Raw genomic sequence first — 66,207 nt, forward strand, 5'->3', positions numbered from 1 at the left:
AAAGTCAATGATAAATACATAGTGCCTCTTGGCTATTTGCAACAAGGCGAACTAGCTACTTTTAATGAAAAGGTTTCCAAAAAGCCTCATTCCAAACAAAGGGCGTGGCCTTGCGGTAAAGAACGCCCCGCTGTTATTTACATTCAAGAAAAGACCTAGGCCAAAAAGAAGTGAGGGACAGCCTCGCTGTGGCTGCAGAAAGAGCCAGGCTTAAAAGATCTGAGGGTTCTGCTTCTTCCCTTTCCCCTCAGAACTTAAAAAAGATGCCCGTTAGCGACGGGATTCCGGGTGAGGCCAAGCCTGCAGAATACTTGATCAGCTTGAACATGGAGCTTCCTGCTGGCCTCAACGCGGCCCACGGAACAGTTCTGCAAACACCTGGTATTGAAATGCTGTTGTGTGGACAATCCGCCATCTCGTGGTCAGAGAGAGAATTGCAAAAACAGCTTTCCGGGTCATTTGCCAAAACTGGCCTTCAGACCTAAGTTATTGACGCCAATAGTTCTTAGGCTTACACTAGAACGTCCCAGCGAGCTTGTAAATGTCTGATGGGAAGGCTACACCCGCATACCGACTACGTCGGAATTCCTAGGAACCCAATGGGTCATGACTGTGAGCTGTGATCATTGCAACCAAAGCAGCTGATTAAAACAAAGAAAACTTCCGGGCTGTATCTCATGTTTCTGGGAAATACTGAGTGTGCAGATTTCTTCCACCTCCTCCCCACCCCCTCTCTTTTTCAGACAAAATCTGGTGCATCCCAGGCTGGCCTTGAATTTCTGGTCCTCTTGCCTCCAACCACGCTCATTGCTAGGATTGTAGGTATGCACCACTCTGTATGGTTTTGATTTCCTTCCTTCCTTCCTTCCTTCCTTCCTTCCTTCCTTCCTTCCTTCCTTCCTTCCTTCCTTCCTTCCTTCCTTCCTTCCTTCCTTCCTTCCTTCCTTCTTTTCTCTTTATTCTATTTTTTAAAATGGGATCAATATGCAAAAAACCAGATAGACTGCAAGCAAAAACTTGGAGTTTGACAGCTCGGTGTTAGATGTGTGCTTTACCTGCCACAGGGACCTTTTGGTGGCTCACTGGATCATGGATCATCATGAAGGTTCCATGAGGATCCCTGTATGTTATGGTTTGAATGTGCAATGTGGACCCCTGCCCCACCCCCTGACCTGTGCGTTTGAACACGCAATTCTCAGATGGTGGCACAGTTTGGTGAGGCTGTGGAACTTTTGCAGCCAGAGACCTAGTTGGCATAGGACCTCATGCCATATGGGCAGAGCTACATATGGAGGTGTAGCACACTTGACCTGCAGGGGTCTAAGGAAGCTATACTGTAGGTTTCCACCACCCCAGCCTGGTGTCCTGAACTGATGGATAGCTGCTTGATAGACTGTACCCCTTAAAGTGTGAGTCCAAGTACATCTCCCCTTCCTTCAGTTTCTCTAGCCAGGTGTTCTAACACAACGAGAAAGCTAACCACACATGGCAAATCACGTAGACCTGACGCAATTGTACAATAAATTCTATTTAGGTGAATTTTATTAGGAGTCTATAACATTACTTTTAACTTGCTTTTTAAAAAGATTTATTTTTGTGCCGGGCGGTGGTGGTGCATGCCTTTAATCCCAGCACTCGGGAGGCAGAGCCAGGCGGATCTCTGTGAGTTCGAGGCCAACCTGGGCTACCAAGTGAGTTCCAGGAGAGGCGCAAAGCTACACAGAGAAACCCTGTCTCGAAAAACCAAAAAAAAAAAAAAAAAAGATTTATTTTTATTTTTAAATTACGTTTACATGCATCTGCACATGCGAGTGCAAGTACCCACAGAGGCCAGAGGCATCAGGATCTCCTGAGCTGGGGCCGCAGGCAGTTTGAGCTGCCCAGCATGGGTGCTGGGGAGCTAGGCACTCTATAGGTGCTCTTGACGGTTGAGATATCTCTCTAGCCCCTTAACTTGCATTTGAAAATGTACTTTTTATTGCGTTTATTTATTTTGTGTGTGTACACATGTGCACGCACACACATGTGCTATGGTGGGTGTGTAGAAGTCAGAGGATGACTCGAGGGAGTCCTTTCTCTCATTTACTGTGTGGGTCCTGGGGATTGAACTCTGGCCATCAGACTTGGCGTCGGGCACCTTTAACACTAAGCTGTTTTGGAAATCAATATGTTACAGACATCCCATAAAATAAACGGTAGTTCTAACTTCTTTCCAACAGGTGTGGAGACATGTCCCTTGAAGTGTCGCCTCCCCCGGTGCATTGCCTGGGTTAAATTCCTCACGATTGGCCCTTTAGGCAGGACTGTCTGCTTCCTTCAGCCAAAGGAAGCCCTCCTCTCTCTCTCTCTCACGTACGTTCCTGTGTGCTGGGCTCATCAAGCCATTTCAATCCTTCAGAAGGATCGGCGAGGAATGCGGGAGTGCTGGTGTGAGGCGTTGCTCCCTAGCAGGCAGCTCTGAACATCTTCTCATAGGATAGTGAAAACTCGTCTTCAACTTCTTGAAGGCTTGGTAATGAAGTCTCTGAAAGGGACAGTAAAAGAGATCAGCAAGTGGCAAAGCTTGTAATTATGTTAGTAGCCGCGGGAGTCCCACGGAACGCCGGATTTAAAAGAGCCAGGTGATTAAAGCTCTAAATAAATATTAGATATACATATATATCAAATTATTGTATATACACACATATATATGTGTATATGTCAAGGTCTCACATTGTAGTTCAGGCTGGCCTAGAATTCACTATGTAGCCCAGGCTGGCATCGAACTCGTAACACTTCTGTCTCATCCTCCTGAATGATTGGATTACAGGCATGAGCCACCACGTCCAACTTTGCTTAGAGCCCTCATGAAATCCTGAGCTAGGAAGAGGAATGGGGGCGGGGCCGTGACAAGGAGAGCGGGGAGAGGAGTTGATTTCTCTGCTTTGCAGATGAAAAGTGTGGGAAGTATTAACCATTTCCTTCCTTAGACAAATCCTTTCTCTAAGGTCAACTTTTCTTATAGACCTAAGCTTCTGGACACAAGGACAGAAGCTCAGTCTGTAGGCATAGTTTCTCAGATAGTTCTAAATGAGCTGCAGAGTCGTGTTTCAGGGTAGCGCGTCTCGACTGCTACATTTTTATGTGTTTATTGGCAGTGATCAGCAGCTCCTAAGTTCTGTGTATTGCCCAGTACCACCCCCCCTTCACTAGTGGGCACATTTTTAATTCACCAGCTGCAAAGAGCTAATAATCCATCAATCAAGAGTGGTGTAGCTCCCGAGGCAAATATTTTTCTCAAGCTGATTTGTTTGTTTGTTTTTCGAGACAGGGTTTCTCTGTGTAGTTTTTGGTGCCTGTCCTGGATCTTGCTCTATAGACCAGGCTGGCCTCGAACTCACAGAGATCCGTCTGGCTCTGCCTCCCGAGTGCTGGGATTAAAGGTGTGCGCCACCACTGCCCGGCTCAAGCTGATTTTTATGTTTTAATTTTTTTATCTTCAAATCTGTATTTCTCCTTTATGAATTCTAGCTCTTTTGCATTGAACCCCACAATTCCTGCTGCCCCTATCTTGAGCTTATATCAAATTTCACCTAAATCTGCTCTATTACTTTAATGTTTTAAATTGAGGCTAATCCGTTCAAGATGCTATTTTTCAAGTCAATGATCAAGTATGGTAACAGCATTGATTAAATGAACCATCTCTCTGCTGGAAACTGAAATGTGTTCTTCATGTTTTACATCTGAATGGGCTGGGTATGGTGGCCCTACCCTTAGTCCCAGCACTCTGGAGGCAGAAGCAGGTGGATCTCTATAAGTCTGAGGCCAGCCTGGTCTACATAGAAAGTTCCAGACTGAGACCCTGTTGAAACAAAACAAAAAGAACTGGAAAGGATCTTGAGTGTTTTTTTGTTTTGTTTTTTAACTTCTTGGTCTCCTAACACTTGTGAATCAAAGCCATGCAGCTTTTTAAGTTATTATATTAGCTTTGTAAAGAGTTTTAGTATCTAGCACAACAGTCTTATATCAGTGTTCTTCACAGCTAAAATTTTGCTCATGAAATGAAAACATTTAGAATTGCTTCAACATAAATGTTAAATACTCTTAAGTGACCCCAGGAACACGTTGTTTGATGTTCTGATTGGAATTAAGGTTCTTATCTCTTTGGAAATCACTGACACTCATGGTTATTAACTCTTCCCAACAAAGGGCACGCCACACTTCTCCATTAGTTCAAATGTGGCTTTTATAACCTGTAACAAAATGTCATGACTTGCTTTATGAAGTTCCTCTAACTTTTGATATCTTAACAGCTAATTTTTACAATGTAATAAAATAAAAGTCCCCTAAGTACTGAACACAAGCATCCCGTGTTCCCTGGCCATGCTGGGTGTCCCTATCACCATTACAGTCATTATTATCGCCACTTGTCTTTATTAAATAAATCACAGGAAAGACAAATCTTTGAAAAACTGCACACTGATGAAATTTACCTCAACGCCAGTATTGTAAAAAATCTTGTTTCTCCCTTAACGGGTCTATCAATGCACTGTAGTAAAAATCCTAGGAAGACTGTGTATTCAGTGGCTTTGCAGGATGTAAGACCAGTAAACAAAAATCCAGTTGTGTTTCTACATACTAATGGCAATAGATCTGAAAATGAAATTAAGGCAACAATTTCCTGGATGCTGGTGCCACAGAGAAAAACACGTAGGAGCAAATTCAACACAAGAAGGACAAGATTCATGTCATGAAAACTTCAATGTTCTGAAAACTACACCAATGAACATCTAAAGACAGATGGGGTTGAGAGTAACTTCTCTTTGTGGGTTGGGAAATTTCATATTATTAAGATGCAATAGTCTCCAAACTGGTCAACAGATTTTTTTTTTCAGAAATTAAAACTCTGATTTAAAAGTTCATGTGGAATTTTGTTTTGAGACTTAGAGTAGTCAGAAAAAACTTGAGGAAGAGTAAAGTTGGAAGACTAATTTCCTCCTCTCGAAGCTTATGACAAAACTCTAACCATGACTTGGTCATTCTGACATAGAGTGGCCATGGGTATCAATGAATGGAATTCTAAGGCAAGAAAAACACATCTAGAGTTGATCAGTTTTGTTTATTTGTTTGGACAAGGTTGGCAAGGCAATGCCATGGTGGGAAAGAAGGGTCCTTTCCACAATAATGCTGGGACAACTGTACCCACACACAACGAACAAGATTAGACTCCTACTGCGCCGATTACATCAATCATCGCCATGGCAAAACACCAGGAAAACAACGGCGTCAATGAGAGTTTATTTTGGTTCACATCCAGTGCAGCAGGGAAGCCGTGACAACAGGAGCATGGCAGCGAGGAGGCAGAGAAATACAGATGCTGGAGCCCTTGATTTCTCCTTTTTATTCAGTCCAGGGCCGTCTACAGTGCCAGCCACATTCGGTCTCTTTCCTCTGAAGTCAAGCCTCTCTGGAAATGCCCTCATAGGTCTCCTAGGTGATTCCATAGCCAGTCAAGTTCACAAGTTTAACTATCACACTGACCTTACATTGTACAAGAAATAAACTAAAAAATGGATCATCCGCTAAAGCTAAATCATAAAACCTTCAAAATATAAAAATCATGGTATTGATTTTTTCAATATGACACTAAAAACGCAAATAAGCAAAAAATAAGATAGACATATTAGATTTTAATTAAAATTGAAGCCGAGCTTGTGGCTCAGGAGTTCATAGGCCCTAGGAGGGAAACTCCCGTTGTTTTTGCTAAATGGACATGTTGTCAAACTGCCTTCTAAATATTTATAGCTCTACCCGTAGATTACTGCTGCTCTCAGCTTTTGCTGGAGATGCCTTCTGCGGGAGATAGAATGCGAAGACTCGTAACTGTCACTGTACTGAGAGTGAGTGACTGGCGAGTGGTCGATTCTAAGCAGAGCATCTACATCAACTCTCCTGAGGCTCACGGGACATCACAGGAGAGTGTGTAGAAGATGGGAGATGTGCGGAAGATTATCTTCTGGACAGGATATGGCTGTTGTGCTTATGAACTCACAGGGGCCATTGTTACCTGCACGAGGTTATCCGTCAATGCCCCAGGGGGCATTGTTAATTCAACTCCGTGGGTTACAAAGAATGAAAAAAGAAGACATGAAGGTGAGTGGCTGACATGTTGGGGGTGTCTGGGAGAGTGGGAGGGAGAGTTAGGGGTGAGTATGATCAACGATTAAATAAAAGAAAAATATTCTAAGAAATGGATTAGAACCTTTTCTGCTTCAACGAATCCTATCAGCAAAGAAAAACAAACAACAGAGTGGGAAGAATATGTCTGATCACGGATGCAACAAGGGACTTGTGTCTGCCATATACAAACCTTGCAACTCAACAAGAAAAAGCCAATAGCCCAATTAAAAAGCAAGGAATCTCAACAATACTTGCTCAAAGAAGAAATGAAATGGCCAATGAGCACCCCAAAAGACACTAAATATCATGAATTGGAAAAATGTAAATAAAACAACCAGAACGCCAACTCATATCTTCTACAATGGCTATAATTTTTAAAAGCCAGTTACAAGTGTTAGCAAGGATGAGAGAAGCTGGAATCTTCCTATCTTGTTAGTGGGAATGTCAAATGTGGAGGCCATCTTGGAGAACAGTTTGGCGACTTCTTTTTTTCTTTCTTTTTCTTTTTGGCTTTTTGAGACAGGGTTTCTCTGCATAGCCCTGGCTGTCCTAGAACTCACTCTGTAGATCAGACTGGCCCTAAACTCAGAAATCTGCCTGCCTTGGCCTCCCAAGTACTGGGATTAAAGGTGTGTGCCACCACCGCCAGGCTTGGCCACTCCTTTGAAAGTTAAAGTTAGAGCTGTCATAGAATTCAGCAGCTCCACTCTTGGCTATAAATGCACAAAAAATTAAAAAAATACATTACACAAAACCATAGTCACAATTGTTCATAGTGGTGTTGTTTATAACGGTCAGAAGGCAGAACAAGCTAAAATGCCCATCAACTGATGAATTGGTAACAAGAATGGCAACAATGTATTCCTCTCTAGAACGGGATGAAGTTTGACACATAAGAGGACATTTGAAAATACTTTATTTGTGAAGTAATAGAAATCAGACTCAAAAGACAGTGTATTTGTATGAGATGATTTATTGAAATGCCCAGAATAGGCAAATCTACAATGATTGAAAATTAGATTCATGGTTGACAGGGATGGAGGAGCAGGAAGAAATTAATATTGGCCGTTAAAGGTACACGTTTCTTTCTGAAGTGAATGAAAGGTTCTGGATTGGTGATCAATATAGAACTCTGAAAATATACCAAAATCAAATGTGAGTGGTGCCTCCATTTTAAACAGGCGATATTAATATTAATATCAAACTCTAGAGTGCTGGAGGGGGGACTTGGTCATTAAAGCCCTTGCCACACAAACACGAAGGACTGAAGTCCAGAGCCCTAGCACCCACATAAAAAGCCAGGTGTGGCCGTGTCTGTCATTCCAGCCCTGGAAAGGCAGAGACCGGGGACCATTAGAGCTCACTGGCTGGCCATCCTACCAGATGCGGGAGCTCCAGGTTCAATGAGAAAACATGTCTCAAAAAATAAGGTGGAAAACAGTGGAGAAAGTCATCCGGCATCAACTTCTCTGGCCTATGCATCGGCACACACAGGTGCACACACCCGTATGAACATGTACACAACACACACACACACAGACACACACACACACACACACACACACACACACACACACACACACACACGGCTGCCTGTGATAAAATACTTGGACTCCACATCATCAGAGGGGTATAGCCATAGGTACCAAAGAGGAATTTCATCCAGAACATACAAAGGCAGACCAATGAGCAAAGGGTAGAAGGACCTACGTGGACTCTGCAGAGGTGGCATAGTCACCTACCATCTCTATTGGATGGTTCATGTCACATATAACTCTAATTCTGACCTCCTCACCGCCCCCCATAAATGAAAACAATAAAAATAAAGCCCCACAGGGGAGGCAGGGTGGGGGAATGGGAAAACTATATATTAAAAAAGGATATGCAGATAGTCAATAGATATATGAAAAATGTCCCACCCCATTAGTGGCCAGGAAAATGTAATACCCCACCTCATTCTGTTGCCACACCCCAACCTTGCCCCCAGGCTCTAGTGGCGTGGCTAACCATGCACCACATGGGTGTGATGTGAGATATCCAGGAACCTCTGTGGCTTGCTGTCCCGTGTACCCGAGAAGAGCTCTGATTTCCAGCCACACAGCTTGCTTGTGTCTGCTTTTGAATATGACTTCTTTCACTCAGCCTTACGCTTGTGGAATTCATCTACTCCTGTGTGTGTGTAACAGGTCAGTTATTTGGGTTGCATTGGTTGTATTCCAGGGTCTGACTGGATCACCATTTGCTTACCGTTATTTCTGTTACAAACTTGTTTGGATCATTCCCAATCTGTGGCTATGACAACACTCCATGCCGAGTGAGAGAAGTCTGACCCACGAGAATGTGTGCTGTGCGGTTCCGTGCTGTGGGCGGAGCCCCTCTGTGGTTCAGGAGGCAACACACTGGAGGGCTTCTGGGAGGTAGCTGTCGTCTGCTTCTTCTTGGTGGAACGCTGAGTGTGGGCTCTCTGGCAATGTGAGTAGTGAACACACTTAGGATTTGAGCTCTTCCACACGTCAAACACAGCCTACTCAGACAACCCAAGGCCCACTTGGGACCAAATCAGGCAATATATTTTCGTTGCTGTCCACAGGCTACTAAAGCAGCCTTACAAGGCAAACAAGCTGGCATTGCTCCAGGGAGAAGCTGGCCCCAGGGGCATTGGTCTCCAGGCTCAGTTGCAGGCTGAGCACTCCCGGAGAGTGTTCCACCTTTTGGTTTTGCTCCGGGCCATCTTTGGCTCATAGGCAGCACCCAGTACTTTGGGTCTTTGCCTATCCTCGAAGCTGTTGGTGATGACTCTTTTTATTTTGTTTTTAATCCCTAACTATGTGTACTGAGATTTCATAGTCCAAATGAAAGTTGAATCCCTCATTTTTTAATGGACTTCCTCTACTGTGAGGAAATTCTCAGCAGTGATGGGCAAGATAAAATGACCTCAAGAACACCATTTCTTTCTTCTGTTCCTTCTGCTTTCCCCCCTAACTTTCTTCCTTTATTTATTTACAGTGCAGGGGTCAAACCCAGAGCCTTGTACATTCTAGCTATCAAGTACTCCACCACAGAGCTACACTCCCGGTCCTGAAAATGCCTCTATTTATTAGCTTATATTTTGAAAATATCTTTTTATTGTTTTTAATTGTGTGTGTGCAGGGGACATGGGCACTAGAGTGCAGGTACCTGCAGAGGCCAGCGGTGTTGGATTTGACATGGGTGCTGGGAACTGAACTCGAGTCCTCTGTAAGAACAAGTACCTGCTCTTCGCCACTGGGGCCATCTCTCCAGTGCCGCCTTTGAATCATTGGCAGCTCTAGGATTGAACCCAGGGCCTTGCATGTGATAGGCATGAGCTGATGTGGAGTTTATATCTACAGAAAATTTCTTAACTCCTAAATCCTGTTACACATACACAAAAGAGTTGTCCCATTATACATTTTGAACTAAATCAGAATTAAAAGCCCTAGAGTAGTGTTATCTCTGCTCCGAAGGACAGCATTTTACAGGAGCGTCTCCTAATGTCTTTGTGCACAAGGGCCCCTGTCTGCATCTCCACTTGTCCATCTAAGATTGGTTACGAAATATATTTTATTAGAATTAGTATTTTTAAAGCAGGTGGCTATAAATGTAGCATCTGGACTGTCATTACTGTTGTCGTGTGAGACAATGTCCTGTTTCTAAATTCACTGTCTTCCGGAAGACACACTAGCCCTTTGGAAACTAATTCAGCAGGTTTAATTACACAGGCATATCTCAATTATGTCTCATGTGGGTGAGCATTTACTAAGAACGTATAGTTTGTGTGTGTGTGTGTGTGTGTGTGTGTGTGTGTGTGTGTGTGTGTGTGTGTGTGTGTATGTATGTGTTAGGCTCTTTCAGGGCCCTAAGAAAGATGTCCCCTTGTTCCTGTTCTCCCTCTACCTCCCTCTCTCTTCCCTTCCCCCTTCTCTCCCTCTGTGTGTTTGTGTGTGTGTGTGTGTGTGTGTGTGTGTGTGTGTGTGTGTGTGAGAGAGAGAGAGAGAGAGAGAGAGAGAGAGAGAGAGAGAGAGAGTGAATGTGTTAGTCTAGATAAGACACTATGACCAAAGCAACTTACAGAAGGAAGAGGTTATTTGAACTTGACAGTTTCAGAGGCTTAGTTAGAGTCCATGGCCATCATGGCAAGGGACAAGCAGCAGGCACAGCACTAGACGATAGCTGAGAACTTGTATCTTTGTTTTTAAGACAGGGTCTTTTTGCGTAGTCCTGGCTGTCCTGGAGGTCCCTATGTAGATCAGGATGACTACAAATTCACAGAGATCTTCCTATCTCTGCCTCCTGAGTACTGGGATTAAAGATGTGTGGCATCATGCCTGGCTGAGAACTTACATCTTGATCGATAAGCACAAGGCAGAGAGAGCTAACTAGGAATGGGTGGACTTTTGGAAGCTCCACAGTGAAACGCCTCCAACAAGGCCACACTTCCTAATCCTTACCAAACTGTTCCACTAACTTGGGGACTAAGTATTCAAACATATGAGTTCTCATTCAAACTTCTCTCTCTCTCTCTCTCTCTCTCTCTCTCTCTCTCTCTCTCTCTCTCTCTCTCTCTCCCCACCCCATCTCTCTCCCCCTCTATCTGTCTCCATTTCTGTCTCCCTCTCTCTCCTTCCCTCTCCTCTTTCTCCCTCTCTCTCCATCCTTAGAAATAAAAGCACTCTGCAGAAGTCTAAGAGGCAGCCCAAAGCATTTCTATGTACGTTCATTGCACCGTGCTGTTTTCCCTATGAGATCTGCCACCTACCCAGACCAGTTCCCGCATCTTTTGGGAAACAGCAGCTTTATGGGGTTTCTTCTCCCTAGCACACTACCCAAGGAAACCGAGCTCAGAAACCCCACTTGGAAACTAAGGCACTGCTGCTGATCTTCCCAATAACTCTTCGACTCCATCGAGTCTAGGAAATCTTTCTGGGCTGGGCGCTGAGGGTGAGGGGCAAAGCTGTCTGCTGGTCCTCTGGGACCCCCTCCTGGGGTCTGCAGTGCATGTGTGAATTCTTCCATAATTCTTATGTACCAATCACTGGCAAAGCCTAGGCTGTTGCCTGGATCTGCTTTTCCTCACATCTGCAGCCTTCCTTCCAAGTGACAGGGGAAGCCTGGGGATGCAATGGCAAAGAACAGTTTGGGCTATTACTTAGATATTACCCACATCCTCCCCAAGGTAAGTCCTGGGTCTTTTGTGCCTATGACTGATTAAATAACAGGTAAGAACAGGGTCCAGCCGACCCAGGCGTTTGGTAGGGCTTCCTGACTTTCTGTCCTGCTTTATGAAGCCCAACAGGAACGATTTGAGTGGAGCTGTGGCCGCAGTCATTTCTATAGCGTAGAATTTGTCACCATGTCATCTACCCTCAATATCCTTTCCCACTGAGCAAGTCGTTTAAAACTCCAAGGCTAGGTTCTTGCAAACATTAATTGCCGTTGCTTCCTCCTTTCCTGACAGCTATGTGGCAAGAGTCACTTGAAATGCCAGGTGACCGTCACTATCAAAACAGGAGTTTATTGGACTTGAGACACCTTTACATCTCTTGTCACACCTTTCCAAACACTCGCTTTCAGAAAATGGACCCTCAGGTGTTGAACAAATACAAAGGGGAAGCTATTCTTTTTGTTTGTTGGTGTCAGTTTTTGAGACAGGGTTTCTCTGTGCAGCCCTGGCTGTCCTGGATCTCGCTCTGTAGACCAGGCTGCCTGGAACTCGGAGATCCATGTGCCTCTGCCTCCCGAGTGCTGGGATTAAAGGCGTGTACCACCACCACTCTGCGAGAAACTATTTTTTTTTTTTTTTGGTTTTTGTTTTGATACAGGGTCTCGTTTAGTAGTCCAGGCTGGCCTTTAACTCATGGCAGTCCCCCTGCCTCAGCTTCTCAAGAAATGGGATTCCAAGAAATTGTTCTTTTATATACTAAAAGATATCTGAGTTTGTAGGTTTTTTTAAACTCTTTGTTCTTTGGCTCTTTGGGGGGCCCTACCACCCAGCTCCCAAATAAATCACACAGAGGCTTATTCTTATTTATAAATGCCTGGCCTTAGCTTGGCTTAGTTTCTTGCCAGCTTTTCTTAACTTAATTATCTCATCTACCTTTTGCCTCAGGGCTTTTACCTTTTTCTATTTCTGTATATCTTTTTTTTTTTTTTCCTTCTTATTCCATGTGTATCTATCTGTCTGTCTGTCTGGCCCCTTCTTTTCTCACTCTTAGATCTCTCTCTCCCTGGATTTCTCCTATTTATTCTCTCTGCCTGCCAGCCCCGCCTATCCTTTGTCTTGCCTCACTATTGGCTGTTCAGCTCTTTATTAGACCAATCAGGTGTTTTAGACAGGCAAAGTAACACAGCTTCACAGAGTTAAACAAATGCAACATAAAAGACTGCAACACATCTTTGCATCATTAAACAAATGTTCCACAGCATAAACAAATGTAGCACATCTTTAACTAATGTTTGACAACACGAGTCCTTTCATCTTCCGGGTTCACAGTCCCTTTTACTTCCACTGAGTTTGCTGTTTCCTTTCTGCTCTTCACTCCCATGCACGTCTATCGCATCGCAAAGGGAAACCTGGTGTTAAGAACACACGGTACAGTAATCAGAGAGAGAACTGTGAGGAGCCAGGACTCGGTCTCAGCGGTCTCAGTATAACCGACAGACCGGCTGAAAGCAACAGCAGCTGAGCCAATTCTCTGGTCTCATGCTTCCCTGAGATGTGACCCACAGGCTTGGCCTCTTCTAGCTGCTCACTCTTCCTCTAGCCTCTCACGTCTAACCACCTGCCCAACTTACTTCTTTAGTCTGTAGCAACACCAAAAGGTCCTCAAATCCCATCCAGTGAAGAACACTTTGCCCCTCTTTCCCTCTCCCCCTTCCTCCCTCCCTCCTTCGGTTCCCCTCTCCCAACCTCCGTTCCCCTGTACCTCTCTCCCTGCCTCCCTCCCTCCTTCCCTCCCTCCCCCTACCCTTCTGTTTGTTTTTCTCCCTTGGTGCTGGGGATGTAGGCCATGGCCACACTTACACTAAGCATCTCCTCTGCCCCTGGACTCCATCCCCAGGCCCCACCTTTGGCCTTTCATCAAATCTACTTTGAGAGTCTCCTCTGTGACACTAAATCTGGAGACATGAGGAGCAAAGCAGACATTTGCCTTCCAAACGTACCCCGGTCATCTCGGCTTCCTCCACACCTTCCCAGAACCATCCCCTAGTCTCCCTAAAGTCTTGACAGGTTAAGCCTCCCTCATTGAAAAATGAGTGAAGTCCAAAATGTTGCAAAATCCAAAATGTTTTGAGGACTAATGTTATGCAATGAATGAAAAAATTCACCCCTGACCTTGTGTGGTGAGCTTTGATCAAAGTGCAGATAAAAATGTTGTATAAAATTACCTCCAGGTTATGTGTATAAGGGGTACACAGAATGCGAGTGAATTTCAGTTTTAGACGTGGGTCTCATTCATCTTCTGATTGATTGTGGGTATGCAAATAGCCCCGAATCCCAAACTCTTAGCCCTCCAAGCATCCGGATAAGAGCCACGACTCCACTATACTCACTCTTGGAGCCAGCTTCATTCAGCTCATTCCATTGAGGAGCTTGTCAGTGTCCTCTCCCTCAGCCAGAGGGGACACTAACCCTCCAGTCTCTGGATTTCCTTCTCCATCCAGTTCTTCAAGGCCTTGTGGAGGTCTTTCCTCTAAATTGAAGCGTTCCTTTTTGAAGGGATGAGACAGGCCCACAGACTCAGAAAATAAACGAAACTTACAGGGGTTCCCCTGACGCCATCCCCAAAGGTCTAAAATCAGCGAGCAGTTGCTGGGCAAAGGAGACTCACGAGGTTAGCTGCCCGCCTTGCAGGGAGCTCCAGGCACACAGCTCTTCTCACAAATCTTCACCCATTCTGGAGTGGACTCTTCACTGATACGGCCACACTCACCCACACTCCGGAAGCTGCCTAATAACTCCCTGGTTCCATTCCACTTGGATGAAACAGATTCTTTGGTCTATCCTAGTCTGTTGTCTGGGGCCTATGTGGGATGAATTGACGTTTGTTCACATCACACAACACATAGGGCAGTGATCTCATTTCCAACAGGAAACTCTTCTCATCCTGTCAAAAGTCTTCTCTCTATCCGGCCTGATGCGGCAGTCCCAACACTGGGCTGTCTCTTCAATTATTTCTGTAGACCCTCCCTTCCTCTCTAGGGCCTCACTGGGCCCCAGGCTGCCAGAAAAGGAATGTGCAGACATCAGACCATTCAGGATAAATTTCTGGAGACGAGATTCACACTGGAAACACGCAGATGTGAAAGGGAAAGGATTAACATGATCCCAACTACTTAATGTATCTGGATTCCTACCTTCATGCATGAAATAAGGGGTTCAGTGAAACTGTGAGAATGTTCGGAAAACCCACTAAGATAAATACCGTTACTCCCAAATCGATTTAGACGTGTTTTGTGTTATCTTTTTACTGTGGTCGGGGGAGATGGCTCAGATGGTAACGTGCTTGTTATGAGAGCTTGAGGGACTGAGTTCATATGCCCAGCACCTCCATGGAGAGCAGGCTATGGTAGTGCTTGCTTGTCACCCCGTAGCGGGGGAGGTGGAGACGGGAGGATCTCGGGCCCCTCTGGCTAGTCACTCTAGCTGAATTAGTCATTTCCAGATCCAGTGAGAGATCTTGTCTCAAAAAATCAGGTGGAAAGCAATTGAGAAAGACAGCTGACATTGATCTCTGGCCTGCACATGCGTGTGCGCATGCACGTGCACTACACACACACACACACACACACACACACACAAAGAAAAGAAATCATCCTTTGGTGATTCTTCCTCGGGGGTGGGAATCAACGGTTGGAAATTGGGCTTTCCTCAAATACAATAGCCTTGTTTTAGGGTCTTAGGGTGATGCTGTCTTCATTAGTTATCTGTTGCTCAAACCAATAAATCCTTCTTATCTCACAGTTTCGGAAGGTGAGGGATCCAGATGTGGGGAATCCAGATGTGGCTCACTGGGTTGGCTTAGGCCTTAGGACTCTCTCATGAAGCAGCAGTCAGTCTGTGGCCATCCTGAGGACTGACTGGGGCCATTGAGCTGGTTTCTGAGCTCACAGTCGGCAATTTCTCAGGGTCATGGACCAGGGGCTCCAGTTTCTTACTGTCTAGACCTTGCAGAGGGTTGTCCATGACATCAAACTTTCTGCAGATCATCTAAAGGAGAAACAGGGTGACAAGAAGGAAGCCATTTAAAAAAAAACAATAACCCAATCTTGGAAGTAACGAATTGACCATCCTGGTGTTCTAGTTTATTTTCTGTGATAAACACAATGACCAAAGGCAACTTGGGGAGGAAAGGATTCATTTTATTTTACACTTCATAGTCAGTCTCTGAGGGTAGCCAGGCAGGAGCTCAAGCTGGGCAGGAGCCTGGCATCGAGAACTGAAGCAGAGACCATGGAGGAACACTGCTTCCTGGCTTTGCTTCCCCTTGCCCTGCTCAGCTAATTTTCCTCCACAGCCCAGGACCACCTGCTGTGTTATCCCAACCACTTATACAGCCCACAGCGGGCTGAGCCCTCCTGAGCCCTCCATCAGCTAGCAACCAAGAAAGTGTCCCACAGACATGCCTACAGGTTGTCTGAAGGATACAGTTTCTCAGCTGAGATTCTCTCTTCCCAGGTATGTCTAAGTCTGTGTCAGGTTGACGAAAACTGACCAGCACACTCTGGTACAGTGAGGGTGTGAGTACCAGGAATTGGAGATTATTGGGAGCCATCTTGGAGGTTAGGGACCATGAAACCTTAGAGATACTAAAGTCTAACTCCCTCTGTCACAGTAAAGAAAGCCGAGCCTAGAGGAGACGTGTTGGCCAAGATCACATACCATAGGTTAATATCCAAACCAGGACTTGAACTAGTGTTGTCCATAGTTTAGGACCATGTAATTTAGAAACAGTGTGTTTTACTTATTCGGTGCTTACTGAAAGCAAGGACTGCATCGGACAGCCTGGAGACTCTGGGATGAGGAATGAAACCGTGGTCCTTACCCACAAGGTCACAGCTCTAGTGTAGAGTGGGTTCTACTCAACGGGAAGATGGGGTGGAACAAAGCACCTTGTGTCAGAGAGAGGCAAATAGAGACTCTCAACAGTTCAGAGTTCAAAGGCAGACTCAGAGAAGGCTGTGTGGATGTACGGTCAAATGTGACTTACTCCAAAGCCAATGTGAATACATTTAGGCTGATGGGGATGAACGAGGCCTAGGATGGGAGTCCATGATTTGACCCGAGTCTCCCAATCTAGGTCTGTGGGGTTTAGATTAGGAAAGTATTTGTTGAAGGTTCAAGGGCTGAATCCCTACTAGGGATGGAAGGAGAGCCGTGGCAGCTTTTCAAGGACTGTGGTTGCCTTGGCCACACACACACACACACACACACACACACACACACACACACACAATCATACACATACAATCACCCACCCACACACTCACACACATACACACACTCACACACATGTATATACACACACAAATTTAAGTCTATTCTTTGAGAACTTCATAGTATATACAATGTATTTTCATATTACCTATCCCCCACTTTCCCCCTCCAACTCCTCTTGGAACTTCCCCAAACATATCCTCTTCCCAACTTTCTCTCTCTCTCTCTCTCTCTCTCTCTCTCTCTCTCTCTCTCTCTCTCTCTCATTGGTGAAATTATTAAGGCCACTCCACGTAGTTAAAAGGGAGGTTTATTTTGTGGGGTAACTTACAAGTGAAGGGATAGGTTACAGGGTCTGGGAAAGGTGTAGCTCAATCCAGCAGTGTTCTCTGGAGAACTCTGTTCGGTCTACCCCCAGAGTTCAGGGTCCAGGAACCAAGAGAGCCAGCGAATCCGGATCTCAGGTCTTCAGCATCCTCTCTCAGCCCCGCCTTATAGGTGTGACAGTTACCGAAGTTACTCTCTCTCTCTCTCTCTCTCTCTGTCTCTCTCTCTCTCTGTCACACACACACACACACACACACACACACACACACACACACACACACATTGAATCCACTTAGTGCTGTGTGTGCTTGGGTGTGGGGCCATCCGACCGACAATGGGCAGCCCACCTAGATCACCATCCCTCTCCACAAAGTTCTCAGATCATTTGGAAGAAGTGGTCAAAGTCTGTAAGAGTCAGAGGTCACGGAAGACAGTTGTGAAGCCGTGTCTTCGAGCTGTGACAGCCATCACACTCATAAACTCTTAGCGTCTGTGGTCGCCTAACTGAGACCTACATGTGATCAAGCCAGTTAGCATCCCAGCATGGACAGGGAGGGGCACACCAGGCCACCATTATTTTGACCAGTGGTACTAATGTTTAGTGATAGAGAAATTCACATCAGCACCCAGACCATGGTTATCCTATGTCATTAAAGCAACCTCCAAAATCAGTAAGTGCAACTGGAGGGCAGGAGTCTGTTCTTTTGGGAGAATGATCCTTGCTCACTGATGCCCCTGCCTGGGAGTCAATGTGTGAGATTCCCTCACGAGGAGATGGTAAGAGGTTAGGAAGAGCAGACCTGGGCTGGTGCTTCATTATCCCAAGCGCAGAGCAGGAGCTTTAGGAGGGTGGACACTTAAGGGAGACTGGTGGAGGTCTATTAGAGAACATGTTTGCTCGATCTATTCTCCATGGTGTTTAGAAAGCAGGTGCTAGGCCAATGTTATTAATAAAAATAATAGCTAGATCCCCAGGCCTGAACTCAGCAACAGCTCTGTGCCATGCCATGCATCTGGCCAGGGTAAGACTCAACCAAGTGTCGCCCAGTGACTATGGTGCCTGGCAGTCAGACACCACTATGGTGAGTGAGCACAGGGTGGGGAGGTGGAGGAGAGAGAGAGAGGTGCAGCAGTTCTGGGCTGGGGAGAGAGGCAGGTCTGAAGAGGCGAGGATGGTGAGGAACAGGTTAATGTGAATGGCCTACGTGCCACCTGAGTCCAAGGTGATGTCCGGGCCTGGGCTATCACCAAGGGCCAATCTTGGTCCGTAGCCCTGAAGCAGCTGAGGGGGCCTTGAGTTGTTGTCTGTGACTCCTGTCACCATTGAGGGCCATGCAGAGGCCTGCAGTCTAGGCCACCACCTGGGGCCAGGTTGGTGTCTGAGAGTCATGCTGCCATGGGGGCCATGTCTATCTGAGTGGCCTGCACTGCCACCTGGGGCCATGGTGGTATCATGTCTGGGTCTGTGGTCCTACTGCAGCTGGGTTGATGTCTGGTGACCCATGGTGCCACCAAAGGCCACATGGATGCCCAAGGTCCAGGCCACAACTTGTGATCATGTTGGTGTCTGAGGGCTATGTGCTGCTGCCAAGCCATGCTGAGTGGAGTGGCCAGCACTGTCACCTGGGGCCATGATGCCATTTGGGCCAGAGCTATTGTTGAGGGCCATGTTTGGGTCCATGGCCCTACAGCAGCCAGGGTCTGAGTTGATGTCCATGGCTCCTGATACCATTGAAGGACCATGCCAATGCCAGGGTTCTGGGCTGTCACCTGGGTCCATGTTGATGTCCAAGGACCAAACAGCCTCAGGGGCCATGCCAAACCAGGTGGCCTGTGCTGCCACCTGGAGCCATGATGACATCTGAACCCAGGTTGTGTTCTAGGACCATATCTGGATTCATGGTCCTACCATAGCCAGAGTCTGTATTGATGTCAATGGACACTGTTACTGCCGATGGCCATGTGGATGCCTGGGGTCTGGTCAGCCATCTGAGATCATGTTGGAGTCTGAGGTCCATGCTGATACTAGGGCCATACTGATGTGGTGGCCTGTGCTGCCGCCAGGACCATGGTGATACCCGGGCCTGGCTTCTGCCAAGGGCCGTGTCTGGGTCCGTGGTCCTTCTGCAGCTGGGGTGTGTGTTGATGTCCTTGGCCCTCATTACCACAGGGGTCATAGGAACCATGAGTGTTGAAATCTAAAGGCTGTGTTGAGCTGGCCCCTCCCCTCACTGGGCCTGGGGTAGCTGGCCCTGCTCCTCATTGGATACTGCAGCAGGAGAGCTGGCCCCACCCCTCACCATGGGCGTGCACCTCACCTGGGAAGCACACTAGAGCTGTCACTGGTGAGCGGCCCTGAGGGCCTGAGAGCAAGAGGACTGATCCCGCTCCCTGCTGCAGAGGCCTTGAGCCAGACAGACCAGTGACTCGTGGCAGTGAACACTTGTGAGCGAGGATGAAAGGACTGAAGGGTTAGCGGTGTGACTCGACGGGCCACGACAGCTTCCTCTCCTTTGGTGGTGGTTGTGGTTGTTTTATTTGCTTTGTTTGGTTTTTGGTTTTTCTTTTAAGCTTTGTTTTGTTTTGGGGGGAGGTTGAAAGGGTGGAGGGCAGATTGGAGGAGTTGGGGGGAATGAGGAGATGGGTGGGATCTGGATGCATGATGTGAAGTCCACCAGGAATCAAGAAACGTTTAAAAAAACAAATAGTAGCTGGCACTGTTGGATGACGCCTCGGAGGTTAGAAAAATGGAGCGACATACTAGTGGGTGGAGGCGGCACTCAACCACCGAGCGACGACCTCCACAGTCTCTCTTCTGCCTTTTGACAGGGGATGTCACTGGACTCTGCCAACAAGAAGGCTGTTACCAAATATTGCCGCTTGACGCTGGGCCAGACCTGTGAATCAAAATAAACCTGTTTTCTTTATTACTTACTCAGGCTGAAATATTGTGTTACCAGCAAGAGAATCCGGGCCAAGAGTACACCAAGCATTCAGAAGCAAAACAAGCGCTCTACTTATCCTCCCTGGGGAAGGATAGGGATCACATTTATTCATTGTCAGAGGTGGTTGGATCCTTCCTCTAGTGGGTGGGTTCTGAGTCCAAGAACTGACTCAGGCCCAGAAATGGAGCAGTGATTTTCCATAGGGAAAACCGGATTATGACCACACACAGCCGTGTTTCAAATTCCATATATTTAGTGATGTGTTTGTGGGTAGCCTGATTATTTTCCCTTTAGGAACATCGTGTTCTATGAGTCATCCCTGTACGCTGCTCCCAACACGGCATGCATGCTCTCACACACACACACACACACACACACACACACACACACACACCCAGCCATTCTGAGCTTGCCTCTCATTAGAGTAGGTATACTCACCTCATAGACTTCCACCTGCCCTCTGCTACCCAATATCTCTCCAAATCCACACCTTGTGCTAGCAACAGCAGCATCCCTCAGACACTCTTCAGAAATACCCACCCTAGGGCTAGGCTGGGGCTTGGTGGTAGAGCATTTACCTAGCATGTGAGAGTCCCCAGATCCTCTGTGCTCATATTCTGTTCTAAGTTGCTTGGTGTTTACTAAATTCAGGGATCAGACATTATCCTACGTCCCCTCCCACCTGGATGGTGCTCCAATCCATCAAGAGGAAGTCTTAACAATCATGTGTGGACAGCACTCTGGGACCTTAGAAGCGTCCCACCTGCCAATGACAATGAACAATCCAGAAGGGAAGTTTAGAAGACCGTGGCACACAAAAAAAGAACACTTAGAAAGAAAATTAGCCAAAGAAGCACAAGACTCGAGCGGGGGCAACGACAAAATGTTGCTGAGGTAAGTTGTTTTGTAAACACCTGAATTTGGGCGGGAGAGATGGCACAGAGGGTTAAGACGCTTGCCACCAATCCTGCTGGCAATCCCTGGGCCCACGTGTTGGAAGAAGTGGACCGATTCCCACAAGTTCTTCTCTGGCTTCCACAGGTGCTCTGTGGCACACGCAAGAAAGAAAATTTAAAAAATAAATAAGAATGGATAGAAGTCACTTCTATTAGGATGGTAACACATGCGTGTGCGTGCTTGCACACACACACACACACACACACACACACACATCCATGTACGTGCATTGTACATGTATCTGAACTTCTCTGTCTGTTTACCTGGCTGCTCACAGGTATAGTCTGCTGCCTCTAACTGCAGTCTCCCTCCACCCTAGCCTTCCTTCTAGGCTCCCTTCCCCCCTTTATATGAGATTAAACTCAAGTCCTCATGCCCACAACTGGAACACTTTAGTGACGGAGATGGCTTCCCAGCTTGGCTGCCCTTTCTCTGCTCTGTCATTGAGAAAAACATTTTATCGTCTGTAACTTTCAAGCTGTTTTGTCAGTGGACCCAAGCAAGAGGGAATGCCTTTCTGCGTTGTGTGCTCTTGCAGGTAAAGTAACTGAACAAAAGCCCCGTCTCCTCATCCCTCCAGGACTGGGATCTCTTTTCAAGATGATCACACACACACACACACACACACACACACACACACACACACACACACACACACACACAGAGAGAGAGAGACAGACAGACAGACAGACAGAGAGACAGAGAGAGAGACAACAGAGAGACAGAGAGAGAGACAACAGAGAGACAGAGAGACAGACAGAGAGAGAGAGAGAGAGAGAGAGAGAGAGAGAGAGAGAGAGAGAGAGAGAGAGAGAGAGACCTTGTTTTGATCCCCAACATAGCATAAACCATACTCTGTGGCACATACCTATAATCCCAGCACTCAGGGGAGGGGAGGGGGAGATCAGAAGTTCTAGACATCTTCGGCTACATAGCAAGTTACAGACCAGCCTGGCTAGAGATGCTCCCCTCAAACAATAGAAGGAGAGTATGTTTTTGTGTCCTGGTTTTGTCTCTATCCTCTCACGCCACCCGGATGACACGATCTAATCCCGTTTGTTTGTTTGTTGGTTAGCTAAACCAAAGCTCCATGTTGAAACACTTTAGTTGGATTAAGTCTTTACCCTCTTAATGTCTCACTGTATGAATTAAACTCCAGCGAGTCTCAGAGGGAACAAACCACTGCGAACCACAGCTGGTGTCTACTGCCGGTTGCAATTGGCATCGATACCTGAGGAGGCGACACACATCACGTCTTGTTACAGGAGGGACCACTGGGGTTCGTGGCACAAGCAGACACCGGGCTTGAGACACAGTAGGTCTGGAAGAACAGTTTGCATGGAACAGAGATGGTTGTTGAATCCTGGATGTCACTGAGAGAGGAAACAGATGCTGGTGGCGGGTGAGGGCAAGCACACCCTCTCCAAAGCTTCACGTCTTAGGAGTGGGTGTACGGGAAAGAAGGCTGTGTCTCCCTTTTTCCCAAGTTCCCAGGAGCCACCTGGTACCAGATACACAAGGGAGACTCAAATGCCAGTATTTTAAGTTACTGAACCAGGAATGCCACTAACATCCTGTATGGGAAAGGTGCTTTTAGGGGTGTAAGTGCCAACATGCTGCTCTTCCTTACAGGTAAATGATTCTTTTTATAGTTCTCAGTCAGAAGCAAGCATCTTGTGCCTGTCAGAAGATTAGCCAGGGGATGTTTCCTTGCCACTCGGTGTGTGTGTGGGGGGGGGCTCCCCAAGTTCATTTGTAATGTATATGACATGATTTTCCAAATAAAGGCAGGGGAGTTATGCAGCTTAAGTTACTGAACATTTTTTCTTCACATGACACACGCTATTTTTGCACCTTTTGAAATGGCAGCCTAGACCCCAACCAACAGTGGCTGTGCTCCTATGAACCAGTGATAAGCAAGCCATCCGTCCACCAGAAACAGCCAGAAGCACCAAGAGCCGAGTGGGGGATGCCCTGGGCTCTACCAGAGAGGCTGGGTGCAAACAGGGCTTCGAGTGCAACAGGCGTGGTGAAGCTGCGTCCTGAGGCCCCTCCACTCCCATCTAGTCCTTCTAGCAACCCCCTGAAGAGAGAGCTTTACAGAGGAGGAAACTGAGTCTGGGAGGTTCAGTTCCCCGTGTCCCCAGCCCACTTGACTATGGATTCTGTGTTCTGAGCATCAGTGTTCTGAGAGTCCTCCTCCTCACCTCAGCTTTCCTGAGACAGCTCTCTGGCCATCTGTCTCCGGGTGATGCCTAAGCTTTGAGCTTCCAACCTTTTTATCGTAGAGAAAGACCCATGTTTACTGAGGGCTGTGTGTCAGGCCCTGGGCATGTGCTGAGTATCCTTCCACTCTCGGAGCTCAGAGCAGTGATTGGCACATGGGGAGGGAGGCTATGCTAGGACCAACAGATGGTGTAAGCCAGTCTTCTCTCTGTGGTCCCGGGCAGGCAGGCACCACCAGCTTCCCCTGCGAGTGTACGGCCCCAGCCATGGCCATTTGACAGGCTCCCCAGGATGACCTCGGGATACCTCTGTGGTACCCCCCAGAGAGGTGCTCTCTTCTCATCACATGGGTAAGGAAGTAGGCCCAGAAAGGTTGTTGTGTCCTGGTCACACAGATATCTACTGCCACTGTGCCTCGCTCATTGCCAGCTCTGTGGTAGTCCTTTCTCTCCACTTGCTTGTTTTTCTACCTGGAGGGGCCTGTCGTGGCAGATGTTCTCTCAGACATAGGTGTGCAGAAAATGATGACAGATTTATAATCTTTGCATCTCCACCTAATACCTGCTTTGAGCCTCCATTTCCACTAGAATAATAGGAACTCAATTTCTATCAGTTCAAGGGTCTGAGCCCCTTCTCTGGAGGGATTTAAACAGTCACAAAGGACCAGGGCTGGGAGCCTGCTTGGTTTCCATGTCACCTCTCTCTGCTGACATTCACTAGCCTTCCCTAAGAATCCTTATTTTCATCAAGCAAGATAAAGCCTGGGGACAAGGGGTGTTGTGGAATATTAGTTGAAGATGTGCTACATTTGTTTATGCTGTGGAATATTTGTTTAATGATGCAAAGAGGTGTTGCATTCTTTTATGTTGCATTTGTTTAACTCTGTGAAGCTGTGTTACTTTGCCTGTCTAAAACACCTGGTCTAATAAAGAGCTGAGTGACCAATATCGAGGCAGGAGAGGGATGGGCGGGGCTGCCAGGCAGAGAGAATAAATGGAGAAAAAGAGAAGCAGGAGGAGGGAGAAAAGGAGAAGGAGAGAGGACACCAGCGGCCAGACACCCAGCTACACAGCAAGCCATGGGGTAAGAAGTAAAGAAAAGTATATAGAATAGAGCGAGATTAAAGCCCAGAGGCAAAGGATGGACAGGATAATTTAAGAAAAGCTGGCCAGCAGCAAGCCAAGCTAAGGCTGGGCATTCATTAGTAATAATAAGACTCCGTGTGATTATTTGGGAGCTGGGTGGCAGGCCCCCGAAAGAGTAAAGAGTAAACAGAATCAACAACAAAGGGGGTGTGGTGGTTTGAAAGAAAATGGCCCCCAAAGGGCATGGCACTATTAGGAGGTGTGTCCTTGTTGGAGTAGGTGTGGTCCTGTTGGAGGAAGTGTGTCACTGTGTCGGCAAGTTTTGAGTTCTCATATACGCTCATGTCACACCCAGTGAGACAGGTCACTTCCTGTTGCCTTTGGATCAAGATGTAGAATTCTCCAGCACCATGTCTGCCTGCATGCTGCCATGCTCCCCACCATGATGAGAATGGACTAAAACCTCTGAAAATGTAAGCCGCCTCAATTAAATGTTTTCCTTTATAAGAGTTGCCGTGGTCATGGTGTCCCCTCACAGTAATAGAAACCCTAACAAGGCAACAAACCCTAACCCTAAGAGTTGCCGTGGACAGTCAAGCAGCTTGCTCACTGCACAAAGCTGTCAGGAGAAGGTGATGATAGGTAATCGGCGCTGGTGGCGGGTTGGGGTCCACCAACAGCTTTTTAAGGCGCAGATTGCATGACCATGTGGCGGGTACATAGTTGTCAGTGCCTCCAATGATGTAAGACGCAAGACCCCAAGCTGCACGTGTACAGGATCCTATCAGAAGGGGTGATGGGATTACAGTTCTGTGTGTGTTGGGCTTGCTAAGGCTTGGGTACAGACACAGAGCTTCTAGGACACCTTTGCCTCAGCCATCAAGGAACTATCCAGCCGCAAGGCTGTAACCAATGGGCTCAAAAAGGGGGTTTCTTTGATTTGCCCAAGGCCGTCTTAGAGGGGGCTCTGGTCCTGCTGGGGTCCCCATCTCTGTTGGAGTGGCTCCCTCTGGCCTGCTGTCACCATGGGCCTCTGGGAAACAGGGATTAGGGCCCTGGTATTGGAGCCCACACCGTCGCTGGCTTTTGGTTGGCTTTGCTTTTTTGGGAGACAGGGTCTCATTCTACAGCCTGGGCTGACCTGGACCTCTCTATGTACCACAGGCCCATTTTCAGTTCACACACAGTGATCGTCCTCTCTCAGCCTCCCAAGGGCTGGGATCATAGGCAGGAGCCACCAGGCCCAGGTAGCTAGGGTTTACCTGTATCCTTGCAGCTCTGCCCAGGAAGAGGCCCCAGGCCCTCTGTGCCAAACCCATCACGACTGAGCCTTCATCGACTTTCCTTAGTAACCCCTCAAGATTTTCTACTCTCCAGAGAGCCCAGCTCCCCCCTGACTCCTCATCCAGCATCTTCTCCCCACTTGTGTCTCCCTGAGATCTCCCCAGTGCCCTTGAGAACTGTGCCAGACTTAAGGTACAAGAATCAGGGAGGCCCGTTCCTTTTTGGCCTTCTGCCTGGGACTCAGCACTTGCCTGTGCTGTGAGCTGGAGTGGAGGGGAGAGAGGGAAAATCCTTTAACATTCCCAGTGCTGCCAGCTGGGCAGGACGGGACCGGCTTTGTGACTTCTCCTCCTCCTAGCTTGAGAAAGACCCCATATTCCCACTTCCCCAGCCCCTCACAGAGGCCCCTCCTGTTCCTCGGGACTTTCCATTCTAGGCTAGCTCTGGGACCCTGGGCTTCCTCTCCCGGGAGCCTCCCGCCACCCCCAAGGTTGTGAAAGGGGTTGTTGACTACATCATCCGGGAACCCCGCCCCCTCTTGATTCTCTCTGTCCTAGAGCGCTCCCTGCTCTTCACAACTTCCAGATTTCACTGAAAGCACACTTCTTCCAGTTTTCCTCCAATTCTGTGCTGAGACTGAGGTCTTTTTCCACTAAAACAGGCAAGGGATTAGCTGGATGGTTCTTGAGTTGTTTGCCTGCCCTTTAAAGAAGATTGTGCCTAAAAACAACAATAACAGAACATTTAAACCATTGTCCTTGGCAGAGCTTGGTGGGAGGATTGCAGTTTGGAGGGCTGGGGTTATGAGTTCAAGGCCAGCCTGAGAAATAAAAGTGGACAGGCCAGGGGGGAGGGGAAACCGAAGAACATTACACACACACACACACACACACACACACACACACACACACACACACACACGGCCCCCTGCTCAGTCCCCAAGGACACCAACAAACAAAATCCAAGAAATACCTTTTTTTTTTTTGGGAGGGGGGTGTTTCAAGACAGGGTTTCTCTGTGTAACCACCCTGGCTGTCCTGAAACTTGCTCTGGAGACCAGGTTGGCTTTGAACTTAGAGATCTGCTCGACTCTGCCTTCTGCGTGCTGAGATTAAAGGCATGCACCACCACGGTCCAGCAAGAAATGCCATTTTTAACACAGTGGTAGAAATCTGTTTTATATTAGGCGGTTCTAGAAAGAGATCTGTGGTAATTTGAATGAGATTGGCCTCCATAGGCTCATACATTTGCATGATTAGTCCCCAATTGATGAGCTGTCATGGAAGGATCAGGAGGTATATCCTCCTTGGAGGAAGTGTGTCATTGTAGGGGTGGACTTTGAGGTCTCAAAAGCCCAAGCCAGGCCATGTCTGTCTGTCTGTCTGTCTGTCTGTCTGTCTGTCTCTCTCTCTCTCACACACACACACATACACACAAACACACACACACACACAAACACACACACACACACACACACACACACACACACACACACACACACGCCTGCTAGGGATCAGGATGTAGCTCTCAGCTACGTCTCCAGCACCATGCCTGCCGGTATGCCACCACACTCCCCATCATGATAATGGACTAAGCCTCCGAAACTGCAAACAAGCCCTCAATTAGAAGCTTTCCTTTTTTTTTTTTCCGAGTTAGCATGGCTGTTAGGATTCTGCCCCTACTCCAGCTTCATGACTGCACATGCACAGTCCAGGAGCTAAGCAAGGGGTCTTGCGTCTTCTGTTGTCAGTGTGCGCTGGTGATTACATGCGCAAGATGGTGGTCATGCTATGAGCCCATGCGTGGTGGAGCGTAGTTCCGTAAGCCCGCCTGTGCATGTTCATGGGAACCCTTAAAAAGCCAGACACAGACCCCTTCTCTCTCTCTCTCTGTTCTCTCCTGCCCCCACTATCTCTCTCTCTCTTTCCCTTTCTCTGCTCTCTGCACGTGCTCCTTTCCCAGGCCTGGTTCTTTTGTTCCCACCCCCACACTCCTCCTAATAAAGCTCTGATACCGGGTTTTGTCATGGCTTGTGCCTCATGACCTTTCTGCACAGTAACCAGCCCCACTTAACATTTTTAACAATGGTCATGATATCTCTTCATAGCAATAGGACAGTGACCAAGACAAGACCTCTTTTTCATTCAAAGTGAAAATTGTTTAATTCCATGGTTAAATAAATATGTATTATATACATACATATATGAATTAATTTTCTAATATATATGCCTGTATTTACACAGCTTAGATTATCTACTCTATTTAATGAAAGAGTGAAAATAAGAAATGAAGGCCACAGGGATTTTTTTTAGTAAGACATTAATTAAAATGCATACCTCTTTATATTGTAGCAACGTTGAAACAGTTTTCACATTTTTATTATAAGCAATAACAAAATAGCCAGTACTCCTTATCATAGACTTCATATAATCAATTGATTCTTAAAGAATATTCTTGTGACTATTTGAAGACTCGGTATTCACGTATGGTATGTCCGATAGGACTCCCTCTGCATATGGTTGCAATTGATGAATGGGTATAGTAAGACATGAACTCTTGTTAATATTTTTGTTTATCAAAGGCAAAATAGTGAAGAATCTCCATTCCAAATTTCTTTGCTGACCTGGATAATAGTTTTGAAACACTAGAAAAAAGTTCTTCAGTGTTTTATACCATTTCCAACTCAATAGCTAGCTACAAGATAACACACTGCTAAGTGTGACCTGCACTCTTGACAGATGAGCACCAAGGAGACTTTCCTAAGGTTAGACAACCCACAAACAGGTCCCAGCCAATGATAACAAATCACTGACTGATTTCTATAGTGCAAATAAATATTCAACACCCTGACATGATGTTCACAGACAGCATCCATACAGAACCTCAAGAAGAGATAAGTAAATGCAGTTGAATGATAGGGACCTGTTAAACTTGGAGAATTTATTTCCTTTTTGCTGTACTGTGAATTATAAACTTGTATAATTATATTCAACAAGGGCTGTGTTGACCCATGGTTCAAATGGAACAGCTGGCAGACTCCCGCAGAGGGAGTCCTATCGGACATACCACTGCCAGACTTCCCCAGCTTCTGGCTTCTACAGTGGAGGACCCTGCAGGAGAGCAGCAGGAAGAGAGAGGGTGTGTTCTCCTCCCTCCCAGTGTTTGTTCTGCAGCTTTTCCCCCTCTGGGGGGCCATCTCCCAGAGCTCCAGGCTCCCCCAGCACTAGTACACTAAAGGCTCTTGGTTCGCCGCTCTGTTGGTCACTGGCCCCTCTCCACCCCACCCAGAGCTTTGCAAGCTGCCCCCTCCACCCACCTACTTCTTTTCTTTGTGAATGTGCAGCCCTTGCCTGCTCAAGCTGCCTGCTCTGGTCGAACCTCTAACAGGCTTGCTTCTTCCCACATTTTGTAGCCATGTATTTAGGGAAGTTAGTCCATGGCTCCGAGTCTCAGTTCTGTGAGGATTACGTATGATCAATGGGATATTGTTTTGCAATATTCCCAGTGGCACACTTTTTTTTCTTCTGCTAAGCTATACCCTGGAGGAGCAGTCTTTTCCTCAGAGACAGGTTTATAGTGGATGAGAAAGGAAGTTTTGAGTTTCAAAATCCAAGACTCTGGGGGGACGGGGCAAGAAAAACCCAGGAGCAATCTCTTAGGGGGCCCACTGATATGTATGAAGGCTCCCCACTCCCAGGCAGAGTGGTCCCCTGCCGAGCCAGAACTACTGGAAGTGTGGGCATTCAAAGTGCTGAGAGAATGAACGGTTGAGTCCAGATGACCCTATAGCTGCCCTATGGCGGTCTGCAGTGGCCTCCTGGGGTGGCTAAGGAGAGGATGCTGAGTGGGGAAGCAGGCAGGTCTGCTGATGATTATCAAAGACCAAGTGTTGATGTGTCCCTGATGTGAATGGGTGAAGAGGTAAGAACAGGGATCAGGGGCTCCCCACACCAATGCCTTGGTGCTGAATACTCCCACCCTCCATGCCCACTTAGCCTCAGCAGAAAAAGAGGGGGAATTCTGAGCTGGGTAGCACATCCATTTCACACATCCATTTCTATCCCTTGCAGAATGGCACCTGGGAGATGGGGTCGTTTGTAGACGCACTCCTGTCCTTCACAAGGAGAGCCCTGGAAGCTTCCTCAAATGACCTTGAGCACCCCATCTTCTATGCCCCTGAAAATATCACCGACTAGTGGCCTTGCTGAGAAGAGCCCTGTGGCCACTGGGTGGCTTCTCCAGACCTCTCTTCCTGCTCCTGTCCCCATGCAGCTGGGCTTATTCCTGCACTCTTTTGTGCTACTGACTCTGGCTACTGCCATTTGTAACCTAAATAACTGCCGCGTAATGTAATGAAATGCAAGCATGCAAAAACCAGAGAGAGCTGTGGTTTCTATGGTAATTAAACTGAGTGTTTCCTTAAGGGCACACTGTTGAAAGAAAAGAAAACTGGCTGTCACAGTGGGGGTGTGTATAAGGCAGCTGCAAAAGTTTGGAGAGATGGTAGGTGTCTAGAATGTTCTGTGCTTAAAGCACTTCGAAGCCTTTCCAGGTTCTTCCTCCATCAGAATGAAGCGGGTATTGCCGAGCACAAAGTCCCGTAAAGGTGGTCTGTGTAAGTCAGAAGGGAGAAGGGTTTCCCACTCTGCATGGGAAGGAAATCTTACTTGAACATAAAATATTGGCAAAATAGAGATGCATTCATGCCAGAAGATACGTATGTAGGGCTGAAGAGATGGCTTACTGGCAGCAGAGGGCGTGGGTTCAGTTGCAGCACCCACATTTTGGCTTACAACTGCCTTTAACTCCAGTTCCGGGAGGATCTGCCTCTTTTCTAGTCTCTGTGGGCACCAGGCAGGGAAGTGGTGCACATACAGACATGCAGGCAGAACACTCATACACAATAAGAAATAGAAATAAAATCTTAAAAGCACTAAAATGATCTTATTCTAAAAAAAATACACGTGCATACATGTATATGTGGATGTACAATATTCATGCACAAGGTGATGGTGGGTATTGATATCTGGGCCCGGTACATGGTAGGCAAGCACTTTATCATTGAGCTACAAACCTAGAGAATATACCACGCCCCCACCCCATCTCCAGTTCCACCAATGAGACGCATCCTATCTGTTAAGGCCCTTCACCGGTACTTGGCATGTCTCACTTAATGGCAACTTATTTTTCATTAAAGAAATCTGGGACTTTGGTGTGCCTTAGGTGTGCCCGAGGGGTAACACCAAGAGAGTCCTTTAAAATGTCCCAGATAGCCCGCCCGCAGCAATCTGACAACCCACGCGGATTACCCTGGGCCACCAGGGGTCAGAGCTGGGCAGTCTCGCCATTGCCGCGATCTTCCCGGCAGGGGGCGCTGTCCGGCCGCAGTGGCCGCGCGGGCCGCGTTCTGATTGGCTGGAGGCGGCGGCCCTCGTCCACGGCCGCACGACCTGGCCGCTAAGTGGCGAAGCTCGCCAGTCGGAGCGCCAGTCTGAGGGCCTCCGAGGTAGCGGCAAGGCGGGCGCGGCGCGGCGGGGCGGAGGGGACAAGATCAGGGCAGGAGGCAAGCGGTAAATCGAAAGAGCCCCGCACATCCAGCAAAATGCTGTCCTGGCGGCTGCAGACGGGCTCGGAAAAGGCCGAGCTCCAGGAGCTCAATGCTCGGCTTTATGACTACGTGTGTCGGGTGCGGGAGCTGGAGCGCGAGAACCTGCTGCTGGAGGAGGAGCTGCGCAGCCGGTTGAGCCGGGAGGACCTCTGGATCGAGGACCAGGCGCGCTTCGCCGAGGAGGCGCGCAGCCTGCGGCAGCAGCTGGACGAACTGAGCTGGTCCACAGCGCTGGCCGAGGGCGAGCGCGACGCGCTGCGGAGGGAGCTCCGGGAACTGCAGCGGGAGGGCGCCGAAGCCAGCTCTGCCCGCAGCCGCCTGGACGCCGAGCTGGGCGCGCTGCGGCGGGAGCTGGAGGAGGCGCTGGGAGCCCGCGCCGCCCTCGAAGCGCTGCTGGGCCAGCTAGAGGCCGAGCGCCGCGACCTGGACGCGGCCCACGAGCGCCAAGTGCGGGAGCTCCGCGCCCGCGCCGCCAGCCTCACCATGCACTTCCGAGCCCGCGTCCCCGGCCCCGCCGCGCCCCCGCCGCGCCTGCGGGACGTGCACGACAGCTACGCGCTCCTGGTGGCCGAGTCGTGGCGGGAGAGCGTGCAGCTGTACGAGGACGAGGTGCGCGAGCTGGAGCAGGCGCTGCTCCGCGGCCAGGAGAGCCGGCGCCAGGCGGAGGACGAGGCGCGGCTGTGCGCGCAGGAGGCGGACGCGCTGCGGAACCAGGCGCTGGAGTTGGAGCAGCTGCGCGCGCGGCTGGAGGATGAGCTGCTGCGGATGCAGGAGGAGTACGGGATACAGGCCGAGGAGCGGCAGGTCCGTGGGCAGGGACCGCGCCCCTTCCCTATAACCTTGTCCAGACACCCCACCCCCCGCGCGCACCCAGTGGGCGAGCGGTGGGGTTCCCTGGTCCCGCAGGCGGTTCAACCCCACCCAGGGAAGCGTACACTGCCAGCCGCTTTGCTATTTATAAGACCACAGGATTCTGGCATGTAGCTAGCCTAAGAATAAGGGTTTGGTGCAATGATCCTTCAGTCAGAGGGCTGATGTCATGTGACAGGTCCCGGTGGATAGCCAGGTGCCCATCATCTTGTTTGAGTGTCACTTTTAGATACAGACGTGTCTAGGCACATCCTGACTAATGATTTTGCTAGCTCTGTCTTTTTCTTTTCTTTCTTGTTTCCTGGGCTTGCTGGATCGAGTAGCCTGAAATCCAAAACTCAGCCCAGATTTCAGACTCGGCTAGGTAGCGTACTGGGAGGTTCCCAGGCAGTGCCAAGTCCTTACCTGGAGGCCGCCCACGCTTCTGGGACTCCAAGTGCCTCTTTAATTTTACCAGAATTATTTCCCAGCTGGAGGCAGCTGTCCATAGCTCTCTGGGCGGGCAGGCTGTCATATTTTTCTGGGTTTTGTTTGTTCCCTTGAGAGGACTAAGTCATTGTCATACAGAAAAAAGGTCAGAGCTGTTTTGCTCACAGTATGAGCTGACGGCAGATCTCTGGGTTGTGTAAAAACTAGGAGAAAGCCAGTCCCCGTGGTGAGATGTTATTACAACTCCAGACTAATATAAACGGTCCCCATTTCGACGCAGCTGAGCGCTAACCCTCTGACACCGCCTGGGTATACCTGTGGCTGATTTATTGTCTGTACACTCAGTTCAGCCCTAGTGCTTGGCTCCCGCCCCGCCCCGCCCCAGCCAGAATTGGATGTACTCCTCAATCGTACTATTAGTAGCTCTCAGGAATTTGGTTTGAAATAACATGAGCGCAACTTCAGGAAGATTTTAAAAGACGAGTTTGCAGCCGGGAGCCGAGGGTTGGAGATGGCTGTGATGTTGTATGTCCTGACAAATCACAGTGAGATGTGTGGGATGGATGACTGGGGTGATGTGACAGGTGTGAGGTAACCTCGAGTCTCTTGGTTTCCTCTGGGTCCCTAGGGCTGGGCTAGTGTTTTGATAGCCAGAGAGCTGGAGACTGAGCTGGAGATGATGGAAAGTGATAAGGAAGCAATCTGATGGGAATCCCCTCTTTGGGATTGTAGACTTCTGGGCTCCTCCCTCTCCTACCCTACTTGGCATACTTTGGAACCTTGACTCTGGTTTCAGCGTGTTTTTTAGCAGCAAAATCTTTTCTCCCTAATAAGATCTTCAGTGGAACTTCAAATCTGAGGCAGATAGAAGCAGAGTTCCCCGAATGGAGGAAAGACCGGGACTTGGAAACACAAATAGAATCACTGTCCAGCCCTTCCACAAGGACTCCAACCCTAGTGAAGTCACACTGACGTCACTCCTGACTTAAATAGGACCCCACCCTCAGCTCCCTACCCTGGGATCTCTCTGTTTCCGATTTGGCATTTTCCCCCCTGGAAGTGAAAGCCAGGACAGTGTCAATGAGGACCTTGATTTTTTTTTCTTCAGTCTCAATTTGTTTAGGTTTTGTTTTTACTAAATGTTACCAGCTGCAATCTTAACTATATTATGACCACTTTCTCAGTTAGCTTAAAAGAAACTGCGTTTTAGATCCCATTCTGAATGATTTATCACAAATCATAAAGTGTTCAGAATTATGTTAAAGAGGAAATCTTGTTTCAACCCCAAGCTTCTACGTTTTTACAATCCTTTAGAAGCTCACTCTGGAGAGACTGAAAAGATTAAGACAGGCGTAGCTGACTTCCTGAGAAACACGTTGCCTTACCAACAGTTAGCTTCCGGGAGTGTCAGATCTGGTCGGTGTCTTCCCTCTTAGTCCACACAGCAATCTCAGGAGGTGGAGACTAACCTGAGCCCTGTTTTACAGACGGTGAAATTGATGGTGAGCCACTACTCAGTAAGCGGCCCAGAGTTCCATCTAGACTGACGTGAGCAGCTCACCACTGAACCACATTTCTCTCTTCTGTTTTATCCGAGCTAACCCTTTAACTCTGCGTCAGTGACATAATGGCTCTTTCTCAGAGCCAGCCCAGAGGTGGCCTGCTGTCTTAGAACCTTAGGATGTTATCAGACCCTCGCCCTGCTGTATGATTTTAGCATTATTTCTTTCACTTGCTTTTTTCCTGTATCCTGGAGGCACGCAATGTTGGAAGACCTATAAGGGGCCTCAGAAGGGCCTTGACAACATTGTCACTTACTCCAGCCCTACCCCAGACACGCTGATGCTCTCCCTATGATGGGAGCTCCTAACGGCCAGTTCCAGTTGTTTGCAGATGACTCCAAAATATGAATGAGACATTTCTTTTCATAAGAATGCAGGCAGGATTAGCCATGCAGTTAAGGTTCAGCCTTCTTGTAGCCTTCCTGTTTCGGGCTGAATTCTGACTCTCACCCTATCTCAGATTATAAGATTTCCTCAAGAGTAAGCTCATTAACCCTTATGCGGTCCGGTTTCCTCATCCGTGAAAATGAAAAGCAGCGTACAGGTTGCTATTGGTTAAATGAATTTAATTACTTTCTTCAGTGAATAGTTGTCGAGCACTCAGGGTGCCAGGCTCATTAGTTGTGAGGCCAGGGGATAAAGCAGTGAAAAATAACAGAAGAGGACATGCCCTGATGGCAAATGTCTTGAGGTGGCACCAAGGCATGCCACTCACGGAGAAGTCAGGAAACCGGCGTGGCTGGGACCGTGAGTGAAGCAGATATGGAGCAGCTGCTCAGATGCCTCTTTTTAAATCTGAGTGCCACTGAAAGGCCCCAGGGAGTCCTGAGCAGAGTGAGTGTCTTAACGGGTCATCCTTTGCTGCATTGAGTGCAGTCTGTGCTGGGTCAGTGTGGGGACAGGGCACCTCGTGAAGACAAGCTTGCAGCACCCGAGACAGCAGGGTGCTTGGACCGGGAGCAGCAGCGCTGCCCTGAGGAAGGGTCCTACTTTCAAGGTCAAGCTGTCAAGGCTTGCTGACAGGTTTGGATATAGTAAGAGAGAGGTGGGAAACCAAGGTTGACCCCAGGTCTGTGGAAGAGGAACCAGAAGAAGGGCGTTCCTTGCTGAAGGAGATCTATGCAGAAGGGCAGGCAAAGGTCAGAGGTCTGAGTTCAGTGCACACACAGGCTGCAGTTTGAGATGCCTCTGCCATGCCCGCCTGGCACTGTGAGATAGGCCTGGAGTTGAGGGTGCTGCCTGGTACAGCTATAAACGCATAATAGCACCTGAGTCATGCTGCCGCTGCTCCTCTTCTTCCTCCTCCTCCTCCTCTTGAGACAAGATCCCCTTATGTAGTTCTGGCCATCCTAGAACTCACTGTGTAGACCAATCTGGCCTTGAACTCACAAAGATCCTCCCGCTTCTGCCTTCCAAGTGCTGAGATTAAAGGCATGTGCCTCCACACCTGGCTCAATTCATGCTTCTTATTAATTTATTTAGTTTTGAGTGTGAATGAACTATCCTAGTATTCAAGTCCCCTTAGGCGCCAACATTTAAGATCCCAGGCAACAAGGACATGAGCAAGCTCTGGCCATCCTGTCTGCTGTGTTCAGCCAGGGCAGGCTCAAGCATGATGAAAAGAGAGCAGCAGGGCCCCGTCCCTGACGTGGAACTAGAGCTCAGCCTTGCGGATGCTGTTGTTGGAAAGTTCTCTGCAGAGCGGCTAAAAGACTGCGCTCTCCCCTGGGTGTTCGGAGCCTCGGATAAAAATGCTTCTGTGCGGGCTGGAAGTATCACCCTGTGTGGGAGGCTCCAGCACTCCTGGCCCGGCCCACAGGCAGGAAAAGTTTTGGCAGAGCAGAGAAGAGCTGGAGTCTGAGACTTCCTCCCACTGGCAGGATTGGTTGTGATTTCATTCCTGCCTCCAAAAGTCAGCGGCTTTTCCTTTCACCATTTGGGAAGAGTTGACTCACATGGAAATTTGCTTGGAACTAAATCTATTTCAACTTCAGAGCCGCTTTACTTTGCTGTTCATAGTTTGTGGGGTGGGGACAGAGAACCAGCCTTTATTCTGAGGGAGGGGACAGCATATTCGTGGACAGGGCTGTGGCATGACTGTAGTTTTGAGCTGTGAGTGGAGAACTGAGTTCATCTGATTTTTTTTCCCTAAGTGGTTTAGCAGCACTTAAACTTCTTTGCAAAGGATAGTTGATAAATCCTCAAGTTCTAGTACTTAGGTCAAAGTTCTTATATTAGAAAAGCTATCAAGCCAGGCATGGTGGCACACATCTGTAATGCCAATACTCTAGAGGTAGAGAATTGTGAGTTACAGGCTGCCCTGGGTTACAGTGAGACCCTCTCTTAAAAACGTACAACATGCACACGCAGGAACACACAGGAACACACACACACACACACACACACACACACACACACACACACACACACTTTAAAATAAAATAAATCCTTAAGAAAATTAAAGATTTTTGGTACCAGTTGTATACAAAAAACTTAACAGTCGTCAGCTTATAAATGGAAATGCTACAAAAGCAGATTTCTCTACGTGACAGTCATCTTTTGAGAATAATGCAGCTGGACATGGTATACACCTTTAATCCCAGCACGTGGGAGTCAGAAGCAGGGGGATCTCTGTGAATTTGAGGTCAGGCTGATCTACAGAGTGAGCTCTAGGACAGCCAGGGTGACATAGAAAGACCCTGCCCCAAATAAAATAAAATAATACAAGCAAGGACTCCAGGGTGAGAACTCTGTCAAGTTTAGTCCTCGTGTTTGTAGACAGTACGTACCCTCTGCTGACCTTTGGGTGGGGATCTCTAGCAATATTGAAAACATATTTCCCTTTCCCAACATTCGTATAGTTTTGAATTCTACAAAGGTTGTGTTGATATATGTGCCCAAGTTTGGTTAATTGCATTCACACATAGCGCTACTTCCCATTACAGAAGTTACAAGAATACTTACCTTAGTGTTTAAATATTTGTCTGGTTAATTATTTCCCAGAGTGACTGATCAACAGTGAAGAAGAAAACACAAAATTGTAAAGTGTGCATTGATTAGAAGATAGTACTGGCTTGAAATGGACTTTTTGAAGAGGGTGATGTCATCTCGATCGTTTAATCTTAAATTCAGTTTACCCGGTGTGTACTGTGTGACTGGTCTGTGCTGGTCTCTGGCAGGGGCCTGATTACAGGGGTGTCAGTGGCTCCCAGCTTGTGAAAAGGCAGATCTACTGAAGAAAATCAGCCATTTGGGAGTCTGTCAACTTATCAACTCCATTCCAAAAGGAAGACTTATGTGTGGGTCTGAGTTTGTTCATTTATGCCCAGAGTGTATTTCTCCTCAGATTATTTTAAAGTATCATTTCTAGGTAAAAATAAAGATATTTCTATCAACTTATCTGCCTTTATTGGGACAGGGATGACTTTAGGAGACATTTTAGTTCACGTGAGAGTGATTTCTGTTTTAAGTATTATAAAAAGATTTCTAGTTGTGGCTAATTTTTAAGTAGTGCCTTACTTGCTTGGTTGGATATATTTGGGTCTCCTATGTGGCCTGATATCTGAAGCAGAAGTGATTTTACTAAACTAAGCCTTCATTTTGTCGGGAAGTCCAAACATAAAAGCACCTATCCTATCAACATCCTCCATATGCAATAAAGAGAGAACCTTCCCTCTTCAAGAGATTCGTTATATGAAACTATTCATATGCAGGTTACAGCTCCTTTTATGCCCTGCACTGTTGGTTTCTTTAGTTGGCTCTACGAACCTCTGGGGTATAGATCTAAAAGTTCTTTGTTCTCTTCAGAGAGTGATTGACAGCCTGGAGGACGAAAAGGAAGCCCTCACCTTGGCCATGGCTGACCGGCTGCGGGAGTACCAGGAGCTTGTGCAGGTGAAGACTGGCCTCAGCTTGGAGGTGGCCACCTACAGGTGAGACTATGCTGAGTCTGTCTCGATGAAGTCAGTGATGGAAGGTCCCTGTGGCCTTTGTGGAATCCCTGTGACTTTGTGACCAGGAGAGAACAGCCCTTGGGCATGGCTGAGTGAGGACTATAGAGCCGAAGAGAAGAGAGGAGAAGGGAAAAGATGGGCTTGCTTGAGGTCCCCTGTGTTTCTGTATCCTGGATGTAGTTTAAGAACGTGGCCCATATCTCCTTTGATCTTGGGAGTTAGGTGCTAGGCTTCCAGAGAAGTTAGAGGTAGAGGGTGCAGGTTCGAGGTTTGGATGCTAAGGGTCTTGACTCATCGGCACCGTTGCTTCAAGGAACTCACTTTCTGGAGTCTTGGGTTTGGTCTTGAAAACCAGCATCTGTGTTCTGAGAGCAGCATGGAACCCCAGAACAGTTTTTCTTTACCAAGATGTCAACTGTAAGACAACCAACCCAGCATAGAGGTCATGGTGTGTTTAGAGGGTGTGTATGCAGAGTAGGGCATAAAAGCCAGTTAGTCCTTAGCCCATTGGCTCTTTCTGCTGATTGGATCCCTCCCTGCCTCTGCGTGGACACTGATGGTTGGCTGAGGTGGTGCCCTTCCTTCTGGCAGCTTTCATAGACAATGAGGACTGCCAGAGAGGGAGCCAGACCTCAGCAACCTAAGGTGGAAGGTCTGTGGAGACCAGGGTTCTCATTAGTAACGATGGTGACGGTAGCCCCGTCGTCATGGATCTGTACTGCTGCTGGTCAGGCACAGGGCTGAGTGACCTCTGCTCCCAGTCTCTAAGTGGATGCCATGCATCGCTCTTGAGAGAGGTGGTTGCACTCGGGGCTGTCGGTGGTAGAGACAGAACCAGCCAGGTCTGGTTGCAAACCTGTGCCTTTCCCACTAAACCGTGTAAAAGGGGCATGATACCCACTTCATCCACAGAGTTGCGATCACAAATCAATTACATGTATGATGACGCTTTGGACACTGCCCTGGCCAGTGAAGAGGGCACAGTTGTCAGTGAAATATTGTAACAGTGGGTGTCACCCCTAGCAGAGGACAGAGTCAAACCTGGAGTGGATAAGAGGGGGACTCTGGCTGGGGACAGAGCAGGTAAGAGCCAGGCCCAGCTCATTACTCCCTGCAAAATCTCTGCCACATCTGATTTGTGCTATGAGAATATCAAAGCAAGTTGAGTTGCTGTATGCCCATTGAAAAACAATACAACCTGCCTGGTGTATGCTTTTAGTTCACCCCAGAGCCTTGGGCTGGCCATGATGCCTTTCCTGAATGGAAAACTAGTTTTTGCTTGGCCCTAATTTCCATTAATGGAGAAGAAGTAGTCAATTGGGAATCTTGGGCCCTAGAAGGTTGCTAAGAGGTGAAGTCTTCCTTGAAGGTATGTCTGCTCTTGGAGGAGCCTCAGCTGAATTGAGGGTCTGTCCTGGGATTATGTCTTACTTCCCACTATGCAAAGGGTACCTGGTCCCAGGGCTCAGAGAGAGAGAGAGAGAGAGGCAGGTCACCTTCCTATCATTCCTCCCCTAGATCCTCCCCGGGCGTTCTTAGAAACCTCATGAAATTAACAATTGCGAAAATAAGCTGGTTGGGTATTCACACATGCTGCCCAGGAGCTCTGAGCTTCGCTGGTAAGGGGTACTGTAAACAGGCAGGCTTTACTGGGGAGAAAGAGCATTACATTAATGAGAGCTGTTTTTCAAGTGTGAGCGATAGACACCCTTCTCAGACCACTTTGAGTCGAAGAAGGAATGTGTTACTCATACAGCAGAAGGTGCCCTGAGTTCTAGGCAGAGTTGGTCCAGATGGCTGGATGAGATCTGTCCCTGTGGGCCCTTTCCATCCTGTCATGGCTCTAGGCGTATGACCTCCCAGCCTCATGCTCCTGAGCCAGATCTCTGGTTTTGTGAGCTCCCCTAGCCAGGGGAACGAAGTGCTCCAGAGTTGGGTGGGGCCAGCCTCTTAGGAGGTATGTGGACAGGGGCTGGCCCTTGGGGGAGGAAGCCCAAACTGGGCACTGTACTATGTATGGCACACGCCACGCGGGCAGCCCCCAAGTCTGACTCCTGTGTCCAGCTTAGCGATCACCTGATGTTGGAGCGGGGACCCTTCCCTGCAGAGATGGTCAAACTTTCCCGTTCCTTTTCATATCAGTTCATATAAGGACGCTTCGGTTTTATGTGTTGCTGCTCTGGGGTCTTGAGCCCTTTCTTCCTCACTTGCCATGCCTCTGGTTCTTGGTTGCCAAGAAGCAAGTGTGCACATGCAGGCGGCCCGCCCAAGCATGCGGAGCCTGTCTTTAGCTGCAGTGTTCACAAGGCTCCGGGCCTCACCGTTCCAAGTGCATTGATTATGAGCCGTTTCTGCTCCGGTCAGCCGTCTGACCATCTGCAGGGACACAGTTGATTGCTTCTGCCTGTCGCTGCCACGCTTCTTCTAACCTCATCATGGGTACATGTGGCCATCTCTTAGGCGCTTAAAAGCCTTTAGCCGGAGTGAGTGATGGGTATTTCACTGGACCCCTTCCTGCTGCTCACATTTGCCCAGGGGAAATCAGAAGCCTAGGCTGCCTTGCCCTGCCCAGACTGGCTTTGGTGGTTAGTGTGCCTCTAGTTTCCACCTCCTGCACTTAGGGGTAGTCTGGTAGACACCCATAGACGTTGAAAACACACAAACTGGTAATACAACTCAATTCTTTATGTAAGTCAAAAGCCTAGAGTTTTGTTTTGTTTTGTTTTTTCTTTATCAGCAAGGAGTGCATTGAAGCAAGTTCGCATCACCCTCCATTCAGTTCTTCCTCGGTGAGCTGTGTGTGAGCACAGGTGTGGTAATTCCTGTGTGTTAGTGCCCTTGCCATCTGGTGACCTAGGCCCTTTTGTTGTGCCCTGTGAGCTTTACAAACTGACCTGCCAATTTTGAACGTGGACTCCTGTGTTTTCTGAAAGCAGTGGCGTGGAACACTGGGCCCCACGGGGCAGAGGGGTGACAGCAGCTGAGGCAAGAATTGCCCTCATCTGGGCCCCGTGTGATTTGCCCCAGGCTCCCTGACTGTCAGTGTCCTGTGGTTCCTCTGACTGAGCAGGTCACAGGAAAGCCGAGAGGCTACGCCTCTCTAAAGCTTTGGGCACATTTTGCTGCAGTTTTATCTGCTGACCAAGGTTAGCTTTCCAGGGCCTTGATTGCTTTCTAACCCAGATAGTCTGCCCTTCCTGGAGCCTTCACAGTGAAGGAGAAATGTAAATAATTATAAAATAGGATTGCATGTTTACAGCTCTCCAATGCTGGCTCATGAATAAATGACTATATATCTTTTTTTTCTTTTTAAAGTAAACGTAAGCTAGGATGGAAAACCAGGCAAACTTAGAAGAGTCCAAGGCTGGACATTTTTATCAAGTCTCCTTGGCCTATCAGTAGCCAGGCCTGCATGGCAGCTTTGTGTGAGAATGAGACCCCAGGCCCCAGAAGCCAGCCAGCCTGGCCTTGGCCTCCTGCGGTGCAGGTGACTGTTGGCAGGGGCTGTCAGCCGGTGCTTGGGCTGTGGACAGCAGAGCAGAGACAAGGCTTGCAGGCAGGCAGATGCCGGCTGTGCTCACTTCTGCCTCCAGGGCTGACCACAGCAGTCACCAGATTTTCCCAGCAGCCGAGAGTTATGAGAGGAAGGATGCTTAGATGCAGAACAGAAAATCCTCCAGAGCTCCTGGAAAGGTATTGCCCCCCTGGGCCCTAACCCCAGAGATTCTGTTGAACCTGAAAATGGCAAGCAGACAAACCAAGTCTAGGATCATCCGACTGCAGCAAGCTTTATTAAATACTGTCCAGGAAGATGGACACTGGCCAGGTCCATACCCAGGATTCCCAGAAAATGGTGCTGAATTAGGTTAGCCAGGCGCTCATAAAGGCAGAACCCACAAACCTACAGTAATTCCTGCTGTCATGCAATGTGGGGGCGGGGGCAAGCATACATCCTGATGTACTCCCTGCCTCCGTACCTCCTGCCTTAGTCTGACCAAGCACATCATGTGCTGCTAGGGCAACCAACCAACCTTGTTTCCTGAAGTGAAGACACGTGACTGGTTATCGTACATGAACAACAGCCCCCAGCATTCCAGCGAATTACTTGGCCTTGGGCAAGTGGGGCTGACAGGTCAACTTTTGCCCTTACAGTTCCAATTGGATTGGTGCAGGGTGGGACCAGTTGTAGAGGTTTTAGCCTCCCTCTGGGTGATTGTCAGGTGCCACCAGCGTGGAGAGCCTCTGGCCCAGGACCCTTTGGGGTATGCACCCAGCAGCTGCTATAGCGTGGAACATTGGAACTGTGGAATCTCAAGCCCAACTCCAAGCTGCTAGATCCAAGTGGCCTTCTAACAAGATCCAAGACAATCTTGTGCTTGCACGTGTGCGTGCGTGCGTGCGTGCGTGTGCACGCGCACACTGCTGCTTGGAAGCAGCCAACTATCACTGTCAGGCTTAAACCTGTCTCAGCAGCAGCCTGGAGGAGAGACCAAGGGTAGAATACTGTATGCTGGAGGCAAAGTGGGATGGTTTTGCAGCAAATGTGGCCATCTCTGTGGGGCCAGAGTGGATCTGTGTGAGGTCACAGAGTCCCGTGGACCCACCTGGTGGAGACCCAGTTTGGATGGGCTGTGAAGCTATGAAGACCCCAGCTCGTACTGTTGACAGATTCAGAGCCTGAGAGTTAACTTCAGAACTTTCCCTCCATGGAGCTGGGTACCGGGATGCTGTGGGCAGTATGTGGTTGTAACGGGGACTTGGGGCGTCCAGCCCCTCGATAGTCCCCTCCCAGGGTCTGGGAAGAATCTACAAGCAGGTGATAATTAATCTTTGATAAAAAGAAATGAATCTATGTACACAAAACTCCTTAGTTCATGCACTTTATTATTCTGTGATAGTTCTCTCTCTACACAGCTTCTATTCTGCTCTCATGTCTAGCTCCTTTCTTGCCTGATTTCTCTATATTTATCTACTGTCCCCTCTAGGTTCTATCTTAATTCCTTCATCTAGTTCTGTCCCTTCTGGGTTCTCATCTATCTAGTTCTTTCCCCTATCAGCTCCTCTCCTGTCTCCTTCTCTCTCATCTGGCTCTTCCTCATCTTTTTCTTCCCCATCTGGCTCTTTCTCATCTTCCATCTCATTCCTCTAGTCCTCTATTTTAGCCCTTCAATCTAGTTCTTCCCTATCTGTTTGTTCCTCTCAAGTTCTTACCCATCTAGTTCTTCCATTCTCTTTTCTCTTCTCTGTCCCGTGCCCTGGAAGTCCTGGTATATAAAGGGAGGGTCCGAGCTAAATTGTGTAAAGCTATTTACTTAATGTCCACCTCACCTAGGCAGTGTCTCCTTGTGGAATTTACCTTAAGTCAGGAGACTTGCCTGTGGGTTATTATCACTGTTAGTCCTCGGAAATTGGGCGCCCACCTGGGTGGTGTCTCCTTTAGTCCTTGAAAGTGGCTAGGGGAGATATGTGATTCCAGAGAAAGCCTTTCCTGAGGCTGTTCTCCAAATGCCTGGAATGTGTATGTCCAGAGAGTGATCAGTCCACACTGTTAGCCCTTCTTAGGGAAAAGTCAATTGGGAAAACTATGAAGAAGGCACACATGATTTTCATAACAGAAGACAACTGATATATAACAAGCCAAGTAACACCAAAAACTCCTTGGGATTTGGCTTCCTATGGAGGAAGTCCCTGATTCCTCCAGGTAGTGACTTTGCCATAACCAGCTGAGTTCTTATGATATATTCCTGTGGCCCGCAGCATGGTTGCAAAGGTTCCAGCAGAAGGAACCTAGGGCCTGTGGGGAGGGATTTCTGGAGGGTGTAGTTCCCTTGGTTCTAGGGAAGGGAAGTCAGAAAACCACTCTATGGGATGGGAAGGGTGTTCTAGGCAGAATGAATGCCTGGCATGAGGAGATGGGGTGGCATTTGAGGCAATGATGGTCATTTGAGGGCCTGATCTGGAGGGCTGCGTGCAGGTCATGTGTGAGCCTCACCTGTGGGACTGTGTCATATGAGGGAGGTCCTGTGCCCTCAGGCTGCCCCAAAACACTGGGCATGCAGGGTGCCGTGCTTAGAGTAGCCTCCATGTTAAGGAATACAAGCTGTAGTTAAGTTGGAATGAACCCAGGTAACCTTTTTCATGGTAAGAAAGAAGATGTCCTAGAAGACACTCAAGTGCAAGGTTTCCGGAGCTCATGGTTGTGGGGTGTGTGTGTGTGTGTGTGTGTGTGTGTGTGTGTGTGTGTGTGTGTGTAAAGGATTTAGAGGGAAATGAAACTGGTCAGGGTCTGGAAGCGTAGGGACACTTGAACAGACATTTTGGGGGATGGGACATAGAAGTCGGAGGTGAGGGACACAGTGAGTCAAATGATAAAATGCAATATTTGGAGGAAATGCTAGCAATGGTTTGTGGTTTAGAGAAGGAGGGAGAGGCTTTCAAAGGGTATGGGCATTGAGCTGAGTCCTGCAGGTATGTCTGTGGGGCTAAGAAGCAGACCAGCAGAAAGGGACCGGGAAGGCACTCCAATTGGGCAACCATGCTTTCCAGAATGTGTGGAGGAAGGAAAAGTGGAGGTGAGTCAGCAGAGCTCTGGAAAGGAAGCTGGATGCTGGACCTCAGATGTCTGGAGCCTGACGTAGGGCTCTCTGGAGCAGGCCAGGGGCCGTCCCAGTCTGGAACCATGAGCAGGACAGGCAGCTTTAGGCAGATGGGCTATAGGCAGTCTGGGCGCAGAGGTTCCAGATGTCTGTGGGTGGAATGGGGGATTTCTTCTGGTCACCGAGTGTCAGTGATAAAGTCCTGAAACAAGTGGCAGTGTGGAGAGTGAGCCTGTGGGAACTGGCCGGTGCTCCTGGGCAAACACTGAGAGCAGCATGCTGTTCAGCCCCCAGGGTCACAGGCTGGAGCAGCCAGCACAGAGCCCTCATCAGAAGCAGATGTTTATGGAGGACTGGCTTACAATCCGAGGATGGCAATAGACGAAACCTGCAGCATGCTAACCCATCTCACTGATGCCACAGTGTTTCAAGAACTCGTTCCATGGAAGAGACATAAATAATGTCTGTCCCCTCCTTAGGTCCCAATGACAACTCTAAGTACAGTTCCACTCTAGGAACCAGTGGTCTCACGTGGAGAGCAAGGGTGACCTCAAGAGCATCTACTCTACAAAGTCTTCAACCCAGACTGATGGCAGCTTCATAGGGCAAATAGAGCCTTCCTATAGTTAACATCCCCCAGCCTCTGTACCCTAGACCCTCCCCGAACTCCCCCAGGACCACATGCAGTTATGGCAGAAAGAACTGCATCCAAATGGTTGGGATGAGCTGCTGGAATCTCAGGTGGGGGAGGGTCCAGTGACTTCCCAGCCCCACTCCTGTGAGGGAATGTCATCAGTTGACTAGCCTGAACCTGATGGACTCTTGCAAGTGGACGCAGCTGATCTGATGAAGATGGCCACTGTTTTGCTTGGAGAACAGCATTCTACACACATCAGGGTCTGGTCCAGCAGATATGGATGGAGAATGAGTGGAAAGGGCAATTGTAAAATAAGTAGCTTCTTCACAAAACAGTAGCATACCTCTCACCATCCATGAACTGCTAGAAAGGACAGTGGGGAAAAGAAGCTTGAAGTCTGTCATGGGGAAGAGGCTCAGCCTGGATTTCTGGTCTGAAAGACAGTCCATGTAGCCTTGGTCAGGAGTCAAATGAGACTTTGCTTTCTAAGTTCTGGACGGGATGGTTTGAATGAGAACAGCCTCCAGAGTCTCATATGTTTGAACACTTGGTCCCCATTTGGTGGAACTGTTTGGGAAGGATTAGTAGGTGTGGCCTTGTTGGAGGAGGTGTGTGACTGGGGGGTGGGCTTTGAGGTTTCAAAAGCCCGCACCACTCCCAGTTAGCTCTCTCTCTGCCTGGTGATAGATGTCTCCAAATGTGGCTCACAGTTACCTTGCACCAGGCCTGCCTGACTGCTGCCATGCTCCCCACCATGATGGTCATGAGCTCGCCCTCTGAAACTGTAAGCAAGCCCGCAATAACACTTTCTTCTATGAGTTGCCTTGGCCAGGGTGTCTGCACAGCAGAAAAGAAACCAAGGCACATATGGAGTGAGAGACTGGTGGAGACTCTCTAGCTCTCCTGGGTGGTGGTGGTGCAGAAGTGAAGCATGCCCCAGAAGGCTCATGTGTTGGATGAAGGTTTGGTTGCCTGCCAGCGGACGGGCTTTGGAAATGATTGGATCCTGAGGGCTCTGACCACACCCCCCAGTGGATTAATCCCTGGGCTCACAGTGGACAGCAGGATCGAGAAGTTGTACATAACAGGAGGTGGAACCTGGAGAGAGGTTGCTGCTGTCCCTGGTCACCTCTCCACTCTTTTCTCTTGCTCTGCCTCACCGTGTAATTTCAGCCTCAAGGCAGTTGCACGGAAACAGGGCAAATAGAAATGTAGGAAACTGAGCCCCAGAGAAACCGTTCCAACGGCAAACTTTCTCTCACAGCGGACACAATCCAAGGAAACAGGAAAGCAACACAGGAAGTCCTGAGGTCCCATCTCCCGAGCTCTAGTTATAGACTATGGAGATGGACTGCCCAGGTCTTAAAGTGAGGGCTGGGGAGGGTGTCTCGGTGGGTAAAGGCGCTTTGCCGCCACGTCTGCGTTTGATTCCCTGGAACCCATATGGTAAAAGGAGGGAATCCACTCCAACAGGTTGTGTGATCACACACATAATGTGGCACATGTATGAGCGTATCCACGTCTAGTAAATAAGTATAAGAAACCGTTTAGAGGAGGTTAAGTTAGACACAGTCTCATGTCTGGGCAAGGGAGGTGACTCAGTGGGTAAGACCACTTGCTGTGCAAACTGGAGGATGCGAGTCCTTTTTTCCCCCCTTTAAGTAGTTTATTTATTTTTATTTTATGTGTATTGGTGTTTGGCCTGCATATATGTCTGTGTGAGGGTGTTGGGTCCCCTAGAACTGAAGTTACAGACAGTTGTGAGCCGCCATGTGGGTTCTGGGAATTGAACCCCAGTCCTCTAGAAGAGCAGTCAGTGCTCTTAACCACTAAGCCGTCTCTCCAGCCTCCAGGCCATGAGTTCCCCAGAAGCTGAGCTGTAACCCCATTGCTGTGGGAGGCAGAGACAGGAGGGTCACTGGAACTTGCTGGCTACCAGTTTAGAGGCTCGGTGAGAGACCCTGACTCAAGGGAATCGTGCGGAGTCTGGCTTTGGTGCAGGCACAGACCTGTACGCAAGTGTGTACTGCCTCCCCGAGCCCCACACTGAACAAACAAAACCCCAGGCAGGTAAATAATGGGCACAGAGTCCCCTGCTTCCACTGTTTGATCACAGCGGATGAGATAACAGTATTCTAACAGAGGACGGTAGGGTGTGGTCTCCAGCCTGCTAATGGAGCAATGCAGATTACTCCTAGTGTGTATAGCCTCATGGTAATGGCACTTCTTGTTGGTCCATTATTTTTCAGGCCACCTGTATCTTCTCACATGTATTTAAAGACTATATTTCTTAGAGCTTTCACAAGGTTTCCATGACGTAGATTTTATTTTTAAAGCTATATCCTAGTTTTGGGGGGAAGATTTAGAAATCTGTGTTTCACGCTGAGACTTGGCTACTAGGTAAACTATTTGGAATGAACAAGATTTTGTAGTTTAAGAATTAATAATTGAGCTGGGTGATGGTGGTACAGGCCTTTCATCCCAGCACTCGGGAGGCAGAGGCAGGCGTAGATCTCTGTGAGTCTACACAGAGCGAGTTCCATGGCAGCCAGGGCCACACAGAGAAACGTGGTCTCGAAAAACCAAAATAAAATGAAATAAAGGATAAGTAATTGAGAGGAGCTGGGTGTGGTAGTGCACGCCTGCATCCCAGTGCTTGAGAGACCGAAGCAGGAGGACCTCAAGTTCAAAGCCACCCTGAGCGACACGGTGAGACGACCTGAATATCAAACAACAGTAGGTGAGGGAGGGACCGACACATGCGGGGGCTAGCCAGGTGAAGGGAAGAGCGCTCCTTTCCCCTTGGACGACCCCAGTCACTGAAAATCACCTTTCCCCGAGGCCGTGGAAGCAGGAGGTGATGGTGCCGATGACATGTACCAAGCGCTGATTCGGTGACAGCCATTGTTCTGTGAACTCTCTGCCACCTACTTACTGGTCATCACAAACGTAAGAGTGCGTCCCCTTTCAGAAACCGGGAAAGGAGGTCACAACTGGCAAGAGTGGCCTGCTGAGGCTTAGGGAGCTCAGAAGTCCCATCCGGGATTTGAGTCAGGCTATCCAGCACGTGCTCCGTTGCCTGTTGCCAGTGGTTCTGTTCTGTTTTATCAGCATCCTTTGCTTGTCTGCTAATTAATGGTTTTTTTTTTTTTTTCAGTCTCTGGTATGGGTCAGAAGCTGGCTTTCGGAATACAGTTTAGTACTGATCATAGAAAGAATGACCACAGATGTCTAGCAATGGCCGTTCCTTGTTACCTTCACCCCCTTCCCGCATCCCTAGACTCCTATATTTGTGTAACAGTGTTCCTCCTGTGAATGGAATTCCGCTTGTCCCCCGCTTTCTCTCCTCTCTCTTTCTCCTCCATCCGCCAGTGACTGACCGGCTCTGGTCAGTGTCTAAGGCGACCCATATTGTCATCCTTCCTACACCCGTGGAGCTCAGCTATGCACAGTGAGCAGGCTGGAGGGGGCAGCTCTGAGGGTCTGTGACTCTGCTTTCTTCTTGCCCCCCCCCCATTCCACACCTGCCTGGAAGCACCATATGAACCAGGCACAGATCCACAGGACCACAGCAGGCTCCTCATGGGTGTCACTCCTGGAAGTGTCCCCTTGAGTCCTTCTCCCTCATCTTATCCTCAATTGTGGGAGATGTATTGCTCATTAGCCTTGTGCCCACTAGCATCTATGCCCTGAGATTCCATTCAGACCATCCATCCCAGACAAGCAGCCCTGTAACGGGCTGGTTGGGAAGCTGGGTGGCCCATTAATGCCTGGAGCGGGGCCAGAGGCCACATTACAGTTCACTTTCACATCGTGGATTGTGCAGGGCTCCTAATGAGGCCAGGGACTGGTCTCCTGCTTCTTTGCCTGTTTTCCTATTGGAGAGGCAACCAGCCTGTGGAACTCTATGAAGTGCTCTCTAATATAGCCGGTGACTCAGGGGGTTGGCATTCTCACAGTCTCAGTGGCCTGGAGGCAGCTTTCCTGCCCTGCTCTTAAAATAACCAGGTTCGGTGGGAGCCCCAGAGAGCACTCTCCACATTTCTTAAAGTTCTACAAGCCTGTCTCTTCAGCTGCTCTTTGAAGGGGTCACAGGAAATCTCCCTGCTAGTGTAGTCTCTGACTCTGCCATATTAGTCCCGGGAGCTGTGTGGACAGGTTAAGGTCCAGTGCAGTCACTGAGGTTCAAGCGGGAAGAATTGAGAACCCAGGGGCCAACTGTCCGTCTCAAGCTCTGTATTGGGTGCTTACAAGGTGATAGGTGCCTCTGCCTTCTAGGATTCAGTCAGCAACTAGGGCACAGATGAGGGATTCATAATTGGGACAAAATTACCGAGAGGTTGAATTTGCTGTTATCAATGTGGTACAGAGGGTCTATATAGATAGAGGGCATAATGTTCTGGCATAGGGAAGCCTAGCAACTGGAAGGTGAGGGTATAGGTTCGAGTTCTGTCTTTGGGTGTTCTGTGGGCCCTTGAAGATGCTGTCTTCACTCTGGCCTGTTTTCCTCAGAGAGGGAGCTGGGCAAGGCCCAGTCTAGTGTTCAGGGCATCAGAGCTATGTGAGTAAGTGGATATGGGAGGTGAAAGTGTTGTAGTCTGTGCTGGCCCTGTCTTCAGTAAAGCTGGATAAAGCTTTGGTTTTCCCCTGGAGGAGAGACAGAACCATTATCCTTTGAGGGGTGGAGGAAGGCATAGTTTTTCCCGGTCATTGGTCCCCTGGGCCCCTCAGCAATATTTTCTCCTGACCTGAACTCCCAAAGGCTCCTTCTGGCTTGAGTCTGGCAGCCTGGGTCTATGTCTGGCCCTGTGGCCTGTGAAGCTTGTACAGTCTAAACTTGGCCTTGTCTCTAGACCCTGCTGTGGCCCTCAATTGTGGAATGCCTCTCTGCTGCGGTAACCCCAGGATGTAGACCCACGGAATCTGACTTTGCCCCTAAACTTTCCTCTTATACAGTACTCAGAGGGTTTTTTTTTTTTTTTTTTTTTTTTTTTGATGATGGAAGCTGTTTGTGTTCCTGGAAGCTAAACTGCTTGGTCATGAGGGCGGGGGATTAATGGATTGGTGTCCTGTTTCCTGGCCTTCATCCTGAGTGGAAGGGCTTCAGCTCTGGCCTTGGTGTTCTTGGCATGTGTACTTCAGTGGCGGCTTCTGTGGTTAGCCCACCAGTGTGGACCTCGGGCAGATCCCCTGTGCTTCTTTTCTCCTAGTTGCCAGAGGGTTCTCATTGCCACTGTGGGGATCGCCATGTTTAACTCAGTAGACGCGAACCTTGGTGTAGTTCCCTCAAATGCCACGCCCAGCTGGGATCCGGGCTCCCTGCTCTATTTCCCTGCTGGCCCTGGGTTCTATCATCAGTGTTTCCATGTGGCTGTGGTTCTCATCAGCCTTTGCCATGTGCGCTGTATCTCTGGGAGCTGGGGTTGGTGATGTCACACGTTGCTCTAGCAACCACACAACTGTTGCATCTGCAGCTTCTAGCAGTCCTGTAGGTCTCTGGAAGTGACCAGCTGATTGGCACTCCACAGATGATAACCCTCAGTGCCTCTCTGAGGTGGCAGGTGCCAATGACAACTTAATGAAGACTGTTATCTTAGAAATTTGGAGTGAAACCTAGCCGGGTGTTTTCCACTGTATCCTGTTAAAGGAGGTGAAGCATGGCACTCTGGGATGCCCATGGGGCTGCTTTTCTACATGCTCACCTTCATCTCTGAGATGTCCACGTAGTTCAGCAGTTGCAGTTCTGTGGCAAAGTACTTGCCTAGCATATGTGTGACCCTAGGTTTGATCCTCAGCATTATAAAAGAGAAAGAAAGAAATGCCAACTTCCATCCAGCTTCCTATTTACAGACAGTGTCTGTAGATGGAAATGTCTCCAGTCCTTCCTTGTCCAGCAGTCCAGATGAATCTCTCCCATCCGAGGTCCCACAGTCGCTTATAAAATAATCACTCAGAGGCTTATATTAATTATAAACTGTATGATCTATGGCTTCAGCTTCTTGCTAGCAAGCTCTTTCATCTTAAATTAACCCATTTCTATAAATCTGTATGCTGCCACGTAGCTGTGGCATTACTGGTCTGCTGGCGTCTTGTTGCTCCTTTGGTGGCGGCTGGCTGGAGTCTCTCCTGACTCTGCCCTTCTTCTCTCTGTACCTCTGCTTGGATTTCCTGCCTGGCTGTAAGCTTTCTTGCCATAGGCCAAACCAGCTTTATTTATTATCCAATGAGAGCCACACATATTCCCAGCGTACAGAAAGGCACCCCATAGCAAAGTGTCTGTTCCTGCTCCCTGCTCTGTCCCTAGTCCACTCTCCATCCACCTCCCACTTCCGTGACTCCTGTGTGTGTACATGGTGGGGTGGGGTGGGGGGCTCAATTGTTCTGGGGCACTGTGACTTGGGTGAAGTACTGGCCTAGGCCTCTCTGCTGGCGAAAGAAGCTAAGCCCTGGCCTGCCCGTCTTCATCAGTCTCCCTAGCACTACTTGGTGTGTGCCTCACTTTGCCTAGGACAGGAAAAGTTTTCTTTCTTTTTTGGGGGGGTGGGGTGGGGAGGCTTCCTAGAAGGACGTAACTCTCTGGTATTTCTGGAGTTCAGCCCATGCACCTTCTTGTTTCAGCCGCTATCACCCGAGCATGTCATGCAGCAGATGCTATGCTGGGTATCGGGCATGACCACAGAGCAGGGTACCATCCTGGCACAGCCCCTACCCAAGCCACACCTCCAGGCACAGGTCTTAAAATGCAAGGCCTTCTGATGTTACCCAACGTATTTGATGAAAACCGTTTTTTTTTTCTCTCTTTCATTCTATAATAAACTATTTTTTAAAAATAACTTTCACAGGGCCTTGTTGGAAGGAGAAAGCAATCCGGAGATACTGATCTGGGCTAAGAACATTGAAAACATGCCACAAGGTAAATATTAGGGACTGTATTTGTAATGTTAAAATGCTTCCTATCTGAACTGCCCACTCCACAGAGGGAGGAGGGTTCAACTTACCTGGAAGAGGGTTTAGGAAAACAAACTATTTGCTTCACAGATAACAAATAGTTCATCGTACTTTTAAGTACCAAGTAGATTTTAGTCGAAAGGGACGTAATTTAAATTACAATGTGAATCAGAATGACCTTGGAAGTACTCACTGGACTTATCTGCTTGTGTAGACAGTATTTTGAGGTACTTTCTAGCTGAGGAGAAGCACCTAATCCAGGCCTTCTGAAAGGTGGTAAGGATGTGCACTTGTTCATTATATCCTTAGAAGGGGCATATTTTCTTTTTCCAGACCAAACAGTTATGGCTGCAACTAACACACAAAATTGTTATTTTGGACAACATGCAGCCAGCACTCTGGAAACTGTAACCCTGCCAGGTCAATGACACTACCCTGCCACCTTAGGTTGGTGTGGCAAGTCCGGAAGGTGTCCGGTCTTATTTGGGTCCAAGCCTTCAGATTGGGGCTCTCTTTCCTATAGCAGTAGATCGGGCACAAGAGAGCTCAGTATGCTCACTTGAAAGACCTTAAACATCTATAAGATAACTTTTGAATGAAATATTTAAGCCTGCTGAATATCAAAAGAGAATCTGGCTAAGCAATGGCAGGTTAAAAGATACATGGAATGCTCAGCATAAAGTCTTCCTGGGTGTCTGGGGGAGACTGTCGCCAGGACATCTATTCATAAGCGAGTCACAGATGCTCAAGTTCCTTGTCTAAAATGTTATAGGATTTGCACATCCTCCTACAGACTTCAGATCCTCTCTAGATGACTTGCAGTGTGTAGTACAATGTGTGTGCCATGCCAATTGCTGGCACACTGTGTTACTTAGGGGGGAATGAGGAGAGATCAGTCTACATGTGTTCAGTGTGGATACATTATTTCAAACAGTCTTATTTATTTATTTATTTATTTATTTATTTATTTATTTATTTATTTATTATGTATACAGTCTTCTGTCTGCAGGACAGAAGAGGGCACCAGATCTCATTATGGATGGTTACAAGCCACCATGTGGGTGCTGGGATTTGAACTCAGGACTTCTGGAAGTTAACAGCCAGTGCTCTTAACGTCTGAGCCATCTTCCCAGCCCTTGAAATAGTTTTGACCTTTAGTTAATCAGGTGTGTGGGCGTAGAGCCCGTAGGTTGGGCACCTTCGGAACTCATCACCTGCGAGTCCCACCATGTACCTTCCTCAGTGTGGTTTAAGTCTTCCTTGCTCCTGTTAGCCAAGCTCAGCTTTGGCAGGTCCAAACTTGATTTAGAACTTTGGTTCTAATCATCTATGACTAGAAGGAATTTGTCTTCAGGTAACAGCCAGCAAGCCTGTGTCCTCATTTTGAGAGTAAGCCTGAAAAAAAAAAAAATAGAGAGATCCCTGCATGGGATCAATGACTGGCCTGCTTGATATCAGTTAGCACCCGACATCTAGAAAAGAAGAGCTGTTCACCCACCAGATTTCAGGGTTTACTAAAATCTAACACATAACCTGAAGTTAGAAGAGAGAAATAAAAGGCCCAGGACCAAACTCCTGGGAGGACTAGCCTTCTAAGTGTGGGACTTGCTTATATTTGTCTGGCCCTGCCTGCCTTTAGAGTCAGGAGGAAGGCGGGGAGGCGTCTCTGCTAACTTGATTTACTCATCCATTGTTCTTCAAGCTTCTTGAACAATATGCGTACTTCACATTTATAAACTAAATGTTCCTAATGCTTAGGTATTATGTTAAAGAAAGATGCTGTGGAGTAAAGGTGACTAGTTGTGATTCAGCCTTTATGCTTATAAGTAGTTCTATTTCCTGCAGAGTATAGCTACTCATTAACTATTTATGGAATAGTCCTGCAGATGATTGCCTAGTAATCTGATCAATACTTATTAGTGCACTTAGTTGCCTTTTACATTGTACCCTGAGATAATGTTGCCTGCTTCCTATGACACAAGAGACCTAAAACTAGCCTGTGAGCTTCCATATCTCTTATTGACCTTAGGGGTTTGTCTTCTGGGGTTTCTAGATTAGGATCAGTCTAATAATAACCTGAAAAAGAAATATTTGTAAACATGTTCCAGCCTGGTCTCTTTCTCTGTATCTTGGGAACCTGTCTCAGTGAGACCTCTAGGCTCCATTGCCATGAGGGAGGGGTAGGGAGGTGCCCAGCCAGCTGGGGTGCAGTGGACACTAAGAGATGCTCTCGGAGTGGATGGTGCTTTGGTCTTGTTCTAACTCAGTTGCCACTCCAGCGAGCCAGTTACCCTGGTGGAGTCTGTGCACCTGAAGGGTCGTACTGTCTGAGCATGAGCCTGAGTAAAACAAGAAGCCCTCAGGCTGGCTAACTCCAGGAAGATGCCGTCAGGATCGGGGGATCTCTGACAACTGGATTGGTTTTGAAACTATACCTTGACAAGTATAAACATATAGATCGGCTTAGAAATCTAAAGTCTTCAATACCCGTGGCTCAGCACAGGAACTGATAAAACAAGAGCATCTGAGGTGGAGGGGTATGCTGTTTGGTATCCAGTAATCTACACTTTGTAGTGATAGAGCTTTTCCCTGCTGAAATCGTAAACTTACCTCAACAAACTCGAAATGAATGATTCTGAAGTAGCATAATATCGTGAAATTTTAACCAGAAAACTCAGTGTCTCTGACCTCTCTGGCACATCGGCACACTTTACAGTCATACATTTGACAGTCCTCTTAAGCTGGAACAATATTCTAAGATCAGCGGCTGGAGAAGAGCAGTAGGCAGAGGTATTTGTAGGGCCGTATTTTATTGTGACGAGCGTTCTGAAACAACCCAAAGATAATGTAGAGAATACAAGTATTGTCTTCAAAAGGTCCTTCCTGTAATAACAGTATATTTTATACTAACATGGGATATGACCTACAGCAGTGCTTTTATGGTGAAAAAAAAAAAAAGATGCCTGTCATCTAAATGAACTGTTTGTTCGATTTCCACAGAGTCCAGAAGCACATCCTATCGCTATACCAGCTCAGTGTTACAGAGGAAAAATGAGAAAAATCTATTTCCAAGGCAAAAAACACCTTGGGCAGCTGTAAATCACAGCTCTGCTCTGTATTCTAACAGGCCAGGGCACCTTGACTCAGAGACAACCACAACTGTTGGGAGCACTACCAGAAGGGGGTTCCTGACCTCCGGGTATTCCTCCTCAGCTACAACCCTGCAGCAAAAATCCCTTGAGAAAACTGTCAACAGTCAAGCCAGTCCCCGACCTGGCGCCCCAACTCATGGCCATCTGAGAAACACTGATGCTCAAGTGAAAACATTCCCTGATCGATCCAAAGTTGAAGGCACCAGGGACACCCCCATACGACTGGCCACCGAGTCCATTATCTCCAGAGAGTCACACAAAGATCACCGGGACAACGTGGCGGCAGGTGCCGGGAACAGCGCTCGGTCAAATGAGAGAACTGTCATTTTGGGAAAGAAACTAGAAGTGAAAGCCTCCAGGGAACAAGAAAGGGACAGATCAGGGGTCATCAAACTAAAGCCAGAAGAGAAAAGGTTTGATTCTAAAGAGAAGGGTTCAGAAGAAAGAAACCTGAGGTGGGAAGAACTGACCAAGTTAGACAGAGACGCGAGAACGAGAGAAAGCCAGCAGAGGAGGGACGAGCTCAAAGAGAAGAGATCACTTCAGGAGGGAGGTGTGAAGGAAAGGGAAGTACCCATCCATCTAGAAGCATCCCGGGGCAGCAGCCCAGAAGTGTCCACAAAAGGCTTGCAGTCACCCGGGAGGAAGGACGCTGGCAACGGTAAGGGAAGAGGGGCGGAAACCAAAGAGGCCATGTTCTGGTTGGACACCCGGGACGCCGCCAGCTCCCCGCCAAGTGATTCTGTGACAGAGACCGTAGCAGAAAACATCGTCACCACCATCCTCAAGCAGTTCACGCAGTCCCCAGAGGCGGAAGAGAATGCCAGTTCTTTCCCAGACACAAAGGTCACTTACGTGGACAGGCAAGAACTCCCTGGCAGTAGGAAAACCAAGACAGAAATTGTTGTGGAGTCTAAGCTGACAGAAGACGTTGATGTGTCTGACAAAGCTGGCCTGGAATACCTTTTAAGCAAGGAGGTCAAGGAAGTGAGGCTGAAAGGAGAGTCAGCTGAGAAGATGATTGGAGAGATGATCAACGTTGGTCTGAAAGGAAGGGAGGGGAGAGCCAAAGTCGTAAACGTGGAGATTGTGGAGGAGCCCGTGAGCTACACAGGTGGTGGGAAAACGGAGTTTTCTACCCCCTTCCAAGTGGAAGAAGCCGATGATGTGTCTCCCGGCCCCAAGGGGTTTGTCGAGGAAGAGGATGGTGATGGAGAGACCCATGTGCAGTTCTCAATGCATCAACATCAAAGGACCAAGCAGCCCCAGGGGAGCATCCCTCACGTGGAAGAAGTGACGGAGGCAGGTGGTGACTCAGAGGGAGAGCAGAGTTACTTTGTGTCTACCCCAGATGAATACCCCGGGGGGCATGACAGAGAAGATGATGGATCAGTGTATGGACAAATCCACATAGAGGAAGAGTCCACCATCCGGTACTCATGGCAAGATGAAATTGTGCAGGGCACTTGGAGAAGGAAAAGGAGAGATGACATGGGGGAAGAGAAGCATGTGAAGGTCCTGGAGATTCCAGCGCCTTCCCTGGGGGGTGCCGTTGGTTCTGCTCACTTAAAGGAAGAAGCTAGTGGTGAACTGCATGCAGAACCCACAGTCATTGAGAAAGAAATCAAAATACCGCATGAGTTCCATACCTCCATCAAGGGGGTCTTCTCCAATGAGCCCCGGCACCAGCTGGTGGAGGTCATCGGGCAGCTGGAGGAAACCTTGCCGGAGCGCATGAAGGAGGAGCTGTCTGCTCTGACCAGACAGGATCAAGGAGAGCCGGGGAGTGTCTCAGTGGATGTAAAGAAGGTCGAGAGCTCTGCTCCTGGTTCTGTGACCTTGATGGCTGAAGTCAACCTCTCGCAGACGGTGGATGCTGACCAGTTAGACCTGGAGGAGTTGAGCAGGGATGAAGCTGGAGAAATAGAGAGGGCTGTGGAGTCTGTGGTAAGAGAGAGCTTGACCAAGCGCTCCAGCCCAATGCCTAGAAGCCCAGACAGGGAAGATGGAGAGGAGGTGCCTGCTGGGGGCATTCTCTTCAAGCGCTGGGCCACCAGGGAACTGTATAGCCCATCTGTTGAGAGGGATGATGCTGGCTGGACCCCTTCCAGCTCAGATCAGCGTGTAACCCAGGGCCCAGTGTCGGCCACCGTTGAAGTCACCAGCCCAACGGGCTTTGTGCAGTCTCACACGCTGGAGGATATAAGCCAGTCTGTGAGGCATGTTAGACTAGGCCCCACTGAAATGTGGAGAACTGAGCAGGTGTCCTACGGAGGACCCACCGCACAGGTGGTGGAGGTAAGTGAGGACCTCAGTGAGGCAGTCAGCTCTGAGGGAGCCAGCCGCTCTGTGAGGCACATTACACTGGGTCCCCGTCAAAGTCGCGTGTCCACAGAAGTCACCTTCCGAGGCTCTGTGCCTACCTGGCGGGAAGCAGGAGACACAGAAGAGCCTCACCCAGCAGCACTGGCTGTAGAAGCAGACATATCCAGGAACCACAGAATGTCTGGCTCTGAGCAGTTTCATGCTGAAAAGGAAATTCGTTTTCTGGGTCCTATTTCTGGGGCAGCCCAGGCTGGTAGTAATTTTGCAACGGAGGAGTCAGTGGGTACCCAGACTTTTGTTAGGCATCTCCAGTTAGGCCCCAAAGAAGGGTTCAGGGAGGAAATCCAGTTCATAGCTCCCATCCCAGACAAAGTGGAGTGGGGAGGAGAAGAGGGTTCTGAGCACACCAGAGTGTCTCTAGGGAGGAGTACATCCATCCAACACGTTGACATTGGGCCTCAGAGGCACCAAACCTCCAAGCTGATAGCTCCACAGACCTTGGAATTTAGGAACTCAGAAGGCACGGTTCTTGTGGAGGGCTCAGCAGGGATGACCCAGGCCACTCACAGTTTCACCTCAGGTAGAGAAATCCTGAGGAGCAAAGAGAACACATTCCAGAGGGTCGTTTCTGAGTCCCTTCCGGACAGTGTGGGGGACACAGGAGCAGAGGTGACAGCAGGCACCAGCAGGTCCTTTAGGCACATTCAGATAGGCCCTACAGAGAAGGGCCCCTCTGAACACATTGTCATCCATGGACCCATGTCTAAAACATTTGTACTCGATGGTTCAGTGGCGTCCCCTGAGCTCGGTGGGCAAGCAGGGGACAGCAGCACACTAAGCCACATTGCACCAGGGCCCAAAGAAACTTCATTTACTTTTCAGATGGATGTGAGTAACACAAGGGCGATCCGCAGCTGGACCCGAGACGCAGGGTCAGAAGTGGAAGCTCACAGTGTGTCTGACCGTGGTGGCTGGAGAATCGCCCACAGTAGGACTGAGCAGGTCACCAGCATGAGCTCTCAGGCCTCCGCTGGGGATGGACACCAGACCCGCGGAGAGAAAGGCGAGGAGCAGGCTGGATTTGACAAGACCGTGCAGCCGCAGAGAATGGTAGACCAAAGGTCAGTGGCCTCAGATGAGAAGAAAGTCGCCCTTGTCTATCTAGACAACGAGGAGGAGGAAGAGGGCGATGGATGGTTTTGATAAGCGGAACGATCTTGTCTTAAATGGCGCTTTGGAAACATACCACTACACACAGCCTTTAACACACCAATATACAAAGCCTTTACTAATTGTGTGGGGGAGGGGGAGGCTGGTTATCAATACCTTTATTTAGAGAACCTGAGGCGGAGTCAGGTTGCTTTAGAATTCATCTGTAAAGGTTTGAGAGCAACTCTGGCCTCTTAAGGCTTTCAGATTTTACGTTTGAGCTGAGACTTTTGCAGACACTTTTCATCTTTTTAGTCTTAAAAAGCTCCTTTCTCTAAAGCTTTCTTTCCACATATGGAGAGAGTTTGTAGAGTTTTGCATCAGGTCACAGGCGTGACTTACTGCTGTTCTACTGTTTATCTGTAAGCAAGACACTTTAACATTAACATTAACCAGATTAAAATAATATACTTAAGGGTAGGCTTTATTTGCATGTGCTAATATCCAACGGTAGACTAACACTGGGAAGGAAAATACATAGAGTTTTTCCCCTTCCTAAGTCTTTTCAAAAAGAAATTATAGAAGGGCTGGAGAGATGGCTCAATGGTTAAGAGCTTGTACTGCTCTTGCAGAGGACCTGAGTTCAGTTCCCAGCACCCATATCAGGGGGCTTACAACCGCCTGTAACTCCTGCTCCAGAGGATCCGATGTCCTTTCTGGCCTCTGTAGGCACCTGCACTCATGTGCACATACCTACACACACACACACACACACACACACACACACACACACACACACACACACACACACACACCAATAAAAACAGAAATAAATCTTAGCCAGGCAGGGCACATGCCTTTAATCACATACTTGGGAGGTAGAGGCAGGCAGATCTCTGTGAGTTCAAGGCCAGCCTGATCCTCAAAGGGAGTTCCAGGACAGTCAGGCATACACAAAGAAATGCTGTTTCAAAAACCAAAAAATAAAAAAAATTATAGAAAGCACAAGCAAGACTTTATGTTTGAAAAAAAAATCTACTAGATGATCAGAGATTTAAAATTATTTTCAGTTTGAATGAATTGCTTTCTATGTACAGAACATTTTTAAAAAGAGGGCTTAGAGTTATTTATGGAAAGCCCAGCTGCGGTCTTATTGATGCTTCAGATCCATGTGACTGTCCTGATCGTAGATTTGCCAGCATGGCCACAGGCATGGCCAACTGAGAACTGCTCATGGCATCATTTCGGGTCTTTACAGTACTCAGCTGAGACAGCAGAACACTTTTCTGGGAGTAGCTACCCCCTGCTAGAGCAGTGACTCTCAACATGTGGATCGAATGACCCTTTCACAGGGGCTGTCTAAGACCATCAGAAAACACAGATACTTACATTATGATTCATAGCAGTAGCAAAATTACAGTAATAATTTTATGGTTGGGGGTCACCACAAAACGAGGAACTGTATTAAAGGATCGCACTGTTAGAGGGTTGAGAACCACTGGGCTAGGGGCTGTGTTCGGCCTCTCCGTGCTGTAGCCCTTATGACCAGAACATTCACTCTCCCTGATAAGAGGCAGCTGTGTCGGCAGTGAAGACAGCACAGATGTTTTGACTGCAGCTGGACTGGCGAATTGGTCCTGGCAGGAACATAGAAGCCCTAAGTAGCTAGTGCTTCCCAAACAAGTGATTCTAAACTCACCTCTCATGGACTGGAGGTCTTTCTGAGCTCCTAGAATGAAGGATAAAAAGGCAGCAGCATATACAAACCTCAGAAAAGCTTTTTGCACTTTGAACAGAAATCATGAGGGTTGGGGGATTTAAGTGTTTGGCGGAAGGAACCAGGTGCTTCCCATGCAGTGCAGCGTTGAGGCACCCAGGACAGGCTCTGACAGAGGACAAAACCTCGACCCTCATGGACCACCAATTGTGGACCTGAAGCTGTGCACCACTGGGTTTAATAAGATGAGTGTGCTCATTTGGAATTGTCCTTTTACACATGGATATTGTTTTTAAAACTCCCATCGATGAAGATTCGGCATCACATAAAAATGACCTTGACAGGGCAGTATTCTGTGAGCGCAGAATAGCAGCTCTGATATGTCTGAGCTGGGCTTTTGAACGCAGGCCACAGAATGGCCTGTAGGGCACTGAGGAAGAAGGATCCGAGGTGATGCCATCTTCAGGGAGGGGAGGAGCAGGGTGCAGGAGGGTCTCCCTCCCTGTGTGTCTCATGGGGTACATCTCCCCCTCTGGTTCCAGCAGCTGGGTGAAACAGAGTGAGTTTTTTTCATTGCTAAGGGGAAGAGAAACGCAGCATGGCTTAAGGTGATCTGCTTTGCAAACACCTTGCATTGGGGTACAGGAAGGAAACAGGTGTGAATGGAATGTTTAAGCCTTTGTTACCTGTAAAGATGAACTCCTGGGTGTCAGCCTGATACAGAAGTTACTGCCTTAACTTGTCATTTCTAATACTGTCAGGGATGCACTGATGGATTTTTTTTTTTTTTTACTGTAATCAGCAAGTCTGAGTGATTTATTAGAATGTGGTCGAGGTGACAGCCTTGCTGTAATGACAGGAGACAGAGTGACAATGTGGAGTTTATTATGAGACTAAGTGGGCTTAGCTGATGCCATTGCCTTAGTCCATGAACTTACACATGGATGCTAGCATGAACAGGTTATAAATATCACGGCCACCTCTACTTGTTCTGAAAAAACAGATGTCTTAGTATTAAATATTAATTTTCATCGCTAAGCTGGAATGCGCAGCAAGGCAGTGTTCTGTTTGAAGTGTTAACCAGGACGGAGGAGTCCTCAGCTGTCATTGCTTACTAGGTCACAAGGGCAGGGATCTTCTCTGTGACATTGTAGCACGCCACCCCGACGCTCCCTGAGGTTTTTGAAAGCAGTCACTCTGGAGTCAAATCAACACTGTGGTAGGGCAGGGAGGGTGGGGACACACCCTGTCTCTCCCAGTCTGTTATTGTTGAGACTACAAGACACTGAATGTTTCTCGGCTTTCCACTGGTTGTTTTGATAGTTTGTTTAAAGTGTTTATTTAGAATTATCTAAGAAGCTTATTTTGCTAACCTGTTCCCTACAAAGGCAACTGTCACAAGAATGTGTAGAAATAAAGATCTGAGGGGAAAAAAAATCTGCATTGTTTCTAACGAGAATGTTTTCCGGCCAGTTTTCATGTGGTTCTTTCAGACTCCAATGAAAGCCAACCTGGGTTTCTGTCCATGTTTCGATTCCTCCTGGGATCAGAACTCCGTGCTATAGGTACAAACTAGAAAGCGTGCACTAACTAGCTTGTGTCCAGGTGACGACCTGACAGGTGGTACTAACATGTCATCACAGCCTGGAAGACCTGGCAGCAGGATGAGACAGCCATCCATTCTGCCCAGGGTGGAGGAGGGTGCCACGGTACGGTTACTCAGCGCTAAAACCAGCCTTGTCTCAGGTGGGAGCGGGACAGATGGTTACTCAAAGCACAGTTTGTAAGGTCACTCATGGCCCCTTCTTAGTATCTTGCCAAACAAAAACAAACAAACAAAACCTAGTGGCTTAAAACAAAGGAGAGGGTGACTGTTGTCTGTCTGTGATCTAGCCTTTTATCAACAAAAATAAAAACACGCATGGTTGTATTTCTTCTCACTTGTGGGAGCTAACAGCACCCGTGGGAGACATTGATAAGACTCACAGTATTAGTTACTTTTCTGTTGTTGTGATAATAACAATGATCCAAACAACCTGGGGAGGAAAAGATGTATTTGACCTCCCTGCACAGATCCTAGCCCATCATTGAAGGAAGTCAGGGCAGGAACTGAAGCAGGGCAGGAACCTGGAGGCAGGAACTGAAGCAGAGGCCATGGAGGGGTGCTGCTGACTGGCTTGCTCTCCATGGCTTGCTCAGCCTGCTTTCTTATACAACACTGGACCACCAGCCCTGGGATGGCACCACCCACATCCATTATTAATCAAGGAAATGCCCCACAGACATGCCTGCAGATCAACTTTTCTCAACTGGGATTCCCTCTTCCAGATGACCTCCCCCACCTTGTGCCAAATTGACAAAAACAAAAGAAAACATAACAAGTAACAAACTAACCGGCACCTCACAGTTTACACTGGTAAATTCACTCTTCCTGGGGCAGGGGCTCACATCTGAAGAGGAGTTTGTTTTCTGTGATTCTAAAATATATTCCAAGAAATCCAGAAAGGACGAGGTGAGAGACGAGGCACTGAGGCACCACGTGTCTTTGGGTGTGCTGCTGCATGGCTTCAGCCACACACGGTTATTCCCGAGTTCTGCAGATCTAAGAATACAAGCCAAAGATGCTCATGGATTTGCTTCTGGTAGGTAAGTGCTCGCTTCCTGACTTGGAGACAGCCACCTTACAGCTAGCTGTCTGCATGGAGTAGGGAGAGAGATGGCTTCTCTGGCTTCTCTTCTTTATAAGGACATTGATCCTACCTACCAGCTCCCCAACCCTGCCGCCACAGTCTGCCTCCAGATGTCATTACTTGGGGGCTGAGGCTTCAGACATACAATTTCAGGGACAAGGAAGCCTACGGCAGCCTCTGTTTTTAAAATGTTTTTCCCACTAGCTATGTTGAAACACACGTCTTCAGTTAGATAGGACACTGGACAGTGGCCACAAATAATTTTGTGCCTTGCTGCCATCCCATAGGCCCGAGTTTGGGAAAATGGGTGCTAGCAAGGATGGTCTGCCTGCGGAGCTGCTGCACTCCCGAGGAAGACAGAGGGCCCCGCCGCCACCCTGTCATGGCTGTTTCCCCCCTTCAGTTCCTGAAGTGTCACTCTGAACAAATAGACAGGACACAGAACGGTTGTGCTCCAGTCCTACTGCCCTCTTAGCAATGGCCCGCAGCCTCCTTGGCTTGAGCCATGGTATAAGGGAAAGGGGGAAGAAGGGACAACCTGCAGGACCAACACTCCACCCTGGGGGTGTTCTATCTACCTTGTCCCCAGGAGAAAGGGGCTCAAACTTCCTGCTTAACTTTGTCACCCTCGCCCAACTGTGACGTCCCCTGGAGAGGATGAAGGCCACTGTGGACATGGCATTGGAGACTGGAAGCTCTGGAAGCAGCTGCCTGTCCTGCCTAGGACAGCGGCCACAGGAGACAAGGAAGTAGAGAATCCGTGTTCTTCTCCCAAGTCACTCCACCAGGGTCTCGGCACCAACACCCAGCACCCCTGAACCCTAGTCCAGGGTCTCGTCTGTCATAACTGCTACACTGCCATTTACTGATTGCACTAATGTGTGTCAAGCGACACATTGGGTTACAGGCTCGAGAGGATGGGATTCTGGGTCATGTTTACTGCGTTAGTCTCAGTTTTTCACACAGGCCTAATAATATGGTAGGTGCTCAGAAATATGTAACTGAGTTCATTAACGGAGAGGCACCTTCACCAACACATCTTCTCAGGCTTCCGGTGACCCTCGGAGTGGTCTTCATTTTTTCTGTTTGCAGTTCTGGAGGTCCAACTGTGATCAAATACTTGACAGGAAACCAGAAAGAAGGGCTTCTTTTGGCTTACGGTGTGAGGGGATCCAGCCCATCCCAGCAGTGAAGGCAGGGCGGCGGGAATATGAGGTGGCTGGTGACACTGCATCCACATTCAGGGAGTGAAGAGTAGACAGGGTGGGGTGGGGCTAAGAAACTTCAAGGCCCACCTCCCCTAACCCACTTCCCCTAGCCAGGCATCCAACACCTCAAGGCCCACCTCCCCTGACCCACTGCCTCTAGCCAGGCATCCATCACCTCAAAGCCCACCCAAACCTGGATCAAAATGTTCAAACAGCCGGGCGGTGGTGGCGCACGCCTTTAATCCCAGCACTCGGGAGGCAGAGCCAGGTGGATCTCTGTGAGTTCGAGGCCAGCCTGGGCTACCAAGCGAGTCCCAGGAAAGGCGCAAAGCTACACAGAGAAACCCTGTCTCGAAAAACGAAAAAAAAAAAAAAATGTTCAAACACATGACTTTGTAGGGGAACATTTCACATTCAAGCCCCAGCATTTTGTCCCTGCCTCCATGGGCCCATGGCCATCTCCTAATGCAAAATGCATTCAGTCCAACAAGGAATTCATACTTCCAACATTGATTGCACAGAGTAGGTTTCCCCATTCCAATCGGATCATCACAAGGGAAGATCAGGCCAAAGCAAGATCAAAACCCAGCAGGGTAAAAACCAAACCCTTTAGCTCTATGCACCTGAGGCTCACAATGGAACATCTGGGCTCCTAAGAGCTCGGGTGTACCTGCCCCTACAGTTCTGCAACCTGAAGCACACACAGCCACTCACAGGGCGGTATGACTCTGCTGCAGACTCCTTCAGCCAACATGGCACGTGTGGTCGGTCCTGGCATCCCCGACATCTTGAGGTCTCCATTACAATTTGGGCATCACTGCCACAGCTTCCCGCAGTGGCCCCAGTGCCTTTCAGAACCTTGACGCCAACTCCCATGACTCCCTCCCTCACATGTTGCATCTTTAAAACCAGTACCGTGTGCATAATGGCTGTCACCATCTGCTGCCACCTGGAGATGTAGGATGGCTCCTTGGACCACGCTGCACAGGCCTCTATTCCTTCCAAGCAGGGACCCCTGATTTCTCCATCAAGTCTTACTCAGCTCCTTTTAAATACATTTTCATTTTCCAGAATTGGAACCCTTACTGGGTGCGGTTCTGACCTCAGGACAGCTTGCCTTTGGCCCAGTGCAGAGCACTAGATTTCTCCTTAAAGGGACAGCTAATCCTTTTAACAACCAAGCTGCTTTTGTACCTACCTTCTCTCCAAGTTTAAATGCATCCCTTTCCCCACCAAGTGCCACATCCTCTATGTCTTTGGCTCCACCTGTCTCCCTGTCTGGAGAACAGTGAGCAGTGACCACACCACACCTGAATGCTCACCTATCTAAGAGTTTCACCCACCAAACACAAGCCCATTCCTTTACATTTAGGATTATCTGAGTTCTTGGAACACGGGCAGAATGCAGACAGACTCTTTGCTATGACGTAGAACAAATGGCCGATAGTCCAGGTCCTAATGGTCCTTATTCTCCTCCATTGTCAGGATTTATACCAACATTCTGCTCTTCTAGGATCCCACCAGGGTGGCCCATTAAGATCTGCTTTCAGCATGCTAGGGGCTTTCGCCCATATTTCCAAACTTTTCCATATTCTTCCTGCAAATCAATTCCTAATGCCCCAAAATGACAGTCGGCTTACCACAGCAGTGGACCATGTTATTTTTCTCATTACTACAATCAAACAGCCAACAAGGAGCAAAAGGGTTTATTTTGGCTTTTAGATGGAAGGGGTGTGTGTGTGTGTGTGTGTGTGTGTGTGTGTGTGTGTGTGTGTGTGTGTAGCTCACGCTCATGTCTGTGTATACACATACATACACACATGCACACACACACATACATGCACACCGTGGTGGGGAAGGCAGGCAGCTTGGTGGAAGCACCAGGCAGCTAGTCACTCTGAGTCTGCAGTCAGGAAGCAGAGGG

The 66,207-nt window shown here is 48.4% G+C and overlaps 1 protein-coding gene across 3 annotated transcripts; it reads left to right on the forward strand.

The window, feature by feature from the left end:
- Positions 1–28,743: 28,743 nt before the first annotated feature.
- On the forward strand, positions 28,744–59,480 carry Synm (synemin). 3 transcript variants are annotated; one of them, XM_052763387.1, is made up of 5 exons: positions 28,749–31,851; positions 37,716–37,840; positions 51,937–52,007; positions 55,043–57,141; positions 58,402–59,480. In XM_052763387.1, exons 1-5 carry the CDS (start codon positions 31,042–31,044, stop codon positions 58,720–58,722), a joined length of 3,426 nt encoding a protein of 1,141 aa, XP_052619347.1. In that variant the 5' UTR covers positions 28,749–31,041; the 3' UTR covers positions 58,723–59,480. The 3 variants fall into 3 exon arrangements, with proteins under 3 accessions (XP_052619345.1, XP_052619347.1, XP_052619346.1); XM_052763386.1 differs by having other exon boundaries at positions 28,751–31,851; positions 55,043–57,492; XM_052763385.1 differs by having other exon boundaries at positions 28,744–31,851; positions 55,043–59,480.
- Positions 59,481–66,207: the final 6,727 nt, after the last annotated feature.

The sequence above is a fragment of the Peromyscus californicus genome, unplaced genomic scaffold (assembly GCF_007827085.1).
Source record: "Peromyscus californicus insignis strain IS unplaced genomic scaffold, ASM782708v3 Scaffold_4__1_contigs__length_199733344, whole genome shotgun sequence".
NCBI lineage: Eukaryota > Metazoa > Chordata > Mammalia > Rodentia > Cricetidae > Peromyscus > Peromyscus californicus.

Excerpts from the sequence above, each read along its gene's own strand:
- Synm (XM_052763385.1), top strand. The coding sequence starts at position 31,042 with ATGCTGTCCTGGCGGCTGCAGACGGGCTCGGAAAAGGCCGAGCTCCAG. Across the intron at positions 31,852-37,715 it reads TACAGGCCGAGGAGCGGCAG|AGAGTGATTGACAGCCTGGA; the intron begins GTCCGTGGGCAG and ends TGTTCTCTTCAG. Across the intron at positions 37,841-51,936 it reads TTGGAGGTGGCCACCTACAG|GGCCTTGTTGGAAGGAGAAA; the intron begins GTGAGACTATGC and ends TAACTTTCACAG.